This window comes from Miscanthus floridulus, chromosome 18, assembly GCF_019320115.1.
Source record: "Miscanthus floridulus cultivar M001 chromosome 18, ASM1932011v1, whole genome shotgun sequence".
Classification (NCBI taxonomy): Eukaryota; Viridiplantae; Streptophyta; class Magnoliopsida; order Poales; family Poaceae; genus Miscanthus; species Miscanthus floridulus.
Genome location: NC_089597.1, coordinates 79,001,056 through 79,070,696, shown reverse-complemented (window position 1 = coordinate 79,070,696; position 69,641 = coordinate 79,001,056). Strand labels below are relative to the sequence as shown.

At 41.0% G+C, this 69,641-nt stretch overlaps 1 protein-coding gene and 2 pseudogenes across 1 annotated transcript; 1 reads left to right on the top strand and 2 right to left on the bottom strand.

The window, feature by feature from the left end:
- Positions 1–1,714: 1,714 nt before the first annotated feature.
- On the bottom strand, positions 1,715–2,353 carry LOC136524062 (RING-H2 finger protein ATL43-like). Its single transcript, XM_066517542.1, has one exon. The coding sequence runs from the start codon at positions 2,351–2,353 to the stop codon at positions 1,715–1,717; it is 639 nt and encodes a 212-aa protein (XP_066373639.1).
- A 6,552-nt stretch (positions 2,354–8,905) lies between these two features.
- On the top strand, positions 8,906–32,115 carry LOC136524061 (uncharacterized; annotated as a pseudogene).
- Positions 32,116–33,317: 1,202 nt separating this feature from the next.
- Positions 33,318–36,658, bottom strand: LOC136524060 (protein FAR1-RELATED SEQUENCE 5-like; annotated as a pseudogene).
- Between the last annotated feature and the right edge of the window lie 32,983 nt (positions 36,659–69,641).

Genomic DNA, 69,641 nt, shown 5'->3' with positions numbered 1-69,641 from the left:
CACATGAATGATAAGAGATTGATATTTCATTGATCTTGATCAAGTTAGAAGATGAAGAAGGAAATGATCAAGAACAATGGTATTATATATGAAGAAAACACAAGACAAAGTGCAAAAGTAGAAAGAGACATGGTCATATGCATATCTATGGTCTCATTTGTTTAGGCTTGTGCTATATCATGAACATAACACGTGAAGGTACGTGTACTAAAAGTGAGGTGATCAATGGTCTTGGCAAAGTTGAATTGGATATGTTTTGTGATAAAAGGATTGATAGATTTCAAATGAGCAATTATTGTTGGTGCAAAGCAAAGTTTGATTCAAGGTGGTAAGATGAGATGCAGGGATAGGATAAGTTGGGCTTCGAGATACCAAGCATAGATGAAGGGCAAGCGATGGCATAGCGCTGATGGATCAAGGCTAAGGTGAAGAAGCACTTGGGAATTCTAAATGACTAATCAAGACACAAGAAGGTCATTCTTGGTGAAGCATCAAATCATTGTTGCATCATAACTGGAAAGTGACTTGAAGCCATAAATTGAACTCACATATGTTTAAATGGTTCAAGTCACATGCCCAAGGCATATTTGCTCAAAGGGTGAGAGAAATTTGACTGCAACACTTGTGAAGACATGAAATGGCATATGAAGAATCGTGCAAGCTCAAGAGGTTGAAATATATTTTATCTTTATCTTAAGTATAGGTATGTTGTACTATCAAGAGGGATGCAACATTGAGTGACAAGTCTCAGTGCTCAATTTAGCCAAACCCAAGACCTAACTTGAGAGAAACACTAGTCACAACACTTGCACATGATGATCTTGAAGAGTTTTTTTAGTTTGGATGGATATCCCTCTAAATAATCTTTCTATAGAGTCTAAGATAATCGAAATTAGAGTTCAGAGTGAAAAAAGTTATACATGTTTTAGTTGAGTCATGGTGGAAATTTTGGGTCTGATTGGAATTTTCGATAAAGGTTAGAAATTCAGAGAGAAAAGTTATGATTGTAGATTATGGAAGGAATGAACTCACTACATCTTTAACAACCCTTTGTAACAAATATTACGAAATAAGTAGGCATAATTCTTATCGATTTGTGTTTTCTCCTTACCTATTACCGAATATCCAGTCCTATGAATGTCTAGACCATGTATCATATAAAATCTGGATATTACATATATAGGCCTTGTGCTTTTGAAAAGATGGAAACGTGGTATCTAAGAAATAAATTGAAAACTGAAAAAGCACGTTGAGTTAAGTTTTTCTAGCTTTTGGTGTGCTGAGAAGCTAAAAATTTGTTACAAAACCCAATAGCAAAAATCCAACACTAAGGCTGAACGCGGGAATTTTTTTTTCCTGTTCCTGTTTTTTTCTGTGAAAATGAACTGATTCCTGTGAAACTCCTGCCCAATTCCCATGAAATTCCTGCGTTCCAAATTGGCCCTAAGAAGTTAAATGTCAGAAAGCCAGCTTTTGAGTTAAAAGCCATAAAGTTGTAGCAAAAACAAATATGGTCTCTGTCTATAGGTACAAATATAGACTATAACCTGAATTCGCTGTCACAAAAATAACAGCTGAAAATATACACTGCATTATTTGCACATTTATATTATGGTACTAAAAATAACAAAATTCTTTTACAACGCACCTACTAGTTCTCTTGTGATGAAATACCATGCACGCCGTGAAGGCCTAAATCCGAAATCGTGGGCGCCTAAACCGGCGGAAGCAGGACGCCGTGCATCGTCGGGTCATCATCAGTGCCCGCCCGGCACAGCGGGCACGTCGAGTGCGCTTCAAGCCACGGGTCGATGCACTCGACGTGGTAAAGGTGCAGACACACCGGCAGCAGCCGCACCGTCTCCCCGACCTGGAACACGCCGAGGCACACTGAGCACGTCGCCGCCTCGTCCCCGCCGCCGGTACCCGTTACGTTGTGCCTCACCGCCCGGTTGTACGCGAACGACGGGAGTTCCGCCGTCGGGCTGGCGCGCCGTGTGCGGCCGTCGTCGTCACGGTCGTCGCTGCGGTGGTGGCACAGCCACTGCTCCTCGTTGTTGTCCCAGTACGCTGGTTGTGGTGGCGCAGGCGGCCGCGCAGCGAGGGCTGCAGCCGCTGCGGCAGCGTGGGCCGCGTCATTGGCGCGGCTGTTGTGGTACCTGCACAGGAAGATGAGTACGAGAAGGAAGGCACCGACACAGATGGCGACGCCAACCATGGCCCCCGGGGACGTCGTGTTGTCCCTGGGCCTCGGCGAAAACTGCCAATATGTCTGGGGCAGTGGCCGAGAACACGTAGAGCGCGTCGGCGGTGCTGGAAAGAAGGGAGAGCCCGGTGGCAAGTAGCCTGCCATGGGTGAAACCTGAAATCAGGTGCGCGCTGATCGATTGTCAGCTGTTGTAGTTTGGTGCGTGCATGGGCTTTATATATACTGCGAGCAGGAACTTTGAATAATCCGTGTTGAATTGAAGGAAGCAAATGCGCAGCAACATGGAAGGCATATACTCAAAACAGTGGAGTATATGCCTCCACTGTGGAGGGAAGCCATCAACTCGGAGCTTGAGGTCAAATGGTTAATTGCTGAATCTTGCCAAATGCTCGTTTATGAGAGCAAAACGATGGACTTAACGCGGTTATGATTTGTTTACATGTGACAGCAACTGGCCGGCGACGTTACTCTTACGTTGTCAGGGTCCCTCGTGGGAACGTAAGTTTTCGATTAACCAGGTTTGGTGGAGGTTATATAGTCACGTACAGAGAAAAAAATGTTCGCAACGAGAACGTTCAATTATTGATAGTGGAACAATGTTTAATAGTATAATTCGTTCACGTGGAACAAAGGATACTACGGTTGATCGAATGTGCCAAAAGGATGGTCGTTACTCATCAGGTGGTGTGTGTCAAGACTTGACCTAGCTACGTACTAGTACTTTAATTTGTACGGTACGTCCTATGTGTAACAGAGTCCTTTCACGCCTCTCTCCTCTGCTAGCGTGACCCCGGACCACTACGAGCCACAAATAATACTTTGCTTTTCGCATTTCATTCCACCTCCTTGTTGATGATGTCACACAAATATCCAATCTTCATCTTCATCAAATGATGAACAATAGCCATCCATAAGTGTAGCCAACTGTGCTACCTTGACCATTGCCCCTAGCATGAAGCTCCTTCATCATCACTTTATCAAGCCACTTGAAATCAATACAATTCTTCTCATTGGCTTGATCACATGGAAATGTTATGATCTCCACTTCATGACTTGACATGGCTTTCACGGTCCATCGATCGTAGTCTTGCTTGCTCTTCACAGTTGCTATGGTCGATCGGTGCCAAGCCCTCTACTAGCACATCACAGCCTTTATGGTTCGTCATGTCCCGATCATCTAGCTTGTCATTCATCTTGCAACCGGTCCTTCATTTGTAGCCAATTCTCGCCTTGATCTTCTCCATCTAGCCATATGAGACTATGTCATGTCACATATTTAATAAGCTCTTTCATTCTTCATTAGCTGCACACTTGCATCATATGCACAAGCCATCTCTCATCCTGGTCATCATGCCATGCTCAACCTAGTGTGTGTGGACTAAAAAACTGTACATGCCACATGAAACATATTAGTCCACCTAAGGTTGTCACTCAATTACCAAAACCAAATAGGGACAATGTGCACTATGCTTTTACGAAGTGTTGCTATCTCTAGCAAAATAGTTTTGCACCCTAGGTTCCAATAATCCTATCAAGTAACCTAGCAAGATAGACTAGGAAGATAAAGCATACAACCAAAGGAATGCAAGTAATGTGGGGACATAAATGGGTAGAAAATGAAAACTCTCATTGATGATTGTAATTTTTCCTGATGTATTGAGGAGCTCACGCTTCCCCCTAGTCCTTGTTGAAGCCTCTCACAAGGGCCAAGCTCCCAGTTGGATAACTCCATGAATAACTCATGGTTCCGTGTAGCCTTGTGAAAGGATCGAGATACAGACTAAAGGTGGGGGGTTGAATAGTCGTTTCTAATTCTAAATCATGAATCCTAGCAAAATAAAAGCAGCGAAATAATTAAAACTAATGGACGTATAACAACTTCACCGATTCTAACAACCATAGCACCCTATCCAAAATATAAGCAAAGCAGCACTAGGGTACTAGAAAGAGCTCCTACACAAGTCTAGTATGCAAGGTCAATTAACCTAAGCAACTAAAACAACAAGTAAGGCAAAGGAGCTCCTATTCAGACTAGTGAGCAAAGAAAGCAACTACTGGAGATAAGCTACTCAACTAGCAAAGCTACATAGGCTGAAGATCGAAGAAGTAAAGGTACAAGTGCATTATGTAAACCAATGGGAGGCAATGGATGATATGATGGTTTTTCTCCTGAGGTTCAGTGGAATGTCAACCACCTACTCCTGGTTGAGGCGAGTCCTTGGATTGCCACGCTAGCTCCCAAGCTCAGACTACCTCGCAAGCTATGCTCCAACGTGAGCACTAGACTCAAGTCAATCAATCAACAAGGCACTCTCCACGCCCCTCAATCTACCAGAGTTTCTCTTAACCTTCCTCTAATAGGGATGGGCACAAAAGCCCTGAACAAGTCTCTTCTAGAGCGCCACACAACCTTCGTGGGGGCTCCAACGGAGTCCTAGCCACCAAGCCATCTTGGAGGTGGCAACCGCCATGAGTAACAAGCAATACCTCTTGAAAACAACTACCTAGTGCCACTTGAGCACTCTCTAAAAGTGCTACACTAAAGTCTCTCAACCGCTCTCTAAATACTGCCTCACATGAAAGAATATGAGAGCGGAGACGAAATTGGAGTTCTCATGGAGTTTGCAATCAGCCCAAGTCACTAAAAGGGAGCTCCCATGCTGGCCACCCCCTATATAGAGGGAGGACAGAACCTAGTTGTTATGGGCTAAAACTCGTGCCTGTGGTGACCTGGAAGTCAGGCCGTCCAAGTCCAACAGTTAGAAATGACTACATTTAAACCGTTTATGCACATGCATAGGGGTTGGCGGTCAGACCATGCTTGATGGTGATTAGACTGCATGACCTATGAAGGGACCATGATGCCTTAGACGTGGGGTGAATTAGGCAACTTAAAAACTATTTCTAAAACTATGGTCTCTAAATTCCACCTAGTCAAAACCTATGCAATAAATAAAGTATCTAGATGTGCAACTAAGGTTTTGCTAGGTGTGCTGCTATCTCTACCGCAAAAAATTTTTGCAACCTAGGTTTGAATCCTATCACTAGCCTATCAAACTAAGCTAGGAATACAAAGCACACTACCTAATTAAGTATATAATATAAATGCGGAAGCTAAAGAGAGTTAGATATGTAAACTCTCGTCAACAACTCTGGTATTTTTACCAATGAATCGAGAAGCTCCTCGCTTCACTCTAGTCCTCGTAGGAGCCCCTCACAAGAGAGCTCCTGCAAGGGCCAAGCTCCTGGTCGGGTAACATCGTGGATAACCCCTAGGCCTTCCACATGTGCAAGTGGGTCTCTGAGATGGCCTCTCCCAAACTACTCCCCACTATCTTCACTATGAGCTTTTGGACAAATTGTTGTGGGCCTCATTCTCTCCGCTACACGGTGGTAGCCACACTACAAACACGGTTGGTACACTAGGCCTAAACCTAGAGCAAGCACTAAAGCAGTGGTCTAGCTAACCTAAGCACTTTGCAAAGAACCTACGCTAATCACCGATTAAAAACACTAAGCACTTTAGTGGCTAGCGCAACTAGAGATGAGTCTCAACTCATACAACACTTCCTTGAGCTCTAGACATCTTCATTCGGCCATCCAAAGGGTATTTATAGGCCCTAACACCAAAAATAGTTGATGGTGGCGAATCTGCCGCTTTGTGCAGAGCACCGGACCATCAAATGCCTACCATCGGACTATTCCAGTGGTGCCACGTCGACTAGCCATTGTAAAACTAGCCGTTGACACATTTCTGTGAGCACTGGATCACCCGGTGACCCTAGAGAAGAAGCACCAGACTATGTTGTACCAGGGGTGTATTTGGGTATTGAACTGCCCAGGCTACAGCCCGGGGCGAGGCCCAATAGGTCTGGGAATTAGTTTCACAAAAAACATGTAAAAAGGCCTGGCAGCCCAATAGCCCCCTGGTAGAAACATAGCCCAGCTAGCCTTTTCCCCAGCCCTGGCCGTAGGCCGTAGCAATTGAGCAGTGTGACCCTTGTCTTGCTCGGCTCATTAACTTCACGCCTCGCTCCCTACGTGTTGGGAGTATGCCCTAGAGATAATCATAGAGATGATTATATTGCCTTGTATCCATGATATATTATGAGTTCATTGAATTCCCATTAAAGGCAACCTATATCGATTAGCAATTATGTGAATTGTTTGTGAAACCCTTTAACTTGTATGGTTATTCTAATGTTGTCCCTGGTCAGAGTTCATGTGAGGACACACATGAATAATGGATCAGCACATTATTAGTTGATGACTATGTTTCACAAGTCATAGACATGGAGATGTCAAACTAATAATGTGGGCACATGTATGACATGGGGTTGGACTGACCCAACGTGAGATGTTGTTATTATCTCTATTCACATCATGTACATTATGTCCTTAGACCTGAGATTGTTGTATGTATTCAAGATGTGAAATGACCAACTCAGGGACTATCAAACGCTACTCCGTAACAGGGTAGTTATAAAGGTGTTTTTTCGGGTTTGTCGGGAAACATGCTATGAGACATAGACAATCAAGAAGGAATTTGCCCCTCTCTATATGAGAGAGATATCACTGGATCACTCTAATGATTAGATCAAGAAATGCATGGCCGTGCTTGGGTTAAGTGTTAACCTATGAGTTGGACCAAATATTGTGAGGCAAGGGAATAACAAGTATGTGGTTTTGTGGTGGTTCATTTGATATGATCTTTGCATATGCATAGGAGTTGACATGCCTTGCTAGAGGCCACTATCAACTAATGGCCGAGTAGGAGTACTCGGGCCATGTCTATGTGTGCGTGAACCCATAGGGTCGCACGCTTAAGGGGCTGGAAGCCTAATTCGGATTGGATCCGAGTTAGACAAGGCTTAGGGTTACTAATAGGCCTCCAACTCGGGAGCTCATTAGGGACGCCTATAAATAAGTGGGGTGGGCAACGGGGCTAGGTATCCATGCCATTTTGGCAGCTGCCGCCGCCCATCCTATGCCCGCGCCTGCTGCTCCTCGCGAACCTAGCAGTCCGGAGGCACGACGCTTCCTCCCTGTACGTGTGGATACCTCGGAGGTGCTGCATCTGCAGCACAAGGACGAACCGCACGAAGGGGACGGATGTACGGATGACCTTGCAACTGCACGACACTGCTATGATGCGTACGACTACATCGAGTCGCTTTCGCTGCACCTGCGCATCTAGTGGTAATCCCGTGATCTATAACTAGCAGTAGATCCTGGTTTATGAGGTCGAATTTTTGTTTTCCGGCTAGTGTAGCATCCTCATAACCCTACAGTGGTATCAGAGCGGGTTACTATGTTGTTATAGGTTCGGATGAATGCGTATGGAGATATGCATGGTTGTAGATGAGTCTCTGATCATGGTTCGTGATTTTACCATGTTGGTCTTGTAACGATCTACTCGTACCGGTCGGAATTCCGCCATCCGAGTTAAGTGATACATGTAAATCCAGTCATGGCAAGATGGAGATCAATTAGATTTATCGAATCGAACCTAGGTCAAGTGCCGAGCGCATGTGATGCGCAACGGTGATAGATTGGATCTACTACCAGGCGCAGGGGTGCAAGAAAAAGTGTTGTTCGGTAAAACAACCATAACTTTTGCATACGACCTCGGATTGAGACGAACTCTACATGAAAATTGTAGAGAAAAAAATTTTACATTCGATTCTCACCGCCTCGGGTGGTTTCGCTGAAATTAGATTTGCGAAAACGGCCAGGAAGATGGTGTTTTTGGCATTTTAATATTAGACGTCGGAATCGGTTAACTCTGTTTTGCAGGAATTTATGACTGGTATAGCCCTTATGTGTATGTGATGCATGTATGTAATTAATTTGTGGCTTGCATGTCGTGAGTATGACAATATGGCTGGAGCCACAAAGATATTGTCAATTTGATGTAATGGCCTACGTGCCAAACTGTGATGATCCTATCCGCGACTATGTAATTTTCTTCACTGCCTTGCGTTAGTGATAGCTAGTCTTGGTGGACTCATCACTGAAGGATGGCATACATGGATCATGGTGATGGAGATCATCATGAGGAACAATTCGATGGAGATGGAGATCCCCAAAGGAACAATGGGCTATACCATGTCATATCTGTGTTAATGCCGTTCTTACTATGTTCTACTTTCACGTGCGATAATGTTTTTGTCTACATGCGATGGTGAAGTAGAACGATCCCTCGGCAATGTTTAAGTTAAAATGCTTCCCCAAACCTTGCATTGTCTTGTGTCTTGTACAATCGGTGGTGGGTCTATGAAATTAGGGTGGCACTAGTTTTCCTTGACTAGACAGGTTTGTATCGGATACTTACAGTAGAAGGGTTGGTTACTTAGACAAGGTCATCCTAATGGTTAGGGACCTTGTAGCATGAGTAGTTGGGCACCAAAGCATGGAGATGCTACCCAACAACAAGAGTCATATGTGATATGATTAGCAAAGAGTTGCTTACTAATCTACCATGTCTTCTAGCGGTGATGCTAAAGCTCACTAGTAGACTTGTTAGTTGTGGGTCTTGAATCACTAAGTTTCAAGAGAGGGATATTGATTTTAGTGGGAGTAGATTCTATTAAAGGTTTAATATTGTTTACTCTATCTTGGATATATTGTCTTAGTATTTTGCATTACTTTTGTTGTAGATAAATGGCGCCTAGCAATCAACCATTTACTTTGCGTTCAATTCTTGAGAAAGATAAGTTGAATGGAACAAACTATGAGGATTGGATCCGCAACCTGAGAATTGTTCTCAGGGCTGAGAAAAAGGAAGAAATTCTAGACACCCCATTACCAGAAGAGCCTGCTGATAATGCACCTGCTGCAGAGAAAAACACTTACAGGAGAGCATGTGATGCTGATCTTGAAGTGAGTTGCCTTATGCTTGCTTGTATGGAACCAGATTTGCAGTTGTAGTTTGACAATAACCATGCAGGGCACGATATGATCGTGGTGCTCAATGATATGTTCTAGACTCAAGCCAGGACTGAAAGGTTCAATGTCTCAAAGGCTTTTGCTGAAACCAAGCTAGCAGAGGGCGCAACAGTTGGGCCACATGTGATCAAAATGGTTGGTTACACTCAAAGGTTGGAGAAGCTGGGCTTCCCAATTGGCCCTGAATTAGTTACTGATTTTATTCTCGCGTCTCTTCCGCCTAGCTATGGAAATTTCGTCATGAACTACCATATGCATGGGGTGGAGAAGGGCTTGAATGAATTATGTGGCATGCTTAAAATAGCAGAGGCTGATATCAAGAAAGGTGCTGGTAGTAGCCATGTGATGGCGGTCCAAAACAAGCCTAAGTTTAAGAAGAAGGGCAATTCTTGGAAGAAGAAAAAGGGCAAGGCTAAAGATGAGATCTCTAAGCCAAACCCACCTACGCCCAAGGCTGGACCACCTGCTAATGCTGAATGCTTTCATTGTCATGGGAAAGGTCACTGGAAGAGGAACTGCAAGTTGTACCTAGAATCCATAAAGGATCGCGGCAGTAAAGGTACTCCCGCAGCTTGTACACTTGTTGTTTATGTTACGTACATTTTCCTTGTTAACTCTTATATTAATTCTTGTGTATTTGATACCGGATCGGTTGCTCATATTTGCAATACGATGCAGGGAATGATAAGAAGTAGAAGCATGGAAAAGAGAGAAGTTGACTTTCGCGTGGGCAATAATGCAAGAGTTGCTGCGTTTAACGTCGGGACGATGCAACTCCACCTCCCGTCAGGATTTATTATGGAGTTGAATAATTGTTATTTTGTTCCTAGTTTAAGTCGAAACATTGTGTCACCTTCATGTTTGATGAAGGATGGTTATTCATTTGTGAGTAAAGACAATGGTTGTGTGATCTCTAAAAATGGCATGTTTGTGGCTTCTGCATCCATTGTGAATGGGTTATTTATTTTAAATCTTGAAGATGCTCATGTCAATAATATAAGTGCTAAAAAGCCTCGGCTTAATGAGTTAAGTCCTACCTATATGTGGCATTGTCGTTTAGGTCATATAAGTGAGAATCGCATGAAGAGGCTCCATTCTGATGGGCTTTTAACTTCGTTTGATTTTGAATCATATGAGGCATGTGAGGCTTGCCTGCTGGGCAAGATGACCAAGATGCCTTTCACAGGTTTTTCTGAGAGGGTGGCAGACTTGCTAGAACTCATACATACTGATGTGTGCGGACCAATGAGTACGACAGCAAGAGGCAGATTCCAATACTTCATAACCTTCACTGATGACTTTAGTAGATATGGCTATGTCTACTTAATGAGACATAAGTGTGAAACATTTGAAAAGTTCAAGGAGTTTCAGAATGAAGTAGAGAATCAACGTGGCAAGAAAATTAAGGCTTTGCGATCTGATCATGGAGGTGAATATTTGTGCCACGAGTTTAGCAATCATCTAAAGAGTTGCGGAATTGTTCCACAGCTTACGCCACCTGGAATGCCTCAGAGAAATGGCGTGTCCGAGTGACGTAATCAGACTTTGTTGGACATGGTTCAGTCTATGATGATCCAGTCAGACCTACCGTTATCATTTTGGGGATAAGCTCTAGAAACAGCCGCTTTCACATTGAATAGGGTACCGTCTAAGTCCGTAGTTAAGACACCACATGAGATGTGGACTGGTAAGAGTCCTAGTTTGTCTTTTCTAAAAATTTGGGGTTGTGAAATTTATGTCAAACGACTTATGACAGATAAACTAACACCCAAGTCAGACAAATGCTTTTTCGTGGGATATCCGAAGGAAACTTTAGGGTATTACTTCTACAACCGATCAGAGGGCAAAGTGTTTGTTGCTTGGAACGGTGTTTTCTTAGAGAAAGAGTTTCTCAAAAGAGAGAAAAGTGGATAGAAGGTGTATCTTGAAGAAGTTCAAGATGAGCCAGTTGGGAAGGACTCTATGAGTGATGCTAATGTAGCAGAACAAGTTGAGATACCCGTGGCAATAGAAACACCACCACAACCACAAAGGTCAGCAAGAATCCATGAGTTGCGTGGGGATTTGTTATTGTTAGACGATGACGAACTTGCGACTTATGCGGAAGCAATGATGGACCCAGATTCCGAGAAATGGCAAAGTGCCATGAGATCCGAGATAGATTCCCTAGGAAACAATCAAGTTTGGAACTTGGTTGACCCGCCTGATGGGGTTAGACCCATAGAGTGCAAATGGATCTATAAAAAGAAAAAGGATATGGATGGAAATGTTCACATCTATAAAGCTCGACTTGTTGCAAAGGGTTTTTGGCAAGTTCAAGGAATTGACTACGACGAGACTTTCTCGCCGGTAGCAATGTTTAAATCTATCCAGATCATTCTAGCAATAGCTGCTTATTTCGACTATGAGATATGGCAGATGGATGTTAAAACAACCTTTCTAAATGGAAATTTGGATGAGGACGTGTATATGATACAGCCCGAAGGTTTTGTTGATCCAAACAATGCTGGAAAAATTTGCAAGCTTCAGAAATCCATTTATGGGTTAAAGCAAGCATCTCGGAGTTGGAACATTCGTTTTGATGAAGTGGTCAAAGGGTTTGGCTTCCGTCAGAATGAAGAAGAACCTTGTGTTTACAAGAAGGAAAGTGGGAGCGATGTTGTATTTCTGATCTTGTATGTGGATGACATATTATTGATTGGGAATGACATTCCTATGTTGCAATCCGTAAAGACTTCACTGAATAATATTTTTTCTATGAAGGATTTAGGAGAAGCAGCATACATTTTGGGCATCAAGATCTATAGAGATAGATCGAAGATGCTTATAGGATTAAGCCAAGATACGTACATTGACAAGGTGTTGAAATGATTCAACATGGAACAGTCCAAGAAAGGGTTCTTGCCTATGTCACATGGTATGCGCTTTAGCGATAAATAGTGTCCTTCGACAGCTGATGAGCGGAAGCACATGAGTAAGGTTCCATACACCTTGGTAGTTGGGTCCATCATGTACGCCATGATATGTACTGCTCAGATGTCTCATATGCTCTAAGTGTTGCGAGCAGGTACCAAGCTGATCCAGGAGAGAGTCACTGGACACTTGTTAAAAACATTCTGAAGTACTTGAGAATGACTAAAGATGTGTTCCTAATCTTTGGAGGTGAGGAGGAGCTCATTGTAAATGGTTACACCGATGCTAGCTTCCAAACTGACACTGATGATTCACAGTCTCAATCAGGTTTTATGTTCACAATAAATGGTGCTGCTGTAAGTTGGAAAAGTTCCAAGCAGGAGACGGTGACCAATTCTACAGCAGAGGCCGAGTACATTGCAGCTTCTAGAGCTACAAAGGAGGTTCCTCATTGAACTTGGTGTGTTTTTGAATGCGTCCAGCCCATTGAATCCACATTGTGACAACAATGGGGCAATTGCGCAGGCTAAGGAGCCAAGGAATCACCAAAAGAACAAACATGTACTGTGGAAATTTCACCTCATTTGAGAGTTCGTTAGACGAGATGAGATCAAGATGTGCAAGATACACACAGATTTGAATGTTGTAGATCCTTTGACAAAGGCTCTTCCACAGCCTAAGCATGAGGCGCACATGAGAGCTATGGGTATTAGATATCTTTGAGATTAACTCTAGTGCAAGTGGGAGATTGTTGGGAGTATGCCCTAGAGATAATCATAGAGATGATTATATTGCCTTGTATCCATGATATATTATGAGTTCATTGAATTTCCATTAAAGACAACCTGTATCGATTAGCAATTATGTGAATTGTTTGTGAAACTCTTTTACTTGTATGGTTATTCTAATGTTGTCCCTAGTCAGAGTTCGTGTGAGGACACACATGAGTAATGGATCAGCACATTATTAGTTGATGACTATGTTTCATAAGTGATAGACATGGAGATGTCAAACTAATAATGTGGGCACATGTATGACATGGGGCTGGACTGACCCAACGTGAGATGTTGTTATTATCTCTATTCACATCATGTATGTTATGTCCTTAGACCTAAGATTGTTGTATGTATTCAAGATGTGAAACGACCTACTCAGGGACTATCAAACGCTACTCTGTAACAGGGTAGTTATAAAGGTGGTTTTTCGGGTTTGTCGGGAAACATGCTATGAGACATAGACAATCAAGAAGGAATTTGCCCCTCTCTATATGAGAGAGATATCACTGGATCACTCTAATGATTAGATCAAGAAATGCATGGCCGTGCTTGGGTTAAGTGTTAACCTATGAGTTGGACCAAATATCGTGAGGCAAGGGAATAACAAGTATGTGGTTTTGTGGTGGTTCGTCTGATATGATCTTTGCGTACGCATAGGAGTTGACATGCCTTGCTAGAGGCCGCTATCAACTAATGGCCGAGTAGGAGTACTCGGGCCATGTCTATGTGTGCGTGAACCCATAGGGTCGCACGCTTAAGGGGCTGGAAGCCTAATTCGGATTGGATCCGAGTTAGACAAGGCTTAGGGTTACTAATGGGCCTCCAACTCGGGAGCTCATTAGGGGCGCCTATAAATAAGTGGGGTGGTCAACGGGGCTAGGTATCCACGCCATTTTGGCAGCCACCGCCGCCCATCCTACGCCCGTGCCTGCTGCTCCTTGTGGACCTAGTAGTCCGGAGGCGCGACGCTTCCTCCCTATACGTGTGGATACCTCGGAGGTGCTGCATCTGGAGCACAAGGATGAACCGCACGAAGGGGACGGATGTACGGATGACCTTGCAACTGCATGGCACTGCTATGACCCGTACGACTACATCGAGTCGCTTCCGCTGCACCTACGCATCTAGTGGTAATCCCGTGAACTATAACTAGCAGTGGATCCTAGTTTATGAGGTTGAATTTTTGTTTTCCAGCTAGCGTAGCATCCTCATAACCCTACACTGCGTCCCTGACTCGTCGACTCCCTCTCGTGATCGCGAGTCGTGAAGCCGCAACGACACTGCGCGATGCGACAACAACACCTAACTCCGGCCTTCACGCCCTTCCCCCGTTTCCCCGCCGGCTACGCTAGTCGTTGCACCCCCTCACCCCCTCCCGTGTTCCTGCCGGCCGCCCGGCTGCCCCTGCAGATTAGAAGCAAGATCCAAATCCCTAATTCTATACTGTCTGCTACATTTGATAATTCTTATTTCTTAATTCATATGCAAAATCCAATGTCTTAGGATGGAAAGATACTATGCTAAGAAAGATGCATCAAATAGTAATACCAGAAATAAAGAGAGTCAGCTTGAGTAGAAAAGACCATGGATTGAACTTGATTTGAGAGATATAGTTGATGATCTAGGGAATAGGAAGCCGATTGATGAGTTTCATCATGACATTAGGGATAAGGCTAGGAGAGCATATCACAAATAGGTCCACATAGGCCGGCTGGTCATAAGTTTCCAAAAAAAGTCAATGGTAAAGGTCAAGCAAGAGGATTTGTTGGATCATAGTTTGATCAATTTGATTGGTTAGAGTACAGTGTAGCCAAGGATGCAGCCTATTGCTTTTATTGCTATCTCTTTAAGCCACAACAAACTAGGTTTCATAGAAATGATACATTCACTAGAGTTGTGTTCAGAAATTGCAAGAATGCAAAAGGAGTCTTTAAAGGAGGATGCTCAATCAATTGATGGATTTCATAGTAATGCAAGGAAGCATGCACTTGATTTCAAAAATCAGAGACAAAGTGTTGAACATGTGTGGACTGTGACAAGCGTAGCAGAAGAGGAGGCATATAAAGCTCGTTTAACTATTATGTTAGGCATTGCTAGATTTCTCCTTTTACAAGCTCTAGCCTTTCGTGGACATGATGAGTCTAAAACATCAAGAAACAAAGGGAACTTTCTAAAGATGCTTGAATGGTACAGAAAGAAGGATCCGAAGGCTGCACTTGTGACCGGTGAAAATACTCTAGGCAATAATCAAATGAGTTGCCCAATAGTTCAAAAAGATTTGGTTAGGGCTTGTGCAGAGGAGGCAAGTGAGTTAATTAAAAATGAAATAGGAGATCGTTGATTTGCGGTGCTTGTTGATGAGGCTCATGATGCATCTATTAAGGAACAAATGGTTGTGGTTGTGAGGTATATACCATCTCTTAATTTGTGTATTTCATTGATTTTGTTTTGTTGTTTCCAAGTAACTATTGAAAGGATCAAGATGCCCAAGAGGGGGGGGGGGTGAATTGGGCTAATTCTAAATTTCTTTGCAATAATTAAGCACTACGGTTAGCCCAACTTCACCCCATGTGCCTAGAAAGTATTTCTAATGTTCTACCGCACAAAAAGACTTACAACCTAAGTTTCAATCCTACTCTAGCATGGCAATTCTATGAATGTAAAGACAAGAATTGAATTGCTCAAAGTAAATGCTCAAAGTAAAGAGAGAAGGAGGAACACGGCGATGTTTTGCCGAGGTATCAGAGAGTCGCCACTCCCCACTAGTCCTCATTGGAGCACCCGCATAAGGGTGTAGCTCCCCCTTGATCCGTGCAAGGATCAAGTGCTCTCTACGGGTTGTTTCTTTGATACTCCATCGCGGTGAATCACCCACAACTGCTCACAACTTGAGTTGGGTCATCCACAAGCTCCGCCGGATGATCACCAAGCTCCCAATCACCATGAAGCCGTCTAGGTGATGGCGATCACCAAGAGTAACAAGCATGAACTCTCACTTGGCCACGACAAGCCTAATGAGAAGGGTGGATGCACACTTTGCTACTCTTGCTTTCACTAATGAGGTCTCACTCTTGGATTCTCAAATCTCATTCACCTCACTAGGATCTTGCTCTTCTTGGCACTCTCAAGGGTGTTTCTCAGCTGTTGGAATGAGCAAAAGTACCCCCTCACATGAATGGAGGAAGTATTTATACACCCGTGTTCAAAATGAACCGTTATGTGCCTCTGCGGGGTGACCGGACGCTCCAATTAGTTCTCCCCGACTTCTAGTATTTAAGTTGTGACCGGATGCTAGAGAACATCCAGTCATGATTTTCCCTCTCTAGAACCTTACTGGAGTCGACTGGACGCTGGCACCCAGCGTCCGGTCACTCACCTCTCAGTGTCCAGTCGCGCCAAATGATTTCACCTTGATCAAATGAACTGACCGGACTCTGTGCTAGCGTTCGGTCAGTATTTGACCCTCCATTCACTTCCAACTCTCAATCATACATGAATGATCTAAGGGCTTTTTAGGAGCTACCTAGTGCTAGATTTAGCAAGTGTGCACCACACCTAACCCACTAGACTCACCTAGGTCAAGCTACCCATTCATACCCTCCTTAATAGTATGGCCAAAGGAAAAACAAAGTCCTAAACTACTCTAAGTGTCTCTTCAACTCCAAACGACACTTACAACTAGTCCATCCTTAACCTTGTCGTCCATCCTTTGAAAAACCAAAATGATTTCCATCATAGGGGCATGACCACCATGATAGACCAATCGATCTCCATTACCGTGACCTAACTTAATTGCCTCTACAAAACACACGTTAGCCATAGTAATCACGTATTGTCATTAATCACCGAAACCCAACTAGGGGCCTAGATGCTTTCAATCTCCCCCTTTTTGGTGATTGATGACAATACCACCTCGAGTATGTGAAAGAGTTGAGGTTTTTAACATGCTTGGATCATATAAGCTTTGGACAATAAGAACAAAAGAGTTGGGCAAACTTATATGACCCAAGCCAACATGATGTACTCAATATATATGAAATAAGCATGAGTACAAGTAATAAAGGTCATTTGCATCGGAGTAAAATGCGGAAGGAAAGCAAATGAGCATAACACAAGTGATATGACATATAAATAATTCAAAGTAGAGAGCACACATGTCACATATCACATAAATATCACGATCACATTAATATCACGATTACGATCACACTTAAGTAGTTCAATGCATAATAGTAAACATGAATGCATAATGTATCACACATAAAACTCCAAATGTAATAGATAAGCTATAAGCTAATAGATAGTCTCCCCCTAAATGTATCGCTCCCTCTAAGGCTAACATACTCGATCCCTCTCCCCCTTTGGCGTCAAACACCAAAACCTAAGGGTCGGTCGGTGGGGCTGCAGCGGATGAGTCAGGCGCTAAGGTGCGAGGAGCGAGCTAGAACTATGTGCCATCATCATCTGATCCTGAGCTCTAAGCAGTCTGACCCTCTATAGCTGGAAGCAATGCTGAAGCGGTCTAGGTCGGATCTAGAACTAGCGCTGCCTGCTCTGATGATGCAACTGAAGAAGGGAGCATCTCTGTGGTCCCAGTAATAGGTGCCACTATGGAAGGACCTAGGACATGTAGCTCTGGTAGTGTAGGCTACCCTGTCAACTCACTGAATAAAGCACCAAGGCTCCTGGAAACTGGGGTGAGCACTGACGAACTCTGAGGCAGAGTAAAGCCCGTATGAAGAGGTGTGAACTGTGGGGCTGGCACTGGCAAAGCAAACCATTGGGACACTTGCTCTGTAGGTGAAGGAAATTGTGGCGCTGGCGGTCCCTAACTCTGAACCCCACTGGGCTGGAAAGCTGGAGTCATAGAAGTGGTGGTAGGCTGACCAATCTGGGGTGAAGGCTGTGGCGGTGGAGCACCAATAGCTGTCACAACATGCTGCATAAATCCAAGTAGCTTCTGCTGCATGAGAAGCTGCTGCTGATGCATGGCCTGCTGCTGCTGTATAGCCTGCTACTACTGCTAGATCGCCTGCTACTGTCGCTAGAACTCATCCTGCCTGGTCTAAAACTGAGCAAATATAGCAGCCGTCTCCTGAGCTCGGCGAGCCTAATCCTGCCTCATCTACTCAAGGATAGCAATTAGACTAAGATCTGTCTGTGGTGCAGGTTTAGTGAACTAGAGCTACCGGCCTCATGGTCATGTCGTCGAGGAGGCATATGAGGAATGTCCCGGTAGTCATCATCTAAGCTATCACTGGGGTCACTCTCGACCATCCCCTCCTACTGATCATCTAAATGCTTCTCCTCAGTAGTTGCTATGCCCCTAATGGTCTCATCCTACTAGGCTACAGTCTCTAGCACCTCTGGACGATGACGTGGTTGGCTAGGTGTCCTCACTGCACTATGGCGGAGCATCTGAGTCATGTTGTATGTAGCGAACTCTGTAGTAGCACCACTGTACTCTGCTACCATCTCTGGAGGCCTCACTATCACTGCCCTGTGAATCAAGAATGTAATCCATTGAGCATAGGCCAACTGCCGGTGACCTCTGAACCCCTCTGCAATAGTATCCTCCATCTCTGATAGTAAGAGATCCCAAATATCAAAAATAGTCTGCTGCATCAGAGAGTTCAGTAGCCATAGCTATATGTGAGTCAGGCCCTCTCGATATCCCATCCTTGGAAGCATGGACCTCCTCATAATAGCATCAAGCACTCTAGCTGTAGGAGTGAGGTCTCTGGGTGTCCTGCTCGACCCCTCGCCGAAAGGCTCTGTGAAGAAATGGCGGACTAGATCTGTAGGGGGTACAAGACCGCCGTGAGGGCGTCTGGGAGGCTCTGTCTGTCCATAGCACACCTCATCAAGCCAGATGGGCTGCTCCTGAAGCCTGAGTATCTATCTGACCCTAGAGTTCATCAGCCTATAATCTCTACCTCTGAATGCAAAGTGTATAAATCTATGCTATGGGTCAATCCAGAGTGTAGCATAGAACTCACGAACCCAAGATGGAACATAAAAGCCTGTCCGTCTGAGTAAGTCTATCAACCCTAGCAAGTAAGATAGGTAAGGGCAAATATGCTCTCCTACTGCTACTACAATGGACCCAATATTGCACACCCTCTGAGATCTGAATACTGCCCCACTGTCAAGATATGCATTATAAAAATCTTCATGTAGTGGTGTGTAGAAACCCTTTGAAGCTCGGTCATCTCTCCTCGGCAGGAACCACCGCTCAAAGTCCACAAATTTGAGCTGCTATACCTGCTTGGTCGTGGCGGCCCTCAAATCTAGATGAGTCACTGGAGGCGGACCCTGTGGTCTAGGAGGCGGACGAGAACCCCTCCATTGTGTCTCTAGCCTCAGTGTGACTAGAGCACGGGTACGACCAGAGCAGTGTAACTGTGGTTGAGGTGCCTACTCTGTCTTCTCGGCCTGCTCTCCCTTCTGAGTCTGCTCTGCTGGCTATGCCTGCTACTATGGCACCCCTGAGACTGACTCTCATCAATAGCGACACACCATCCTCCAACCATGATAGTCCCAGCTGAACCACCATGACGGCGCTCAACCTGCTCAAGTGCAGCCCTCTGTGTTGGTGAAAGCTGATCTGCAATAACAACACCACTCCTAGCACCTCCTCTCTCTGCACGCTCTATGGCCTTTGCAACTGTGGCTGCTCTCGCTATATCTGCATCAGGGTACTTGCGCTTCTTCGTCGCCTTGCCTTTTGCATCTATAGGCTGGCGAGGTGGGGGCCTCGGATCCTCATCACCGAGACCTCCTCTGACATTCTTGACATGAGCCATCTTATGGATCTAAAAAGAACAACTACCGCTGACAAAGATCAACTGCCAACTGTCACTTCCGTGGCTTGGCCTCGATCCGTACTCACGAGCTTGGCCCCAAGTTAACTGTCAACTACCAACAAGACTTCAGAAGCACCGACTCGCTGCATGTTAGAATAGATCGGATATATGAATAATTACAATATATCTAGAGATACGAAACCCTAAGAAAGCAAGCAATAGATACAAAATTGGAATCGAGGGCTTGCTACCTAATGAACCAATGATCCGAAAAGCAGAGGAATGACATGCAGGGAACCACCGGGAATCCTAGGGTTAGGGTTGCGCTGGTCGGCGTGAATTGGCGGCAGGGAATATGCAATGTGGGCACTAGAGGCTCTGGTGAAGGCAACAGGAACTCCGATGAACTTCGGCGAGGATCAGTCGGCGGCGCTAGGGCACTGGCATGGCGGCGGCGCTAGAGCACGGCTCGGGCGAGCTATAGCATGGGCATGGCGGTGCTGGCGTAGGGTGAAGATGTGGCGCATGGTGGTGCAGCATGGTGGTGCGCGAGCGGCGCTGGCGCAGATGGTCGCGGTGAGGGGCGGCGCATGGTGCTGCTGTGTGGGAGACGGCGCGTGCAAGGCGCGGCGGCATGACTGTGGGCAGGCGGCATGAAGTAGGTGGCACCGGCAAGAGCGGCGCTGGTGGATTCGGTGGCTAGGGCGCGGCGCGGTGGCTCGAGATGGCGAAGTCGGTGCGGGTACGGCCGGATTAGGTCACGGCGTGGCTTAATCTGGGTTATATGGTGGCCCCCATGACGTAAGAGAAAAGGAAGCAGGAAAGAGATCAGAATCCACACGTTTTCAACTAATCGAACGCTCTGGTGGCAATGACCGGATGCTGCCACCTAGAGTTCGGTCGATTCTAGAGAGGTCCAAAACCCCTAGAATCATGACCAGACACGTCCGGTGAACACTGACTGGATGCTGGACTTTAGAGTCCGATGCGGCGTCCGGTCACTCCTTTTCCAGCAAATCTTCAACGTCTTTCGTGCTGCCTATTCCCAATCAAGTCTCAACTTCAATAAGATCCAAATAAACACCAATTGAGACTGATATGAGTGACCTCTCTCAAACCCTCAAAATTTTTAAAAATATTTTGCCTTAGGCTATAATTTTTTTTAAGAAAATAGACAATACGAGGGCAATTGAAGATAAACAACAAAGCAACATTCATGCATATGCAATGCAATACTTGAAAGTAAATCTAGTTGCTTGTCAAGTTTGATCCAAGGTTAAGCTTCTTCACACGCTTTACGGCGGTTATCTTAACCATGTTAGACAAGCCCTAAGTGCATTACCATAAAGTAAGCATGTTGTATATTACAATGCAATGCAAGGGACAACACAAGCTCATTTTCTAGAGAAGTTGCTAAAATCAAGAACATTGAGCTCATTCCGCAATCGACAAAAAGTCGCCTCATCTAGCGGTTTAGTGAAGATATCCGCTAATTGATCCTCGGTCCTTACTCCTTCTAATGAAATATCATTCTTTGCAACATGATCTCTAAGAAAGTGATGGCGGATATCTATGTGCTTGGTGCGAGAGTGTTGAACTAGATTATTTGCAAGTTTTACCGCACTTTCATTGTCGCACAAAAGAGGTACTTTTTCTAGAACTACACCATAGTCTAGCAAAGTTTGTTTCATATAAAGAATTTGTGCACAACAAGGACCCGCGGCAATGTATTCCGCTTCGGTGGTGGACAAAGCCACACTATTTTGTTTCTTGGAGGACCAAGACACAAGTGATCTATCAAGCAAATGGCACCCTCTGGATGTGCTTTTTCTAACAACTTTGCAACTGGCATAATTCGAATCGGAATAGCCAACTAATTCAAATATAGCTCCTTTGGGATACCAAAGGCCAATGCTTGGTGTGTGCTTAAGATACCTAAGGATTCTTTTAACGGCAATCAAATGAGTTTCCTTAGGATTAACTTGAAATCTAGCACACATACACACACTAAACATGATGTCAGACCTAGATGCGGTTAAATATAACAAACTACCAATCATAGAGCGGTAGAGAGTTTGATCAACCGTGTTACCTCCCTCATCTAGGTCGAGATGTCCATTAGTTGGCATACATTCATCCATCTTGAATCTCTTGAGAAGATCATTTGTATATTTCTCTTGAGAGATGAAAATCCCTTCTCTCATTTGCTTGACTTGAAAACCAAGAAAGAATGTAAGCTCTCCAATCATTGACATCTCGAACTCCTTTGACATCAATTCACCAAACTCTTTGCAAGAATCTTCATTTGATGATCCAAAGATGATATCATCAACATACACTTGGCAAATGAAGATATGTCCATCAAGCTTCTTGGTGAATAGTGTGGTGTCGACCTTCCCAATGGTGAAGCCCTTCTCAATGAGGAAGTCCCGAAGGCACGCATACCAAGCTCTTGGGGTTTGCTTAAGCCCATATAACGCCTTGGACAACCTTCAACTTGAGAGAACCCCTTTGCAACTAGTCTTGCCTTGTTTCTCACAATAATGCCTTGATCATCTTGCTTGTTGTGGAACACCCACTTTGCTCCAATGACTCTTGCGCCTTGTGGTCGCTCTTCAAGAGTTCAAACTTCATTGCAGGTGAAGTTGTTCAACTCTTCATGCATGGCATTTATCTAATCCGGATCTTGAAGAGCTTCTTCTACCTTAGTAGGCTCAAAGCAAGAGACAAAAGAGTGATGTTCAATAAATGATGCAAGCTTTTGAGATCGAGTCATTACTCCCTTTGATGGACTCCCTATGATGAGATCTTGTGGATGAGCTTGGAGTAGAGGTGAATTTCTTCTATCAACCACTTGAGGGGGAGGTTATGGAGCATCACCATCATGTGCTTATGTCACCATTTGCTCATGGGAGACATGAGTGTCTTTATTTTCTACTCTCCCATCTTTTATCACCATCTTGTGGCACATTTGATGAAGAAGGTGGATTGATCACTTGCACATCATCTTCATCATCATTAGGCTTGATGTCTCCAAGCGGAATATTCTTCATGGCCTCCCTCAATGGTTGATCACCTACATCATCAAGATTCTCATATGCTCCTTGGGAGCCGTTAGATTCATCAAATTCCACATCATATGTTTCTTCAGCCAAGCCGGTCGCATGATTAAATACTCTATATGCTTTGGACTTTGATGAGTAACCAACAAGAAAACCAATATCATAATGTCTTTGAAACTTCCCTAGGTGTTGCCGCTTCTTGTAGATGTAGCATTTGCAACCAAACACCCTAAAGAAGGAGACGTCCGGCTTCTTCCCATTGAGCAACTCATAAGGTGTCTTGCCAAGAAACTTTTGAAGGAATAGGCGGTTGGATGCATAGCATGCGGTATTGATAGCTTCTGCCCATAAAGCTTTGGGAGTGTTGTACTCATCAAGCATTGTTCTTGCTAGTGTGATCAATGTCCGGTTCTTCTCTCAACTACACCATTTGTTGAGGAGTATATGTTGCGGAGACCTCATGCTTGATCCCAACTTTATCACAATAGGCTTCTATGTTTGTGTTGTCAAATTCTTTCCCATTGTCGCTTCTTATCTTCTTGAGCTTCACTTGAAACTCATTTTGTGCTCTCTTGGCAAACTTCTTGAAGCATGGTGCAACTTCGGATTTGTCATGAAGGAAGAATACCCATGTATATCTTGAATAGTCATCAACAATCACAAGACAATAAAGATTTCCTCCCAAACTCTTGTATGTTGTTGGTCCAAATAAGTCCATGTGAAGGTGTTCTAGCACTCTTGTGGTTGACATGAAAGCTTTTGTTGGATGAGTATTTGCAACTTGCTTGCCGGCTTGACATGCACTACAAAGCTTATCCTTCTCAAACTTTACATCCTTCAACCCTCTCACCAAATCATTCTTCATTAGCTTCTTGAGTGAGCTCATCCCAACATGAGCAAGTCTTCTATGCCATAGCCACCCAAGTGTTGTTTTGGTGAATAGGCATGTCTTCAAATTAGCATCTTCGGAGGTGAAGTCCACTAGATATAGGTTGTTGCATCTAAATCCTTTGAATATTACTTGATCATCATCCTTCTTAGATACAACAACTTCCTTCTCGGTAAACAAGCATTAGAAGCCAAGATCACACAATTGTCCAATGGATAGCAAGTTGAAGCGCAATGAAGCAACATATAGCACATTTGAGATAGAATGATCATTTGATATTGCCACTTTGCCCAATCCTTTAACCTTGCCCTTTGAATTATCTCCAAATGTGATTCTTTCTTGTCCATCTACTTCTTCATCTAGTGAGGTGAACATACGAGGATCACCGGTCATATATTGTGTGCAACCACTATCAATAACCCAATGACTTCCACTGGTCTTGTAGTTCACCTACACATAAGAGATCAAGCTTTAGGAACCCAAACTTGTTGAGGGCCCTTCACCTGCTCAACAAGTGACTTTGCTACCCAAATTTTCTTAGGCCTATTCTTGTTGGGAGGTCCTAAGAACATGACTTTCATCTTTTCACTAGAATCCTTTCTAAGCATGTAAGGAGTATTGAAAGCAAAAGGTCTAGCATGCTTGAGCAAGGGTTGTGGTGGTGGAGTTTGGCACTCATGGGCAAAGTGGCCATCTTGTCCACACTCAAAACATCTCTTTGGCTTTGGCTTTGACTTGTGTTGTTGTTGAGCTTGAGCCTTCTTCTCTTGGTTTGCCAAGTACCCAATGCCACTTCTATTCATCTTCATGACGGTGTTCATTAGTAGCTCACTTTGAAGATGCTTGCCTCTTGTGAATTTGCTCAATCCAATCTTAAGATGCTCTTTCTCCAACTTGAGCTTCTTGTTCTCTTCCTTGAGTGCATCATTGTTTTTCTCTTCCTTGAGTTTCTTGTTCTATTCTTTGAGCTTCTCATTCTCAAGAATCAAATCACCATCATGATCAAGAGTTTCTAGCACAATAGTGTTGTGGCTTTTGATCTCTTCAAGATCTTTCTTGAGCTTTTCATTGTCATTCTTGAGCTTGACATACTCATCATAACTATCGGTCTCAACCACTTGCTTGCTCTTGCTACTAGAACTTTGCTCAATGCTCTCAATGATCAAATCATCACATGATGTAGCTATATCAATCTTAACAACATTGTTAGTAGCATCATGTGGCTCATTGGATAAATATTCTTGAGCAATGACAAGATTATCATGATTAATCTTAAGAGTAATATATTCTTCTTTTAGCATGTTATGGCTAGTGATGAGCTCATTATGTATGCTCTCAAGTTTATCATGTTTTTCTTTAAGCTCTTTCTTAGAAGATTTGAGCTCCTTGAGTTTGGATGTTATAGCATCATTTGCTTCTCTAAGCTCAACACGAGCCTATATCACATTTAGCTAAAAGAGAATCATTCTTAGCTTCTAGCTTGTCATTCTTAGCTCTTGTATTTCTAATGATCCTAGTATATTTGTTTACCAATTTGACAAGTTCATCATATGAAGGTGATTCAAATTCATCATCATCACTATCACTATCACAATCATCATTGTTAGCATGATCATGACTACTACTATCATCATCATTTGATACCTTTTGTTCACCCTTGGCCATAAGGCATAGGTGTGTAGAGGATGATAGCGGTGGTGTTGGTGAAGATGATGAAGAGTCAATCACAATGGCAACCACCTTCTCATTATCACTATCATCATCGGATGAGCAACTTGATGAATCAATGTCCGTGAGCCAATCACCGATGATGTAGGCCTTCCCATTCTTCTTCTTCTTGTGGAAGTCCTTCTTCTTGCCATCTTTCTTCTTGTATGGCTTGTTTTTCTTCTTCTCATCTTCTTCTCATCTTCTTCTTCATTACTTGAGTCATCTTTCTTGCCCTTGTACTTGTTCTTGTACTTGTCTTTCTTGGGCTTTGTGCATTGGTGTGCTAGATGACCAAGTTCTCCACAATTGTAGCAATCCATCTCCAAGATTGGCTTCCTTCTAGAGCTAGTGAAGAACTTCTTTTTCTTCCCATCAAACTTGATGCCACTCTTGTTGAGCTTCTTTAGAATCTTGGCGGTTCTTCTCACCATGAGAGCAAGACTAGCATCATCAACTTCATCATCACTTGAGCTCTCATACTCAAGCCTTGCTTTGCCCTTCTCTTGGCTAGCTTTGAATGCTAAGTCTTTTTCTTTCTTCTTTGTAGAGGATGAGCCATCTTGATGTGTGATGTGCATGTACATCTCATGAGCATTGATCTTTCCCAAGATTTGTGTTGGTGTAGCGGTGGAAAGATCACCTTGATGAAGCACGGTCACAATATGCCCATATTTATCAATGGGGAGGACACTCAAGATCTTTCTTACAACATCAGATGGTTGCATTTGAGTGAGTCCAAGCCCATTGACTTCCTCTACAAGAACATTCAAGCGTGAGTACATTTCATTAGCACTATCTTTAGGAAGCATTTCAAATGAATTTAGCTTTTTTATGACAAGATGATAGCGTTCCTCATGCTCACTCTTTGTTCCCTCATGGAGCGCACAAATATCTAACCATAGTGCATGGGCGTCTTTGTGGTTCCTCACCCGGTTGAACACATATTTGCAAAGGCCTCTAAAGATTGTGTTTCGAGCCTTTGCATTCCATTTCTCATAATTCACCTCATCGCCTTGTAGGTGTGTGGCATCCCGAGGTTTTGGGAAGCCTTGTGAGGTGGCTCTAAGTATTCCAACATCTAGAGCTTCTAAATACGCCTCCATGCTGATTTTCCAATAAGGAAAATCATCCCCCTCAAAGATAGGAGGAGGACCATCCCCGTGAGACATCTTTCTCTAAACGGTTAAGTCTAATTCGTGAGCATGAGGCTCCGATACCAATTGAAAGGATCAAGATGCCCAAGAGGGGGGGTGAATTGGGCTAATTCTAAATTTCTTTGCAATAATTAAGCACTACGGTTAGCCCAACTTCACCCTTTGTGCCTAGAAAGTGTTTCTAACGTTCTACCGCACAACCTAAGTTCCAATCCTACTCTAGCATGGCAATTCTATGAATGTAAAGACAAGAATTGAATTGCTCAAAGTAAATGCTCAAAGTAAAGAGAGAAGGAGGAACGCGGCAATGTTTTGCTGAGGTATCAGAGAGTCGCCACTCCCCACTAGTCCTCGTTGGAGCACCCGCACAAGGGTGTAGCTCCCCCATGATCTGTGCAAGGATCAAGTGCTCTCTACGGGTTGATTCTTTGACACTCCATCATGGTGAATCACCCACAGCCACTCACAACTTGAGTTGGGTCATCCACAAGCTCCGCCGGATGATCACCAAGCTCCGAATCACCACCAAGCCGTCTAGGTGATGGCGATCACTAAGAGTAACAAGCACAAACTCTCACTTGACCATGACAAGCCTAATGAGAAGGGTGGATGCACACTTTGCTACTCTTGCTTTCACTAATGAGGTCTCACTCTTGGATTCTCAAATCTCATTCACCTCACTAGGACCTTGCTCTTCTTGGCACTCTCAAGGGTGTTTCTCAGCTGTTGGAATGAGCAAAAGTACCCCCTCACACGAATGGAGGAAGTATTTATACACCCGTGTTCAAAACGAACCGTTATGTGCCTCTGTGGGGTGACCGGACGCTCCGGTCATGTTGACCGGATGCTCCGGTCAGTTCTCCCCGACTTTCAGTGTTTAAGTTGTGACCGGACGCGTCCGGTCACGATTTTCCCTCTCTAGAACCTTACTGGAGTCGACCAGACGCTGGCACCCAGGGTCCGGTCACTCACCTCTCAGCGTCCTGTCCCACCAGACGATTTCACCTTGATCAAATGAACTGACCAGACACTGGAACCAGCGTCCGGTCAATATTTGACCCTCCATTCACTTCCAACTCTCAATCATACGTGAATGAAGGTTGCTCCAATGGATCTAAGGGCTTTTTAGGAGCTACCCAGTACTAGATTTAGCAAGTGTGCACCACACCTAACCCACTAGACTCACCTAGGTCAAGCTACCCGTCCATACCCCCCTTAATAGTACAGCCAAAGGAAAAACAAAGTCCTAAACTACTCTAAGTGTCTCTTCAACTCCAAACGACACTTACAACTAGTCCATCCTTTGAAAACCCAAAATGATTTCCATCGTAGGGGCATGACCAACATGATAGCCCAATCGATCTCCATTACCGTGACCTAACTTAATTGCCTCTGCAAAACACACGTTAGTCACGGTAATCACGTATTGTCATTAATTACTGAAACCGAACTAGGGACCTAGATGCTTTCAACCATATTTTTCCTTTTCTCTTGTAGGTTTGTCAATGATAAAGGAAATGCCATTGAGAGGTTCCTTGGCATTGAACATGTTTCTGACACCACATCACATTCACTAAAAGAAGCATTGGATACTATGCTTAGGAGGTATGGTCTATCTATTTCAAGATTAGAGGACAAGGATATGATGGAGCTTCAAACATGAGGGGACAGTTTCATGAATTACAAAGGCTAGTATTGAATGAAAACCAATTTGCCTTTTACATCCACTGTTTTGCTCATCAATTGCAGCTTGTGGTTGTTTCTATAGCCAAGTGTTGTACTTCAACATTTGATTTCTTCAATTATGTCATTTCAATTGTCAATACTTTTAGTGCTTCTTGCAAAAGAAAAGATCAACTCCTCCAAAATCACCGTGACCATCTTGTTCAATAATTAGATAGTGGTGCTATTTGTCCCGGGAGAGGGAAAAACCAAGAAACTAGTCTTGCTAGGCCTGGTGATACATGGTGGGGAACACATCACAAAACATTGGCACGTTTTATGCTCATGTGGGGTTCTGTACTTGAGGTGTTAGAGAATATTAGTGAAGATGGAGCTGATGGGGAAAACAAAACTATTGCATCTGGATTGATAACAAGAATGGAGTCATTTGAATTTGTGTTCATATTACATCTTATGATTAGAGTATTGGGGTTGACTCAAGAACTATCACAATGTTTGCAAAGGAAAAATCAGAACATTGTTCATGCAATAGGATTGATTGGTTCTGTGATGAGAAATATGAATGCCACGAGGGAAAATGGTTAGGATGATCTTTTTGAAGAGGTAAAAAGCTTTTGTGTCCAAAAGAAGATAGACATTCCTAATATGGAAGATATGATACCAATTAGAGGTCGTTCCAAATTTCATGGTGCCAAATTAGTGAGACACTACCATCATTTTCATCATGGGATTTTCATTGCCATGATTGATTAGATTCTCTGTGAGTTAAACAATCAGTTTCCAGAAAGATCAACTAAACTCTTAAGATGTGTTTCTTGTCTTGATCCGAATGGTTCTTTTGCCAACTTTGAGATAGAGAAATTAGTTGAGCTTGCTAAGATCTATAAAGATGACTTCAGTAATTATGATTGTGAAAAGCTAAGGGGTGACCTTCTTGTATTTATTGATGAAGTAAAAAATGATAAAGATTTTGGCACTTGTACTGATCTTGGTAACCTTGCTGAGAAGATGGTTCAAAGTGATAGACATACACATTTCCCTTTGTTGTATCGTCTCATTGAACTTGCATTGATTTTGCCGGTGGCAACAACAACAGTTGAAAGAGCCTTCTCCTCTATGAATATTATCAAGACCGAACGGAGGAATAAAATGAATGATGATTGGATGAATAATATCATGATATGCTATATTGAGTGAGATTTGATTGCATCCATTGAAGATGAAAATTTTTTGAAGCACTTTCAAGGCTTAAGAAACCGGAAGATAAATTTGCCACACGAGGGCCCGAGGTGTGTATTGTTTTAGTACTTTTCATTTTATAATGCTATCATGATATATGAAGAAGTATGACATTTTAAAAATTATGTAGCATTGAGCATGGTGGTTCAAATGGTGTGAATTCGTGAAGATGGATGACATCAGGCATGGATTTTTTTATTATGGAAGGCTCTTTGTATTTGGTACTTTTCTATCCTCATCATGGTTCTATGTATCTTTGAGCAGTTTGAATCGATATCAATCTTTGCTACATCTATTAGTGTACTACGTACAGTGAGCAAAATTTTTTTGCCCTCTATTATTTAGCCCCCCCTTGGTCCGTTTCTGGATCCGCCACTATGTTGTACTACTATTCATGTTAGTTCAGTGAGCACTGGATTAATCCACTGGTCTATTTTCACCATGACACACACTTTTGTATTTTGAGCATAACTTTTACCTCGGAACTCCAATTTTGATGATCTTAGACTTTTCGGAAAGTTAATGAAGAGCTCTATAACTTTGAGCTGATATAAGATCAATTTGAGCATATCCGAGAAAGCATGAGACAAGTCTAGTTCATCCATCTCTTTTGTCTTGGCTTTAGTGGCTTCAATTTCATTTGTGTCTTTGCTTCTAGGCTTCTACTTCTTAGTGTCTTAGACTTCTAGCGTGTCTTGTAGTTCTTCAATATAACTTCCAATGTCTTGCTTGAGATGTTGATCATTCTGATCATCACTTTGCCTACGTATAAGTACACCTTGCTTCCATTTGAACTATACCTTGTATATACCAGCAAATGTCATTAGTTCAAATGCTCATGTTGATCATCAAACACCAAAATCCAAACGTAATGGCCAATAGCATCTATTTTCCTTACAACCCAAACTTCCATAAGTTTAGGCCCATAAGCTAATAAAGAATCATGCAAGCTCAAGAGGTTGAAATACTTGGGAAACCATTCAATCAAATCAAAATAAAAAGTGCCACTTTTGCTTTTTATTTGATTGCATGATTGCCATTGTGAATTTTATCTTTATCTTGAATATAGGTATGTCGTACTATGAAGAGGGATGCAACATTGAGTGTGTTGACAAGTCTTATTGCTCAATTTAACCAAACAGAAGTGCTAACCTGAGAGAAACACTTGTCACAACACTTGCACATGATGATCTGGAAGAGTTTTTTAGATGTGATGGATATCCATCTTAATCATATTTCCATAGAGTCTAAGATTATCGAAATTGGAGTTCAGAGTAAAAAGTTATATATGCATGTTTTAGCTGAGTCATGCCAGAAATTCTGGGTCCAGCTGAATTTTTTTTTGGTAAAGGTTAGAAATTCAGAGAGAAAAGTTATGAATGTAGATTATGGAAGGAACCAACTCACTACATCTCCAACAACCCTTTGTAACAAATATAATCGATTAAGTAGGCGTAATTCTTATTAATTTGTGTTTTCTTGTTACCTAATACCGAATATCGAGTTCGACGAATGTCTAGACCATATATCATATAAAATCTAGATATTTGGTCCTGTATTCCGAAGCAAGACTCATAAATTTTAGGAACTCCTACTCACCTCCTCTCAAGGCAACATGGGGATCCTATGATTGGTAGATATCAGTGTAATTTAGAAATTGATACTAGGAGGTTATTAAGAGGACCTTATGTTATTTGCAAGACACTAAGAATCTTCAGGTTGTAGGTTATATGTTGACATATAATATCATGATATAGATTCATACATGAGCAGAGTCTGGATCAGATATAGATTAAGATAGACGTGAGCACTTAGGAAAGTAAAAAAGAAAGGAAAGAGTTGAAGAAGCACTTCGCTATTTAATATTATTAGAATTTTTACAATGGTTGTCGCAAAAAGGACGGGTCACGAGGACCGATCCGATGTCTAAAAAGGCAGAGGAACCAATTTGAGAGGCACCGGGAGGAACTAAGTGCGTACTAAATGGTGGGACTATACGCACCGGGTGCATACTAAAATTGGTGGGATCAGCCCCCGACAAAAGTGGAAAATTTTCTATTTTCAAAATTTTTTATGTAATTGAGGATAGAATGGTAAATCTATAATAGAAAAATAATGTTTTGGGTAGTATAGAGATGATTGAAGTTGTATAGCCTGTCACGTATAATTCTCCGTCTGACCAGGCCCGGCCCTCTCTCAGTCGCTTTGTTCGTGCTGCGGCGGCGGGCGAGGTTGAGGTCGAGGTTGAAGACCAGGGCGGTGGCGGCGGCTACGAGGGCGATGGTGAGAGCAGGGCTGCGGCGGCTAGGGCTCCTCACCAGTCCCCGGTGAATGGCGGCACCGCGTAGATCCAACGATGGCGGTGGACGAGACGAGATCCAGGACCGAGGTGGCGAAGCTGGCGGCGGCCTCGCCGTCCCTGGCTCCCGCTCTGCGTGTCACTTCTCCTCCACTTCGTCCCGCTCGACCCGCTGCGCCACCTCCACCGCCACCTCCTCGCCAGCCTCCCGACGAGTGCGCTCACCGACGCCGCGCTCTCCGCCTGCGCCCGCCTCCGCCTCCCCCACCTCGCCGCACAACTCCTCCACTCCCTCCGCCGCCACGGGCGCGTCCGCCTCTCCCTCCAGGCAGCCAACACCGTGCTCTCCGCACTTGCGTGCAGTCCGTCAACAACACCATGGGAGGACCTGAACGACCTCCCCTACTACACCTACCGCAAGTCATAGTGTAACAATTCCCTGCCCTTTTCAGTTTTTTCAGGTTTTAGCCTCATGTCACGGGACTGTAGGACAGGATGACATGAGCAGTACAAAAGATGTGAGAAAAGAGCAAGAGCTGACCGAATTACTTATAGAATTTTCAAGTTGCAATGCACTAGATTACTTGTCCACATGATATAGGTAACAGTTAACACAAATTAGGTTATCAGTAACTTTCCAATTTCCAAAGGTGTGGTAAAGCTGTCTTCAGAGAGAGAACATAATGAAATCACCAGTTCCTTTGGATTGGCCTTTTGACTGAAAACTGACCCTTTCTATCCTAGGTTCTACAAGATAGTTACTACATCAGAAAACTATCCAGTTGTGCTATCAAAGTATATTATGTCTCTTGTCAGTAAAGGTAGGTGCCACTTGGAATTGTTACACTGCAAAATTTCTTCTCTGAAAGTTTTAGCCGTGTATACCTTCAGTTCTAGTTGATGTCTGCTTGTAATTATCCTTTTCTCGCCCCTTCTCTATGTTTTTTTTTTGAAACGAGCTGCTTTGGCCTGATGCTGATCCACGGCCTAAGTGAAGTGGATTGGATTTTTGCACAGGCACACCCATCTTTTCGCAGAGGCACGTCCATCTTTCACTTCAAATCCAGCATCACCATTCCACAAGACACGACACTACTGTGTCCTATGCCTAATCTTTCACCAGCTTCACATCTACGAGTTGGTTGCCAGTATACAGAATGGTAATACAATGCAGAGCGAAATTAGACTGACAGAAGCTGGTAATCTGCCACTGTCCTTGCGGAGGTACAGTGCTTCATACACTGGGAAATCCAGTGCTACTAGTAGCACACAGACGCACATACAACCAAGTTATGTTGATTTGATTTAATAAAATGAGAAATACTTGAAAAGATCATGTAGCCGGATCCATGTTTCTCCAACCAGCTGTTACATTTGTCCATGCGAATTGTCTTAATTCAGGAAAAATAAAAATAATAACATGCAAATGTGTACTTTTCTTTCTCTGCATGACATAAGTGACGGTCTTGTTTGCTTATGCTAAACCTGCACGAGGTTGCACTACTAGCACAGTGAAATGCCTTTAGCACAACCGAGCACCCCCTACAATTTGTTAGTAATAATGTCAGCCACCCTCACTGACCAAGCGATCACACTGAGCACTATCCACGAGGCCCAAAGCTCTGAGCATCAGGAGGACCTGTATACGCCGTCGCAGCCAACCCGATCGTCCATGTACTTTGCAACATCACAGTCCCTGTCAGCATCAAAGAAGATGTAGTCCACGTCAACGGGCTCAGGGAAATTACTGCCATACAAATCCACTTCGTCCTCTTCGAAATCCGGGCAACCAAGGAAGTCGTCATAGGTGGGGTGCACGATCTTCTTTTTGTTGCTCTCACAAGCAAAGCAGCAAGCTTCATGTGTTTCACCAAAAGCAGAATTTCCGAGAAAGGTCAGTCACTGTTGAACTGTTGCACAATTTGTAGTAAACAGTACTAACAAGTTTTCAAACATTGGACTAAGCAGGACGATGCTGGCACGCGTGACATCTAAAGCACATGGCAGGATAAAGCATAAGATTGGTGCGTGCAAGCCATCAGACAAGAAGAATCAATTTGGAATTCAATATATGCATGATGAATCAAGCTTACAAAGTTCTCTATGTAACTAGTAATTTAAAAAGAAGCATTCATCTCATTTATCATCTATGGTGGTGAGTTAAGCTCTAATCACATAAAATAAATCCTACAACTCAACCAAAATGGAATCAAAGCAATTCAAACTTCTGTAAACATATAATAATTATGAGGATTTCAGATACAACTCAACTAGAATGGAGCCCATCATTGTTCAGGGTATTTTTTTTTCTAGATAGTAACCAATACAAGCAGCAGAGGAATTCATAGCAATTGCACCAAAGTACTGAACTGTCTGAACAGCTCAAATTTTACTTCAAATTTAAGATAATGTAGCCACAAAGTCTACCGAGAGATCAGGAAACCTCTACTGCAAATCTCCACTACACAAACAACACAAACTACCACTCCAAAATTGCAGATCTAAAGTTCCAAACAAATGAGAAAACGCTACCTCACCATGCCACCACGACATAACACAGGCTACTACAAAGCACATCTCTACATATATCCGAACATCAGGCAGGCACTACGAATTAAGCTATCAGTTTTTAGCTGTGCAAAATAGCAGCATGTCAATTTGCAAAGATGATGGAAAATCATAAGTTGTTCACCAGCGTACCTATAAACATTAGGCAACAACAAACGCATCATTGACAAATCATATATCCAGCACATCTTCAGGGAGCTTTGATTCCTACAAATGAAGAGGACAAACATCAGTCATAACTACACATGCCTCGCAGACGGCCTGTTTTCATCATAGATGAACTACCTCTTTTCTTATGGAGCATGTCCGCCGATTGTGATCCTCATCCCTACACAGGTTACATTTGACCTTATATTCCTTTGTATTTGAAATTGACTTCAATTTTTTCTTTGAGCCCCTCTTCCCGGCACAAGCAAGGGATCTAGCACATCCTTGAACGCTACAGAATCAACATCCGGGGCTTGTGGCAGCACCAGACCATACCTCTTGCCTGTGTTATCTCCTCCATTTGGCAGGTTCATAGCAGCTTCATCCTGCAGAATGCGTTTCAGCCGCTCATATGATTCAGGTGAACGAGATGCTGTGAAGGCTGCAGCGTGACTGATATGTGTAGCTCACGGTACCTCTATAGGCTATCGGAATAGTCATACATGGTGCTCTTCCTTTTCAGAGGAAATGCACTCTTCGCCCCCAGTGTCCACCTTTTCAAAACACAATAGTCTGAAAGCTAGTCTTCATCCAGATCGCCCAATACAAAGAAGATGTGTGAGCAAGGGGCTCCAATCGAATGTAACTTACCACAAGAATAAGAAATTCCCTTTAGATTGCCTTCATCACAAAATTCACATTTGACATAGTACATCATGTCTCCTTTATCCTTCCTACCAATAATATACTCACTCATATTATCGCCATCTAGAATGTCAATCGAAGAACACTTCTTGGCTGCCTTTATGCTGAACTGCACCATGTCGAAAACTGTTGGAGTGAACGATTTCATAGCTTCTATCTCAATAATTGAGGCATTTGGTTCTGTGCATGCCTTAGATTGCAATGCATCAGTGTTCAACTTTTGCCTCATTTGTGCGCAGCCCTGAAAGGCAGTGCTCCACGTGCTTTACCATGTCAAGCAGTGTCATTTTACGATCTAGACGCATATGAAGCCTAGAGTTTAGGCTCTCACTCCATTGATTGCTCCTCAGTCCTAAGTAGCACTTACCAGCATGATACGAAGCACACCAGATTTCCCTCATATCATACATCTGATACAACCATGACTCCTTATTTGTAACCTTTTGCTTATCCAAAAATTCCAGCCATTTTCTCTCAGTCTCTTCTATGGACCAAGAGTCATAAAGGAAATTCCTGAATTCATCCTTGACAACATCATCCTTAAGATTACACACAATGTTCTGCTCAATATGCCATATGCAGACCCTATGCAATGAATTCGGCCACACTAGCCTGATTGTTCTCTGCATAGCAAGGTCTCCATCAGTGATCACGAAGATCGGATCCTTCTGAATCATGGTCTCAGAAAATGTACTCAGCAACCACACATGACTCAATATTCTCATGAGAAATAATTCCACATCCAAAAATAACTGTGCTTCGATGATGATTCACCCCAATAAAAGGAACAAGGGGTAGGTTGTACCGATTAGTTTTGTAGAAGCTATCAAATACAACGACATCACCAAATGCTTCATAATCAAGCAGACATTGACTATCACACCAGAATAGTCCCTTCAGGTGTCCTTCCCCATTAACCGTGTACTTGAAAAAGAAATCAGGATCTCTGCGCTGAAGTTCTGTCAGGTAACTAATGACTATTTGAGCATCACCGGCAGCAATTGTCTCCGCATTATAGCGATGGCAGAAATTATACAAGTCCCTTGTTGTACACCCAACATTATCATACCACCATACTGCATTTCCAAAATATCCATTATCTTGTGTTTGCGGATCCCAGAACTCTCCATCTCCACAATCTCAGCTTTCGGCTCATCGTAGATTCTTCTATGGGAACGCAACAGACAAGTAAGCTCTGCTGGCGCCATCAGATGGTTGTGTTCATCGATGAAATCCTTCACATACCATTGCCCTGTGATCTGATCTTGTGCAATCACAAATTTAGCAAGGCATCCAACACGGGTAATATTCCGTGGCTTCCGCTTCTTAATCGCCCTCTTCAGCTGCTTCTCTTCATGGAAACCTTGATGACTACAAAAGAACTTCCGAAGGGTCATCTCATTGTGGCCATTGTCCCACTCACAATAGCTTCTCCTCACACTAAATCATTTCTCAAAACTGTAATTGTTATAGAACTGAAATCCTTCTTCATTAGCAAACATCTTCCTAACAATTTCATTATACTCCAGCAAAGACTCAAGATCCGACATTTCCTCCTGTATCCATCAACAACATTAAACAAATTATAATTCCACGGAACAAATTAGACTAATTGAAGAAAGACATGGCTCCTATCAAGCATATGGACTAATGTTGTAGAATAAGTACAAGTTTAAGGACCGCCCTTGTATTGAGATCAAGGCAAATCAAGGCGGGCGTATCTGGATGATAACTAGGATCAATCTATTGTGCATATCGTGTAACAAACTAGGAAATCAATCTGTTAGCCCGATCGCCCTCATTGTAACCCTACCTCTCCTACCTATATAAAAGAGGGTAGGGACCTCAGGCTCGAGATCGATCTATCTTCCATCCATTCCAATTTACTTTGTAGCTAGGACCAATGACCCCTGTAATTGAGTATACGAATACAAGAGCAGCCATGCCACTAGACTAGGGTTTAGCATGCACCGTGCCCCAAAATAGTATAAACCGTTATGTCTCGTATGCTACTATCTGATTTCATCTACGCAATCACGTTGCTGGATATTGTCAGAGCAAAAAAATTTGACAGTTGGCGTGTTGGATAGGGTCCTTTCGCGTACAGATCTAATATGTTTCGGACGGGGATTCATCTTCAACAAACATCGTCCTCGTCGATCCTATGGTGGTACACGCCAGCCCACGCCTCGATGTCTCTGAGGCATTCCCGCAGCAGCATGCTGTCTTCTAGTTCCCGGACCTTGTCGAGCCTGACATCAGGAAAAGTCGGTGAAGACGACCACGGTGGCATCAACCACGACAACGTGTGCCAAATCTGATCTAAAGTCTTAGCAGGTAAATCAATCTATAATTTTATGCCTTCATTTCTGACACACCGTGCATTTTCCCCCGGGAACCGTGCATGCCAAGGATAGAATGTCCAAATCGGCGTGTCGACCACTACCCTAGTTTTCGACATCACTGCCGGTTCAAAATCCCTCTTCACTGTCGGATTCTGAACCGGCAGTGGCATACCGGCAGTGATGTGGGGCTAACATCACTTCCAGTTCTTATGAACCGACACTGATATGGTTTTTAGGAAATCCAAAAAACAGGCCAAAAAATAAGGATTTTTTTTAATTTCGAGAGAGGCCCCATTGGACAGCCACACGGTCGTCATCGCAAGTCACAAGTCACACAATTTTTCACACAAAAATCACACGCTTCGCGTCCACTGGTGCTCGAACCCATGACCTCCTGCTTCATGTCTTCCGCCCCGAACCACTCCACCTGCAAGTTGTTTGTGTCCGAATGAGATTTTTGTCCTAGCCATTTTTTTGTTTATCTCATTTTGAAATGAGTATTTGGGACCCTAAACGAATTCAAATGAAAAAGTTGTCAACTACAAAGTTTTATAACTTTTCGAGATCTCGAACTTTTATTTTGGTAGTTTCTCCATCCGAGGTCGTTTACAAAATTTGAATTTCAAATTTGAGAAATTCAAATGTAATTTTCCATGATAAGATGATTTCAAATAAAAAAGTCATCAACTACAAAGTTTCATAACTTTTTCAGATCTACAGCTTTCGTTTTTGCTGTTTGTCCATCCGATGTAATTTAAAATTTTCAAATTTCAATATTTTGGAAATTCAAACGTATGTTTTCTTGATAAGATGATTTCAAATTAAAAATTTGTCAACTATAAAGTTTCATAACTTTTTGGGATCTACAACTTTTATTTTGGTAGTTTCTCCATCCGAGATCATTTACAAAATTTGAAATTCAAATTTTAGAAATTCAAACATAGTTTTCCTTGACAAGATGATTTCAACTAAAAAAGTTGTCAACTATAGAGTTTCATAACTTTCCAAGATCTATAACTCTTATTTTGGTCATTTGATCATTTATTCATCCGACATAGTGGTAGTAATATTATTCACAAATGTAAAATATCCTTCTTATAGTTTATGAAACTATAAGAGTGATACATAAATTTTATGAACAATGTCACTACCACTTTATCGGATGAAGAAATGACCAAAATAAAAGTTGTAGGTCATGATAAGTTCTACAACTTCTATATTCATGACTTTTTCAGCTGAAATCATTTAGTGTTCTAAAATAACATTTGAATTTGCCATTTTTTAAAATTCAAAATTCAAATAGATAAAACACAATCACATGAAAATATGGATAAAATAATAGCTGTAAGAACACAATAAATTGGTAGAACATGATTTTAGAATTTTTTAGGAAAAAATCATCAAATTTGAAGTTACTATAAGGGAGAAAGACTAGTTACAAATTTCAAGAATCATATCCTGCAATCTCCTGCACATCCACAAACATCGTACCTGCCCGAAGAGACAACAGTGACCAAGAAGAAAAACAACCGAAGAAGAAGGAAGAACAGGATCAGGCAGCCACAAGAAGAATCGGTCAACATGATCAACACACTCGATCAGAGTACGACTACCTCCTCGCCTCACCATATCTGACCAAGAAGGACGATCTAGGCGTACCTACGATCAAGTATACCATTGGACAAAGAATCTTCCACAAGACCTTTTGTGACATTGGGTCGGGTGTCAACATAATGTCAAAGGTAATATATGAATACTTATTCGGTGATGAACCTTTGTTCTCTACATACATGCAATTACAGATGGCGAACCAATCAATTTGATTTTTGGAGTGAATAGCTAAAGATGTCATAGTAAGAACACATAATCACTATGCCCGTGCCGACTTCATGGTTCTGGACATGGGAGAAGAAGAAGATTATACACCCATTATCCTTAGAAGGCCTTTAACACCCTAGGTGTTTGTCACCAGTTAAGCAATGGGTTTGAGCTCAAACATGGCATGTTAAGTGGTAATGAAGGTGTCAAGATCAAATCTACAAGAGTGAGCTCCAACTTAAACTTGGGCAACACACCCTACTTCCATGTGGACCTTGTTAAGATTATGAAAGAGTAATGTCAAACATGCTTATTTCATGTACATTACATCAACATGCATCCATCTTGACCAGTGGAAAAAATTTCATGAAGTTTGGAGCTAAAAAGTCACATGAAATGATGAGTTACATTCTTGCTTGAATTGTGCGATTAAGTGAATGGAATTATAGGTAATCAACAAAACCTTGCTACCTTGCCCAAATGACTCTAATGGAACTCTACAACAAAAGTCATGAACGGTTTGTGTTGAGCAGAAGTCAAGAAAATGCCTCAATCGGTCTAAAACTCTAATTTAAGCTTTACCGTGATGCTACTTTGATTTGGTTTGAACTATAGCTTAAATTGCTTGCATGGAGTTGCACCTTAAATAAAGTTGAAGTTTGAGTGGTGTAGAACAAACTTTGTTTTTGGACCAAGAGCTAGATTAGCTTGTAAGAATGTCAAACCGAGCCCTCAATTTGGAATCCATGGCTGTTTTGGGAGCTCAAAATTTGGCTTAGTCTGGGATGACTGAATTCGTGATTTTAGTTTTCATGTACCCTCCTTTGGGAATCTATATCTTTCAAACCAAGCCAAACCAGTTCATGAACCTTTAATAGAAGTTGTAGCAATACCATAGATCTACAACTTGTATTACTAAGGTTTTTGCTAAAACTGGCTGGATTAGGGAGTAGTGTGGGGAGAATTATGCAGTTTTAGTCGGTCTGAAACTAGACTACAGAGTTTAGTTTTGGGGTGCCCTCCTTTGGAGCTCCATATCTTCCAATACAGTCCGAGTTAGTTGTTGATCCATAAAGAAATATTGTTCACCACGCAAAGATCTACAACTTTTCCTCTTGCATTGTGATTAAACGCCAGCCCAATCGGGAAATAAGGAAGGAAGAAATTGAGGCTTCCGTGGTATGTTTGAGGTGGTATTAGATTTTTTTCTTTCTTAATCAGCTGAAGCAGCGCATAGGGTTTCGACGCCGCATGGCTCCCTTGGCTCGGCTCGCTCGACACCTCGCTCATGCATGCTCGCCACCTCACCTCGCTCTCCTCGTCTTGGATAGCAGAGCATCCTCCCTCCTGCCCTCTCCATTCTCCTCCTCCGCTCTACTACCGGCGCCATGGCGGGTGCGCCCATGGCTACCACGGCAAGGCCCTGGCCTTGCTGCTCGACACCTCCAACCATCTGAGAACCTAGCCCCATGCCCCTCCAGCACCTCCTCGCGCCGTCCCTCAGCCAGCGAAGCTGGAAAGCATCGCCGCCGAGGCCATGCCCGTCAGCCACCACATCCTACCGCTGTCGAGCGGCTGCTGGCTACAGTCGGCCAAGGCTAGGGCTAGGCGTGGCCATGGCTGGCCGTGGCCAGAGTCAGTCGTCCCCTTCCTCATCACTGTCGGCCATCAGCTGCCCAGAGCCCGACCTCCCCGGCGCCTCTTCTCTGCTTTGTTCCATTGCTATGATGTAGAGAGAGCGAAGGACTGCGTGCATGAAATAGAAGAAGTTGGAGGGCCTAAGTGAGAATCCATGACTCAGTTGAATCGTGCCGGAAAGGATCTTTTTGTTGGAGTTTAAGTTGTGAAAACTACAGGGTCTTCGATGCAAGATCTACATCTCTTTTCTTTGGTTTTTGCAGATTTGGATGATCAACTTTGAAAATTCATAGTAATTAGTAAACAAATCTTAAAATAGTAAGTGAGGACTTTTTAGAATCCTTGTGAAATTATATATGCAATGGATCTATAATATGGCTTGCTTTAGTATAAAGTTTTTGCTGTAAAAATCAATTTATGCAGTTAGGTTCATAATACTAGTTATATCTTGTCTTTTTCATAACTGTAGTTGTGGAGCTCAAATAAATGTAAAATTTTTATGGAGTGCTACTAAGGTGATGTTTGATATCTGGTAAAAATTTCCGGAATTTTGGCTTGATAGTTAAAGATATATAAAAATAACAAATGCCCTATGTTGCTTTGCTCCTATTCTGAATAGGCCTGCATGTTTGTATTATTTGGCTCAGTTAAGTTAAGAATCATGCCTTTCTGACAATAAATGAGTTGTAGTACTTTTTTTAAGATTTCCAAAAGGCTAAAGAGCATAATTTCTAGTTAAGTAGATTTTTAGTTATTGTTGCTTAAATTTCTATGGTTGTTTCTGCCCAAACCCAGACAGGGTTGCCTTGTTGGTACTGTGGAGCCTTTTTAATAGCAGAATTAGCTCTAGGTGTTTATAATAAAGTTGTTTAAAATTTGCTAAGATTTCTAAAAAGTCTAGAATCACAATTAGTGGACCTATGGAACTCTAGTTATAGCTGTTTAAATTTACATATCAGAGTCTGTCCATGTTTTGGACAGAGATGCATTTATTGAATTAATTAACCTTGTTAACTGTAGAATCATCTTAAGATGAGAATACGAAAGTTGTAGTTAACTTCATAAGATTTTCAAAACGTTGTGATTCATGGTTGTTCGAGGTCTAGAACTCCAATTATGCTTCTCTAAAGTTCCTATCAGTTTTCTATACCACTACTGTTTGGGCTGCATATATAGTTTGCTTGTGCAATTATTTTCATGGTGTAAATGATGTCTTATGTGATTGCAGTGAATACAAAAGTTGTATATAATTTCATAATCTTGCTTGTGTTCAACTTTCATGACCATAGGTCTGATAGTTTAGGAGTTATGAATTTGACAAATGATCTGTCATGTTAGGTCTATGCTCTGTGCAGATTTGAATAATTGCATTGTATGACCTAATTAAGTATGAAATCATGTATTAGTGATAATATAAGAGTTATAGTTCTTTCCTTAATATTTCTAAATTATCCTATATCCCCCCTTTTGGTGTTGTAGAGCTCCAATTATAAGCTTGTGAAGTTGCATGGCAGAATCTGTCCAAGTCTGGATAGAGGTGCTCAATTGTGCTTGATTGACCTTGTTAATTGTGGAATCACCTTGTGATGATAATAAATATGTTTTGGATAATTTATTAAGATGTCTATGAAGTTAAGGTTCATGCTTGTTTGATGTCTGTAACTCCAGTTATGCCTTTTTGAAACTACTACTACTTTTCTGTCCTAGTTCTATGCAGATCTGAAACATTGGCATGTTTGACCTAGTTCTCTTTGGAATAAGCTTTTGGTGATAATAACAATGTTGTAGGAAATTTCATTAGCTTTCCAGAAAGTTTAGGATCACCATCTTTGGATGCTTATATCTCTAGTTATGGGTAAAACAAGTGATTGTTGTGCTGTTGTCCAGATTTCTATACATGTGCTAGGTGATTGCTTTAGCTTGCTCTTGTTTTGGCTAAACATGTTGGTTAGTTCTTGATCAATGCATGGGTGCAATATCTAAACTTAAGTTCACTTGTGTGCCATCTTTAATATGCTTGCTATCCATCTATAATAGGTTGTGTGATGTTTAGTTAAATAACTCTAGGTGTCTATGTCTTGCATGATTTTATGTTTGCCTTGAATGCTATTATGTGATGCAACTCATATTACCATTCTTCATATTCATGCACTACTACAGAATGGACTTGTTGTCCCGGGTGGTAACGGCCTTTAGTCCCGGTTACCGCGCCGGGACAACGATCCCGGGACTAAAGGTGCCACCTTTAGTCCCGGGTCATCGAGCCGGGACTAAAGAGGGACCTTTAGTCCCGGTTGGTGTTACCAACCAGGACTAAAGGCCCTCCAGCCGAGCAAAAGTGGCCGCACCCTTTAGTCCCGGTTGGTAATCCCAACCGGGACTAAAGGTTTCTTTTCTTTTTCTTTTTTTTTAATTTGTTTTCAGTTCAGTTACACGTATTTGTTTAATATATAATATGTTTTTATGTACGTATTCTACGCTGCTAATATAAATACACGCACGCATATAATTACATCTAATTCTTATCTCGAGCATTATTATATTCGAATAAAGTATGAACCTATATATATTATAGATATATATATGTATATATACAACACTTTCATAATCTTGTTCTCGAAAATAACGATATCAATAAATATTTAATTTACATCATTTATTCCTTAGGATCAAAGTAGAACTCGCCGTTGGGATTTAGCACTTTTTCTAGAAGATATCCTGCTATTGACTCCTGAACTGCTTTCAGATGGTCTTTTTGCATGACCCTTTGTTTCAACCATTCAGTCTTGCAATTTGAAATAAAAGGAAAAGTATTAATACATATATATATATATATATATATATATTCATTTAAAAATAAATAAAAAAATTGATATATACGTACTCTGAGAACATCTTTAGGAGTTCTTCTGTGCGCAGTGATAAATTCACAAACGTAGTATCCACACAAGTTATTACCTGGTTCCTGCCGTAAACACCACTGTACGAGAAGAAGATTATTCTCATCATCTCACACGTAAATTGAAGTACGATATAGTAATTAAACACGTGGGAAAGTGTATATAGTACAACTTACTGGTATTTCAACTACATTAAGTGGTGCCTTGCAATCCTTGCGATGTTGCCGAATAAACTCTTTCCAAACCCTATGCGACCAATAATGTACGATCGTTAATAAATTATGGCAAAGTCTATTCAATAATAGTTGTGCGCGAGAGATCGAAATTACCCCTGGATAATGTCTATCATATCTTGGTATAGTGCCCGCTCTTTTCTCAACGAGTCAAAGATTACTAACCGACTTGAGTTTAACTCAATGACAATGAGTATCCAGTGAAACCTGTATTGGTTTATACACACACGTACATGCATATAAGTTGTATTGATATTACATAAAATGTGTAGACTACATTATTATTAACACTTACTCAAAGCTGTACGGGAAAAGTATTGTTGTCTTGTCGTGCTGCTTCACGAAGAACATCATGATATTCTCCTGTGCTTCAGATACCCACTGCTCCTTGACAATAATACCGGTTTTGAATACGATATAAGGATCAATGAAGCCAACACTGGTGTCTTGTATTCTTTGGAGCTCTGACATCTGGAATCTGTATATAAATATAAGTTACATGTGAGGATAATTATATACACGTACGCATGGAAGTGAGTTTATTAAATAAAAGTAAGAATCACTTACAAACAAAAGGAGCTAATGATTGATTTGTCCAGAGCGTCCAAGTGGAATAGTTGATGCAATTCTTCGAAACTAATATGTAAGATGTCATCGCCACGGAAGTAATGATGGTCTCTAAATCTGACAAAGATCCACTGCTCACCCCTGCCACACGCCTGCATGTACCACTTGTTGAGCAAGTACATTTGCGTACCCAATTCATTCAGAGCCGCAGGGTTGTACAGACTTTTGCCATATTTATAAGTCTTCCAGGTATCAACTTCCAGGTTCTGGATTGGAGCTTTGCCCGTCAATTGATCCAAGGTTAAACCAGTATCTTTAAAAAAAGCATTAAGGGCTTGAACCGACACTTCTCCAGAGTTGTCTGGTCGATAGACTTCTATGTTGGAACCATATTCATTAGCAACAACAAGATTTTGCATTGGTTGCTTTTGTTGTCCGAGCTGTGGGACATCCTTCCTTGATGCTCTTTTCCTTTTCTTACCTGCATCATGTGACTTCACGAGGGAGCGGTCATAGTCTGATAGTGGCGAAGGCTTACGAAGTTCAATCATCTTTTTCTTGTGAGCATCGACCTTCTGCCTCAGCACCTCTCGTGGTAGGTAAAAGTACGGCTTCTCCTTAAGCTTCGCTTGACTCTTGTTTTTGATATCTATAAAAAAATCTTTCACTTTTTTGTCTTCTTCAGCTGCTATTTGCTCATCAGTCTTTTTAGGAAGTATTTCTTGAGAAATAACTCTTTTTCTCGGGGTCTTCTTTGCCGCTGGGACCTTAGACATCTTTGTAGTGCGTCGCTGTGGAGGGGGTGGGGGCGGTGTTGGAGATCGGCGTGGAGGCGATGTGGCCGGTGTTGGTGGAGATCGGCGTGGAGGCGTTGGAGATCATTGTGGAGGCGGTGGGGCCGGTGTAGGAGTTGGAGATCGTTGTGGAGGCGATGGGGCCAGTGTAGGAGTTGGCGATCGCCGTGGGGATGAAGTCGTCTCACCCCCCGCGACGCTGTGATGAGATGGGGAATGAATGATTAGGCTAGGCTAGGGGGAGACCCTGCTACAAAAACAAGTTGTGTGTCAATTATTTTTGAAGCCAATAGAAAATTAATGGAAAATAATATTTCATTCACTTTCATTCGTACCTAGGGTGAGGTAGGGGAAGCGGTGGCGCCCCAGGAATGATGATGAAGCGTTTGCGCCATTGAATAAATGTCTTCTCTGCTTCTCCTAGTCTCTTCTCCCCATCACCGCCTTCAATGTCAAGAGGAACATTGCTGTAACCTTTGAGCACTCTATCGACCGAGACGCTAGCATATCCAGGTTGAATAACTGACCCATGGATTCTTGGTGTCTTTGTTCGGTCTATTGGAGATACAACCCCGACAGCCACCATGATTGATACATTATTACCATCTGGAATGTGCAGCTCACATGTTGTTAGAGGCTCAGTAATGTCATCAACAGGGAAGCGCAACCCAGCGTCGTCTTGAATAACTGGCAGCTCCGTAGAAGCACAACTGCTTTTCATCTGACCAACGGGGCTAATGGTGACTCCCGGCGTTGATTGCAATTGCATTTGACTCATTGCTAGCTGCACTTGCCTCTTGATCTCCTCCTGCATTCTGCCTCAAGAGATTTTTCTCGTTCACGTGATTCAAGCAATGCTTGTCGTGACTCATCAACAAATTGCTCCAATGCACGGATTCGTTCTGCCTCCTCATCCTTCTTTCTCTGGCGGCTTCTATAGGTATCCTTGTCTGCTGGGAATGCGTGTAGCCCACGGAACTGCCCCATAGCCTCTTGTTCGACCACCGTGTTCAGGATTCTCTAGGGCATATGTCAATTCATCCTTCTCTCTGTTGGGCTTAAAACACCACTATCAGCTTCTTCCCTAGCACGAGCTAGTCTCTGTGTTGCTCTCTCAATTTTTTGGCCAAAAATTAGCTTGCCAGTGTCTGGGTCTAGGCTTCCCCCATGAGCGTAGAACCAATTCTTCGCGCGTTGAGGCCAGTTCTTCTCTATTGTTTCAGGTATGATTCCCTTGGCAGTAATCTCTGCTTCTAGGTTCTGCCACATGGGAATAGCACTCCTATAACCACCTGATCCCATGCAATGATGGTATTGCTTCTATCGGGCATTCTGCCAATTCCTCATCACACGTTCCTCACTGTCTTGAGATGTCTTGTATTCTACGAAGGCATCCCAATGGGACTCCAACTTGACAAACGCCTTAGCATTGAAATTCGGCGTAGCATTCTTCAAGATAAACTTTTTATACAATGTCTTCTTCCAACTCTGGAACAATGTTGCCATCTTCTTCATTGTCCAATCCCTCACTAGCTCCTTCAAAGCATCATCTGCTTGTAATGTGAAATGCTGAGTGATATCTCTCCAAGCTAGGTTCTTGTCACGATCAGATACAAAACTAACATTAGGAGCAGATATCTTCTGCTTCCATTCACTAGCACTAACTAGGATCCTATCCCTTACAATGAACCCACATTGATTGACATATGTCTGAGCATGTGGTCCCAATGGTTTGTCGGTGTCGGTGTCGAATTCTGATATTATGAAACGGCCCTCTAATGGCTTTTTTGGCCCTCGGACTTTCCTACTTTTGTCGGTGGTTGATGTAGATCCAGAGACCGGCTACATGAGTAGAAACACAACGATTAACAACAAATATACGTACGCATGCATCTATAAGAGATGATAGATAATCGAATATACCTCGCCAGTATTTTCTTGCGCGACAATTTGTTGATCTTCAACCACCGGCATATTCAGGATATCCTCATAATCAGCAAAGTACTGACTCATGTCATCTACATCCACATTGGTGCCGGCGTTGATAATATCCGTCATTATGTCATCACTCAAGTTATCATCCGGAGCAGCCATTTGTATCTTCAAGATAACACATAGATAGAATTACTATGGTACATAACATAAGTACATGTGATAACACATATAGAATTACTAAATCCAATTAAATATAATAACACATAATATTTCATAAGGATAAACAATAATAAGGTATAGGCTTTGGAATCGAATCAAAACACTTTCGATCCAAAAACATGGAAATAAGTACATGTATATATATACACATATAATGATACAATATATTTTCTCTCTCTCTCAACACATAGAAATAAGTGCATATGTCTATATCTCTAGATATGCATGTGATACACATAGAATGTCTCTCTAGATACAATTTTCTCTCTCTCTCAACACATGAAAATAAGTATATGTATATATACATATAGAAATAATTAAGTACATATGTATACATATAGAATCTCTCTCTAGCTAGATATATATAGAGAGATATATAGAATATATAATTACTAAATCCAATTAAATAAATCTAACATGAAATTAGATAAACTAGTAATAGATAATACATTTTAATCTAACATATATAAAAACTATAATAAAAACCTATCTAAAAAAACTATCTAAATAAAATACTAATTAAATTTTAATACATTTAATCTAATATATCAAAAACTACCTAAGAAATAACTAAAAAATTAACAATAATAAACTACTAATTAAAATTTAATACATTTTAATCTAACATACAGCCGAGACTTTGTAAAAAAAATCTAAAAAGCATGGCCGATCGAGAGCATGCAGCAGATCAAGCACTCGACGGAGGCCGTACGGTGGGCGCACGGGAAGCGTCGGCGACGGAGGGTGTGGTCGGGTGCGGCGGCGGAGACGGGATGCGGCGTTACGGGCCAGGAGAATGGCGCGGCTGGCCGGGGGTAGACGACGGCGGCGCGGCACAGACGAGCTCGACGACGGCGGATGGCGCGGCCGGGCAGGGCTGAGCGACGGAGGCGAGATCGAAGATGAACAGAACAGACGTTCGATATATATAGGCCGGGACCCTTTAGTCACGGCTGGTAACACCAGCCGGGACTAAAGGACATTTAGTCCTGGCTGGTAAGACCAACCGGGACTAAAGGGTTGGACCTTTAGTCCCGGTTGGTCTTACCAGCCGGGACTAAATGTCCTTTAGTCCTGGCTGGTGTTACCAGCCGGGACTAAAGGTATTTTTGGGCGGGCACTGAAATTGCCGCCAACCCTTTAGTCCCGGTTCTTGGTCTAGGCCGGGATTGAAGGCCTGAAAATTTTGGCAACCCGCCAGCGTAATTGGAAAGGCCTGGGATTTTGATTTTGCTTCATACTAGGTTAATTAATTAATTCCATAGCAACTTCAATACTTTGCAATATTTATTTTAAAAAATACTATTGATTAACTAATTATTTATTGTAAATAGGAAAATTTTGTAACCTAAAGTTTTTAATTTCTTTTATGAAAATAGAATATAAATGTTACTAATACTAAGTATTTTGTTAATGCAAAAATATATTTGTAACTTAAAATTAATAAAACTAATATTATTCGATAGGAAATTTATTATCACATTATTGTAACGTCAATGTTTTAATTTTGTCTCGGTTTTTGACCAAAATTGACAGGAAATTTTTGTTAAACCTATAAAAATAAAGAAAATATAGTATTTTTTGTTTTACAGCTTTCTCAAATGAAAAAATAGCCTATATAAGGATTGTAGATATTGATGAGCTTAAGAAACTTGGTATTCAAAACTTTTCAATTTGAGACAATCTAGGGTCCCGAAAACTAGTTTGTAGGCGTTGAAATTTAAAATCACAAATTTGAACCGTCCAAACTTTCTCAAATGGAAAGTTGACCAAAACAACAATTGTAGATCTTTTTGAGTTTAACAAACTTGGTACTCAAAACTTTTCAATTTGAAGTCATTTAGAGTTCATAATACTAGAGTCAAAGTGTTATCTTTTCATTTGACTAAATTTGACTTGGTCAAACTTGCTCAAATGAGACACTAAATGACCTCAGATGAAAAAACTCTGAATACCAAGTTTGATCATCTCAGCAAGATCTACAATTGTTACATAGCTCATTTTCCCATTTGAGAGATTTTTATCAAACACTAGTCACAACTTCTTGAATCTTATATAGACTTTTTAAACTATGTCACACAATTGTGAAATTTGAACTACATTTTGTCCAAGCTTTCTCAAATGAAAAAATGGCCTATATAAGGATTGTAGATATTGATGAGCTTAACAAACTTGGTATTCAAAACTTTTCAATTTGAGACAATCTAGGGTCCCGAAAACTAGTTTGTAGGCGTTGAAATTTAAAAATCACAAATTTGAACCGTCCAAACTTTCTCAAATGGAAAGTTGACCAAAACAACAATTGTAGATCGTTTTGAGTTTAACAAACTTGGTATTCAAAACTTTTTAATTTGAAGTCATGTAGAGTTCATAATACTAGAGTCAAAGTGTTGTTTTTTCATTTGACCAAATTTGACTTGGTCAAACTTGCTCAAATGAGACACTAAATGACCTCAGATGAAAATACTCTGAATACCAAGTTTGATCATCTTAGCAAGATCTACAATTATTACATAGCTCATTTTCCCATTTGAGAGATTTTTATCAAACACTAGTCACAACTTCTTGAATCTCATATAGACTTTCTAAAACTATGTCACACACTTGTGAAATTTGAACTACATTTTGTTCAAGCTTTCTCAAATGAAAAAATGGCCTATATAAGGATTGTAGATATTGATGAGCTTAACAAACTTGGTATTCAAAACTTTTCAATTTGAGACAATCTAGGGTCCCGAAAACTAGTTTGTAGGCGTTGAAATTTAAAAATCACAAATTTGAACCGTCCAAACTTTCTCAAATGGAAAGTTGACCAAAACAACAATTGTATATCTTTTTGAGTTTAACAAACTTGGTATTCAAAACTTTTCAATTTGAAGTAATTTAGAGTTCATAATACTAGAGTCAAAGTGTTGTTTTTTCATTTGACCAAATTTGACTTGGTCAAACTTGCTCAAATGAGACACTAAATGACCTCAGATGAAAATACTCTGAATACCAAGTTTGATCATCTCAGTAAGATTTACAATTATTACATAGCTCATTTTCCCATTTGAGAGATTTTTATCAAACACTAGTCACAACTTCTTGAATCTCATATAGACTTTCTAAAACTATGTCACACACTTGTGAAATTTGAACTACATTTTGTTCAAGCTTTCTCAAATGAAAAAATGGCCTATATAAGGATTGTAGATATTGATGATCTTAACAAACTTGGTATTCAAAACTTTTCAATTTGAGACAATCTAGGGTCCCGAAAACTAGTTTGTAGGTGTTGAAATTTAAAAATCACAAGTTTGAACCGTCCAAACTTTCTCAAATGGAAAGTTGACCAAAACAACAATTGTAGATATTTTTGAGTTTAACAAACTTGGTATTCAAAACTTTTCAATTTGAAGTCATTTAGAGTTCATAATACTAGAGTCAAAGTGTTGTTTTTTCATTTGACCAAATTTGACTTGGTCAAACTTGCTCAAATGAGACACTAAATGACCTCAGATGAAAATACTCTGAAATACCAAGTTTGATCATCTCAGCAAGATCTACAATTGTTACATAGCTCATTTTCTCATTTGAGAGATTTTTATCAAACACTAGTCACAACTTCTTGAATCTCATATAGACTTTCTAAAACTATGTCACACACTTGTGAAATTTGAACTACATTTTGTTCAAGCTTTCTCAAATGAAAAAATGGCCTATATAAGGATTGTAGATATTGATGAGCTTAACAAACTTGGTATTCAAAACTTTTCAATTTGAGACAATCTAGGGTCCCGAAAACTAGTTTGTAGGCGTTGAAATTTAAAAATCACAAATTTGAACCGTCCAAACTTTCTCAAATGGAAAGTTGACCAAAACAACAATTGTAGATCTTTTTGAGTTTAACAAACTTGGTCAAACTTGCTCAAATGAGACACTAAATGACCTCAGATGAAAAAACAATTATGAAGTCATAACATATTACATAATATCCGTCTCTAAAATATAATATATTAAACATGCATCGTTGTATCATGCGGGCACAACAGTGAATTTCTTCTTGACGTATGACCCTTGGTTATGATCTTGTCGTAACCATGGAGTGTCTTCATCAGTTAACATGATGCTTGGATCTTTCTTCACTATGAAGGGTGGAATTCGGACATTTCTTTCGTAATCTTCTGACATGTCTGACTTGTCTTCAATTCCCACTATATTTATTTTCCCAGAAAGAACTATGTGGCGCTTTGGCTCATTGATCATTGAGTTGATGTCTTCGTTTTTTCCTCTCTTTGATTTTGTAGACATGTCTTTCACATAGAACACCTGACTCACATCGGCAGCAAGGACGAATGGTTCGTCTTTGTACCCAATATTGTTGAGGTCCACTGTTGTCATTCCATACTCTTTGTCGACTGTTACCCCTCCTTCGGTCAGCTTCACCCATTGGCACCGGAACAAAGGGACTTTAAAATTAGGTGCGTAGTCTAGTTCCCATATATCTTCTATGCAGGCCATAATATGTTTGTATATTCCCATTTGGATCTGTGCCATCTATGCGAACACCACTATTTTGATTGGTGCTCCTTTTATCTTGGGCAACTGTGTAAAATGTATTCCCATTTATCTCGTACCCTTGGTACATGAGGATATGCCATGATGGTTGCCTAGCCAATAAATACAGTTGCTCATCAATATTGTCATCGCCTTGACATTCTTTTCGCAACCAACCACTGAAACTTTCCATGTGCTGACGCCTAATCCAAGCTTCAGTCTTCCCTAGAAACTTGGATCGTAAGAACTCCTTATGTATCTCGATGTACGGATGCACCAATGACTGAGTTCTAAGAACTGTGTAGTGTGCTTTATTGAAATAATCGTCTTCCATGCCAATATATGTTTTCTTCCCTAAAGTTCCTTTACCACTGAGTCTCCCCTCGTGTCGCGATTCGGGAACGCCAATCGGGGCAAGGTCAGGAATAAAGTCAACATAGAACTCAATGACCTCCTCTGTTCCATAGCCCTGGGTGATGCTTCCTTCAGGCTTAGAACGGACTTTCACATATTTCTTCAAGACTCCCATAAACCTCTCGAAGGGGAACATGTTATGTAAGAACACAGGTCCAAGAATACTAATCTCCTTCACCAAATGAACTAGGAGGTGTGTCATGATATTAAAGAAGGATGGAGGGAACACCAACTCAAAGCTGACAAGACATTGAACCACATCATTCTGTAGAGTAGCTAGTTCCACTGGATTGATTGCCTTCTGAGAAATTGCATTGAGGAATACACATAGCTTCAGCGGTGGCTAGACGTACATGTGGAGGTAGAATTCCTCTTAAAGCAACTGGAAGCAATTGCGTCATAAGCACGTGGCAGTCGTGGGACTTTAAGTTTAGGAATTTCTTATCTGGCACATTTATTATACCCTTTATATTGGAGGAGAATCCCGATGGGACCTTGATGCTGCTTAGACATTCGAACATGCTGTCCCTCTCTTCTTTGCTAAGCGTGTAGCTAGCAGGACTTAAGTAATGACGTCCATCATCTGTCTTCTCTGGATGAAGGTTGTCTCGTTCTTTCATGCCCTGCAAGTCCTGACGTGCTTCAAGTGAATCCTTTGGCTTCCCGTACACACCCATGAATCCTAACAGGTTCACACAAAGATTCTTTGTCAGGTGCATCACGTCGATTGCGTTGCAGGATCTCTAGGACTTGCCAATAGGGTAGCTCCCAAAAGATGGACTTCTTCTTCCACATGGGTGCATGCCCCTTAGCATCTTTGGGAACAGATTCGCTGCCTTGTCCCTTTCCAAATACTACTTTCATATCCTTGACCATTGCGAGTACATCTTCCCCGGTTCGGTTATGAGGCTTCTTCCGGTGGTCTGGCTTACCTTTAAAATGCTTACCTTTCTTTCTTACTTGGTGATTCAAAGGAAGGAATCGACGATGGCCAAGGTACACGACCTTTCGACATCTTTTCAAATATATACTGTCAAGGTCATCAAAACAATGTGTGCATGCATTATATCCTTTGTTTGTCTGACCTGAAAGATTACTTAAAGCAGGCCAATCATTGATTGTTACGAACAACATTGCTCGTAGGTCAAAGTGTTCTTGTTTGTACTCATCCCAGACACGTACACCTGGTTTGTTCCATAAAACTAGAAGTTCTTCAACTAATGGCTTCAGATAGACATCAATGTCGTTGCCAGGTTGCCTTGGACCTTGGATGAGGATCGGCATCATAATGAACTTCCGCTTCATGCATAACCATGGAGGAAGGTTGTAGATACATAGAGTAACTGGCCAAGTGCTATGACTAGTGCTTTGCTCCCCAAAAGGATTCATACCATCTGTACTTAAGGCGAACCTTAAGTTTCTAGCCTCATTTGCAAACTCTAGAAATTCCCTATCTATCGCTCTCCACTGGGACCCATCAGCTGGGTGTCTCAGCATATTGTCTACCTTACAGTCTTCTTTATGCCACCGCAACAACTTTGCATGGTCTTTATTTCTGAACAAACGTTTTAAGCATGGTATTATAGGAGCATACCACATAACCTTGGCAGGGATTTTCTTTCTAGGACGTTGTTCACCCTCGACGTCACCAGGATCATCGCACCTGATCTTATACCGCGATGCTTTACATACCGAGCATTCATCCAAATTCTCGTATTCATTGCCATGGTAGAGGATGCAGTCATTAGGACATGCATGTATCTTCTGGATTTTTAATCCCAATGGGCAGACAACCTTTTTTGCTTCGTACGTAGTGGTGGGCAATTCATTTGGCTTCGGAAGCATCTTCTTTATGAGGTTCAATAAATTCCCAAATGCCTTGTCGGATATACCATTCTTTGCCTTCCACTGTAGCAATTCCAGTGTTGTACCCAGCTTTTTTTGCCCCTCTTCGGCCGTCGGGTATAGCAACTTCCTATGATCCTCAAGCATGCACTCGAACTTAACTTTCTCTTTTTCACTTTCCAATTCTTGTTGTGCATCACGAATGGCATCGCCAAGAGCATCACCGAGATCATCTTCTACCGCTACCTCTTCTTCATCTCCCCCCATTGTAGTATCATCAAAGGCACCATACTGAGCAATAATGTCATCAATGTCTAAATCTTCTCCTTCACCTTCTTCCATCATTACCCCGCTTTCTCCATGCTTAGTCCAACATATATAGTTTGACATGAAACCTGACTTAAGCAAATGTGAATGAAGACTCATTGAGCTTGAATATTCCTTTAAATTCTTACATAGGGCACATGGACAGCACATGAAACCATCCCGCTTATTTGCCTCGGCCACACCTAAGAAATAGTGCAAGCCCTCAATAAAGTCTTGGGAGCGGCGATCGGCATTGTACATCCAATGGCATGACATAATCTGTATTACACGACAAATTATGAAAACCTTAAACATAATTAAGTATTTTATTACACAACATAAATGACACACACACGGTTGATTAATTAACTAAGCCTGGCTACAACGTAAGCAATCCCAACTATCACTAAACAAACTAAAACTACAATGCACTTCAGTAACATAATTATTTCGTGATCGTATGCAACTAAAATAGACAAATCATTGTTCTGTTGAATATCAATAAGCTTCTCCTGCTGGCTCACTGACTCATCAGCAGCAGCCGCTACCTCAAGCGCACCCAAATTCTGCACGTATGTAGCATAATCTTCCTCCCAGTACCAACCATCGCATCCATTGCCCTCCCACTGAAATTAAAGCCAAAAAATATTTAGTCAAAAATATTCAAGAAAAGCAGGTCAATTAGCCATAAATAAAAAATGCGTAAGAAACTCACATCGCGATCCGGGCACTTGTAGAAAACATGACCCTTGTTGGGTCCCTGTCTCTTGACTCGGTACTCCATCACAATCTTCTGCTTACACTTGCCGCAGATAGTGAGAGGGAGTTCTGGCCTCAGTCGTTTCGCAACCGAACGAGAGGCCGAGGATCCGGTACTAGTTGTCATCTACTTTCTATACTTATTTTTGCAAACTAGTGTAAATTTCATATTTTCTAAAATGATATATTTAACCTAAACTAGTACGGATTTCACATGTTTCAATAAATAACCATCCATACTAGTTGACCTTGCTTACGTGATCATCTCATGAGCATTTCTCCACCGGACGGCACCGTACTTGGCCAAGGAAGAGCTCCGATTCTACGAGAAAGGGAACACGGTCTTCCACGACCGTTGCCGCTCTCCCTCGTAGAATCAAAGCTCCTCCTTGACGTCCGTTACCGCTCGGTAGAGAACATGCTCGCCGAGATGAACACGGTCCGCAAGTTCAACTAGTACGGATTTTCTACAATTTTCTAACAATTTTCTAAGTTTTTCATTTCATGGAAAAATTAATTCTAAGATCACGTAAGCCACCAGGGACGAGGATGGCACGTGCTCCAGCGAGGACGAGCGAGGCGTGATTTTGATGAACTAATTTAACTTTTGTTTATCCAAACATATATGCAAATCATCATGTGATTTTGAGCTAAAAATGACATATAAAATCATAATAAAGTTCAACATATAAAGTTACACATGCATCTACATCGCAAAATGAGATAAGCTACTGACAAAACATAAGAGGATTAAGTTTCTTACCTCCAAAATCGAAGAGCAACACCAATGGAGGGGGAGAGCAAGAACAACAGCAAGCTGAAGAACAGAGGCAGTGAGTTTGAATGCAATGGCTCGGGCTCGGGGAGGAAGAAATGAGCTGAATTATAGGCCGGGATAATTAGTCCCGGTTAGGGGTCCAAACCGGGACTAAAGATTAATCTTTATTCCCGGGGCATCACCCAAACCGGGACTAAAAGCTTTAGTCCCGGTTGGTATTACCAACCGGGACTAAAGGTAAACCTTTAGTCCCGGTTGGTAATACCAGCCGGGACTAAAGATCCCTGCCCCGCGGAGGACCGTTGGGCAGGGACCTTTAGTCCCGGTTGGTATTACCAACCGGGACTAAAGGGTCCTTTAGTCCCGGGGGCAAAAAATGCCGAGGCTAATGCCAAATTGGGATATCGTTCCAAAGTCTGTTCTCTAGTAGTGATGCACTTGCATCTTGCATCTCATCTAGGTATGCTAGATGAACCACGTGAAGGACATGATGTTGGAGCCGAACCCGAAGATGGTGTATGGTGGACCTATCCTAAAGATGGAAGGACTAGACAAGTGTTGGGATGGGAGATACTTGCCAAGCGAGTGTTGTCTAATAAACACTAACCTAGTGTTGGATCCCAGGCATGCCCTGGAGCATTAGAAGTCGCCCTACTTTATTAATGTCACCTAAAGTTATTCGTAATGATGCATTACATGATAGGAGTTGTTTGGAAACACTTGCTGCATATTACCTTTCCTTATCTAGAAATATCTACCATGAATCCTATTTAAGTCTAGGAATGCTTATTATGCTTAGCTATGCTTAGACTGGTAGAAGTCGGGTGATTTCCTATCACCTGTGCGCTATAGGTTATAACTTGATCACGGTTGGCTATATTGTGCTATCGTGGAACATAACATGATGATATTGAATAATTGGAGACTGGGCGAAGTCTTATATTGTGGTAATCATAGTGATTCTATCTGTGTCATTTAAGGACCAGCTGTAGGAGGTTTATCTTGTCATGTTGAACGCATGCCTCTCACATAGTTGGCCGGATAAGTCATTCCGACCATGAAGCCGAGTAGCTCAACTCAGGCCGAGGCCATGAGCAGTTAAAGTGCGCACCCTGGAGGCAATAAGGATGTGCGGAGAGCCAATGGCGTAAGCCCAAGGGCGGGTTAGAGTCCCGAGCCCCTTGGCAGATTGGTTGTATCTTTGAGGGTGCGGCGCTGGTCCTACCCACGATTGTACTTGAGTTGTACCAAAGGTGACCTAAGACTACCTTGGTGCAGGTATGTCTATGTGTGTTAGGAATAATTCCCCAGCTGAGTAGGAATCGATTCGAATCGCCGTCTCTCTTGGATAGTGAGAACTTGACAGGAGTACACTTCATCATAGTAATTGATAGAAGTGTTGGTTATGAGATTATGAAAGAACTCAACTAGATATAGTTATTATTGTGATGACTTAATGGTACCAACATGTTTGGCATAGGATAGTTGCTAATCTAGTATGAGATAGGATTAACAACTAGTGATTCACAATTTAAGAGATATTGGATAACTTATGCTTTTATGCAAATAAAGTCTACCAGATCTACTGACAAAGCCTTGCATACTCCTTGGTGTCTTAGTATATTGGTTTGATGGGTATATCTAGCTGAGTACATTCGAGTACTCAGGGTTGATCCCACCATGTTGCAGGTGAAGTTCTCGACTTGCTGAAGATGGTGGCTAACCGTTGGTGGGCTCGGTGACTCTATATTTATTTCTCATCTATATGCTTTTATCTGAGGATGTCACTTATGCTAGCAATGTATTTGGAACTTATATTACTGTAATCATTTGAAAGCTATGTTGTTTTCACTAATCGGTTTTGAAACCCAAACTTGTACTATTATTTGTGAACCCATTTGTAATATTATTTCCGCTGCAACTCTATGTATATGATGTGTATTTGCTTAATCATACGATCTTGGTTCTGATATTGATTTACCGAGGTCCTTCGTGATACTCGATGGACTACCTGGTTTATATAAGTTAAAGTATGTGTGTGTCAACATGTTAGCGGGGACAGCCGTACTTGATGTTGTATAAATTGGGCGGTTCTGTCACAAGGCCATTTCTCAACACCACAAACACGATCATCTAAGTCGGATCTGAACAAGTCCACTTCCAATTCCCTGGAGAAATGGTACTCTATTATTTTAATAGTTATACCACTTATAAGCAGCCAAAAAAGACTTGCTCCTGGAGGAGACGCCGATCATCCCAACACCAAAAGAATCAATCCCCAAAGAATGGATGGGAAGAAGATGAAGAAGTTGTGAAAGATGAACCTACTCTACCTAAATCAAGTCCACAGACCAAGCAAGTGTGGAAGGAAAAGGTAACAACATTAGAGTCACCATCACAAGAAGTGCAACCATCAAGGTCTCCATCTCTGAGACTGACAGATGCACCCAAAGAATAAACGAGACTAGAGGTAGTCCTGTCCAAAGGACTTAGAATTCTGAACCCTTGCTGGGAGGTAACATCGGTAGTTATCCATATTTACTTTCTTGCATTACATGAGTTGTTTTTCACTTTAGCATATTTACTTTGTTGCATTAGCATTACATTTAGAAAAGAAAATACAATAAAAAAATTGCATCATTGCATCATAAATCTTAATCCCCATGTGAATAATTCCTCAAAGTGTAAAAACCCATAAGAACATTCATCGTGGAGGCATAAAAATAAATAAAAATACCATGCAATTATATAAGAAAATCCAAAAATATATTAGATAGACGTCCTGCTAAAAGTCTACCACTTCAAGAATATTTCTAAATCCCAAGAACAACTAATCTCTGAATGGTTGAATGTTAACCCTTTATCCTAATCCATTCCACGAGTTTGGTGTTCTTGTTGGTACTTTGTAGGATGATGCACAAAGATTAAGAAGAGCATTCACTGGCAAAGACTGCTCTGAGAGGGATCACTCAACTTTAACATTTGACCATGACAACATCTAGCCTGGGGGAAGAGCATCCCCCATGTATCTAGCTAAGTATTTCTTTCCTTTTTGTTATTCTTAAGTTTTCTTTATAAAAAAACAAAAAAAGATGCATAACAAACTAAAACAAAATAAAAATTTATCTTAGATAGTTATATATATTAGTAATAAGGTGTGATCTTAAAAGTGAGAAATCAAAATAAAGAGTGTGTTTAGTTTTCTGTTTTAAGAGCTGAATAAAATAAAAAGGACTCTGAAGATGATCTCTTGAAATGGAAATGATGAATAGTTGCTATGCTGTAATTCCTTTCAAGTACCTAGTTTTCAGCCTTGGATTCTCCCGAGTTTTGGATAAGACTGCTTTGATTTAAGAATTCACTTTGAACTAGAAACTTGTGGGTACCATATACTTGATCTAAGTCTAGTTAATTAATGGATATGATATGAGAAGGTCTAAGTTGTTGTTTATCTTGTTCCAAGTGATACTAAAGTTCTAGAGATTTATCCTTTGAAAAAACATAAAAATATTACATGATGAACTCCTGTATGACGAAGCTTGAATTCCTACCAGAGCCTTATGTGATATTTAGACTAGGAAAACTCCCACATATATGCTGCTTATTTTGCATTGAGTTTAGTCTAGCTTTGTTGACCCTTATGAGAGGTGTGTCATGCTCTTAAAATCAAGATCATGTACACACCACCCACATATGCACTACCCCTACACTAGGGGTAGGCACAAAAACATATTTTCCATCTACATCCACCCAAAAATGTTTTACTCCTACACTAGGAGTAAACACCAAAAATATATTTGATAGGATATCCACCAAATAAATCCTCCAAGCTCTTGTTGCTATCTCTCCAAAATTTTGTTGCAGAAAAGCAGCCCCTGTTGGTATTTCTTAACACCATTACTAAGATTGAGTTAATCTTAGCAATGTCGCCAAGAAACACCAACTATGATAGTTATTAACGATTACAGAGAATATCCACAAGCACACAGATCTATCGTTGTAGCATTTCACCCAAAAGTATTCAGGGTATCATTATTTATATTTTCCTAAAGGAGGGAAAGGTATAAGAGTCTAGCATAGATATAAACATGATTACATACTTGCGTAGTGGACCATAGTACATGACAGGGGTAAAAATGGTATTTCATGGATAGTGGACGCACATCTAGGCCAACATCAAGGATAAAAAGAAAACAAAGAATAAAAGAATGTTTCTAAGTGGAGCCGGCATGTTCTAATATAGCTGTGCAAAGAATAGTTAAAGATCATACAAGTTACATGACTAGAGTTAGAACTAAGTGTGAGATGGACGAGGAGATCTCCGGGCATTGGTCTACCAGCAAGCCAAGGAGACTTTAGGACTCCTACACAATACATGGACATGGGGGATTACAAGGGATGGATAGGGCTATCACCACCTGCCGCCTACCCATCAACCGTGGGATACCGTCATAACCAAAGGTTCCCATGTACCCGAGAACCATGCCTGTGTACAAGGAAACTACACATATCCCCTCAGGACTCTGACCCTATGGATCGACAAGCAAGAATATGGGCAAACCCAAAGGAATGATGAACCATCACCCCAACCCTAGCTCTACTTCTACTCATACAAATCATATGAATGATTAAGCATGAAGTTGAACATGTTAAGATCATAACACAAACTATATGCTAGTTCATATATCATGATTATAACAAGACAATTATACTCTAGTTCTATAGCACAACTATATAAATGATATGAGAGCATGACTATGGAAGAAATTCTCTTTGTATTCATACCAAGTTCTTCTCTCTTTTCTTCCAAGGAGACAAGCTCTCCTAGTAGCTCTTGCTAGCTCCAAAGACTACTACTAAGAACTAAAAGAGTACAAGTAGAGAGGTGAGGTGTGTAGCTCCAAATGATGTGTGTTTGAGAGAGAGCTCCACCCCTACATTTATACAAGCATGGAGGTCGGTTTGGCACCAATAAATTAGGAAACTAGCATAAACCACCATAGCAAGCCACCATGCAACCGTCAGTGGAAGCCCTGGTGCGCCCGCACCCTCGTGGGGCCACCTCGTGACCGCCTTTGTGTGGTCAGTTCCTAGGTGGGCCTAGGCCCCTTCTACATCGGTGCTCGGTCCAGATTTGTCCTATAGGTGGGCTTCTCTATTTATTTCCTTTGTGTATTTCCTTTTGCTTGGTTTTTCGCTTGTATTCAAATATGTGTCCTGCAAAACATGTTTTCTCCAATACAAGTGGAACTAGGTCAATAATACATGCATATGTGTCAAAAGTATGTTTATTTCTCCTATTTTGGACAATAATTGGTAGTTGGATTTGGTCGTTAGTGACCGCCAACAATTACCCCAAGCTTAACCTTTACTCTACTTGAGAAAATAGCTAAGTACTTGGTTGTTGATCAGGAGTGGCTACTATGCCTATAGCACCCGGTTTTAAGAACAAACCCAGATACACATCATATGTGAGCCCAGGAAGTCAAATCTCACATATAGCTACAAATATGGGTAATATCAAAAGACAATGCTCAATATATAACGTACTTAGTATAAAGGATATAACCTTAGACAACAAACATTAGAAAGACAACTCTGATCTTCAAGTGAAGACTCCAAATCCATAGGGAGAACTGACTGGTTGATCACAAGCCTAACTCCTCCAGACTAGCAATCTAGTACCCATCTAGGATTTTTATCCAAAGATTTAAAAAGTAAAGCAAGCGTAAGTACATGTTGTACTCAACAAATATAACATGGGGTTCATGAAGCTCAAAAGGCTGACACTGGTTTAACTACGATTAGCTTTTCATGAGTCATCTTTAGCAATTAGGTGGCAACAAGTTTATCATAAGCCCATATAAACACATGATCAGGTAAACATGAATAATGAATAGCATAAACAATTAACCATTAGTGAGCATCTTCATCGTCCATATCATTAGTGGTCATCATCTATTCCGTAAGGGTTCTAAGGCTGCTCGTGACTGTGAGCACGGGTGATATACCAGTTTTACAATCTACAGAGGTTGTGCACTTTCACCATGAGTCGTGATACCCATATGACCGAGTTTGCAACTCCCAAATCACTTCCAAGGTGAGCAAGCAGGTTACACTACGAAGCTTTTCCCTAGTCATTCTAATAAGGAGCAGCAGCAAGGGATTCTATCTCCCAAGTGTTCTGGAGTCATCTCTAGAAGTTGCACTTATACACGTAGCATAGCACACACCTTGGGGATGAGGCCCATACCCAGCCTGGTATGCCCCTCTTGCCCTTTTTGGTAAACTGCTACAAACTAGAAAGAGCAAGGTACTAGACTAAGACTAGAGCCATGTAGTCCTCATGGTTGTACTGTAAGTCTCGGATGATCACTTACAGATAAGTCCTTAGGGAGACGAATCTAGAGCACCATAAAAACAACCCAATGCTCTAGCCCCCTTATTCCATGTTACTAAAAAGCATCTTTTAATGTTTATTCCATATTCCATTAGTCAAGTTACAAGATCATGGCTTTAGTTGAGCACTAGCATCATACTATCCAATGCAATACCCCATAGGTATCAAGGCACAAGGTACAAAGTACTAGGAAATCCTTAGTGGCAGTCAAGGTATACACATGCAGTATGAATTAAATGATGAAAGGTGTATAGGACAACAAGGAAGATCACATGCTATACTTGCCTTAAACTTAGATCTTTCTTCTAGTCCAAACCTTCAAAGATCTACTTCTTGATCACCAATTTCTTTTATATCACTAACGCAAAGCTCACTGACTGGACATGATCATTAAACACCCCACAAGCATCCATGCAATCATACACGAAGCAAACAATAGAACTAAATTATAACAATACACCAAACATATGAAATAGCAAGTAAAAAGGTTTTAAAGATGTTCCACACATTGCTACGTACACACAGACTTGAAAAGCATGCTAATTGGAACTACGATTGTAAAGGAATGACTACAAGGTTTTATATTGTAAAAGAAAAGAGAATACTATAAGCTTGATTTATGTTAATTAGGAAAAACTATGTGAGTAGCATTAATTTAGATTAAACAAATCATATTTATACTTAAAAACTGAGTTGAAGCTAATCATGTTTTATTTATAAATATTTTGATATCATTTATGCCAATCCAATTTTAACTTGCAAATACAAAATGACATGTGAGAACATCTAATCAATTTTGATATGTGTATTTAGACTAAACATATTATAATTTAGAAACATATTTATATTAGCAACTAGTCATGTTAAAACTTATTTGCAAAAGATCATTGTATATAACTATGTTGCTTTTATTTATAAAAACTAGTTGCATGCATATTAATCAAATTAATATTTAAGCATATATATAAAAGTCACTTGACATGAAAAACGACGACACTAGCATGTAGATCACATGGATACGAATCTAACGCAATTGGAACGACTCAAAACGGACTTAAAACGAATATATGACAATGATATTACGAACTGGTGGTAATTTCGTAATTACCTCGTCTTCATCCTTTGGCCTCCCGTACAACCACCACATGGCCATGGCAACAACAACTACGTAGGGGTGGGCTCAACTTATTGCACAAAGGAGAGAATAGCCGGGTTGGGCAGCGCGGCAGCGATGACGACGGAAGGAGGAGAAAAATCTAATTTACTACACGAGGGATTTACCAAACTAGGGGCTCCCCTTATGGTAGTTTTGGTGTGCTTTGCCTAAGGGGTTGGTGCATATTTATTGAGAGAAAAACTCCCTACACCTACATCAACTAGCAATATGGTACTAATTGATGTTGCACCCTGCACATTTACTAATGGGCCTAAATAATAATTAAAGCCCATTAGTAAATAAATGCATGGGCCTTTAGAATTTATTAGGATTATTGCACATGGGCTTTGAGCGTTGAGAAAAATGAGAGATTTATTATTTTCATAATTAATTAATTTTGTGGATAAAATAATTCCAGAAAAGTCTAGAATTAATATTTAAGTCATGAAAAATACTCTAAAAGCTCTGAAAATTCGGAGAAAATCCTCAGAGACATTATGGAACATGAGGAATCCAAATAAAGTATTTGGAGCCCATGATAAGATAATTTGGAGTATCTAAAAATTAAATTACGCTCAAAGACAAGTAGGAACAAGTTCTAGAAAAAACTAAAAAAATTCCGAAGAAGTTTGAAGAGATTGATTGACGGATGAGGAACTGAAAGGAGTGATTTGCGTTATAAAGAAACGATTTTAGGAAGCTCTCAATGAAAACTTGAGCTGAGAAACAAAGAATTTGATTGTAGAAAAAGATAAAGGTATGCCGGAGAAGGAAAATCAACCTACTAACGTATTTTAAAGACTTTGCTCACTCTCAACACACAAAGAAGTAGCAAGCAAACATCACATCATCCAAAAGCCCATCAAAATTAGAAAACTTTGAAAATTCACATTTTTCCTATAACTAAATTTGTGCTAGCTCAAACTAAACTTGGTAAATTTTATCCAAATATTAAAATAATTCATTTTATTTAGTATTTTCTATGCACAACCCAAAATCGGAAATTTTGGTGTGTGACAAACTACTCCACTTAACAGGAATCTCGTCCTAAGAATCAGAGAGACTAGGGAGAAAGATAAAGATCTTCACGCCTCCACACTTCCTTGATTCAGGATTCATGAGATGAAGGAATGAACTTGCATGATAAAGTGAATTTGGGAGTTGCACAGGACAACAAGGAAGATAAAGTTCAACGATGCTTTGTAGAGGATGCTACCCCACTTAGCAAGAGTTTTGCTAAACTCTAAATATTCCATACGAAGATCCTCGTGTTGGTGTAGTCTTCAGGGCCTTCCTTTAGATCACAAAGATAGGGATAACAAACAAGCAACACACCAAACAAGACAAGCATGCATCACAACATCGAAACTACACATGCTTCTTTAGCAATGGCGGGCATCCTTAGGAGTGGATTATGATGAGAGGCCATCGCAAATGTGAATAAGGTGAGATCAGAAAACTTTAGTAAACCAAAGAAATAAAAATCAAGGAGATAAGAAGCAATAGCTAAAAGAAAGCTATCAAGGAGGGAAGAAAATAGGACAAGGATAAGAAATAATCTATTCAACTAGTCAAGGAGATGAAAAAGTAGTTTTTGTAGCAAATTCTAAACCTTAAAATGGCCATTTTCTACTAGGCTTGCGTCCTACAGTCAGCATTGCTCTGATAGCACTTTGTAGCACTCGGTTTTAAGAATAAAACCAGATACACATCATATGTGAGCCTAAAAAGTCAAATCTCACATATAGGTAAAAATAAGGGTAACATCAAAAGACAATGCTTAATATATAACGTAATTAGTATAAAGGATATAACCTTAGATAGCAAATAGCAGAAAGACAACTCCGATCTTCGAGTGAAGACTCCAAATCTACAGGGATAACTGACTGGTTGATCACAAGCCTAACTCCATCAGACTAGCAATCTGGTATCCATCTGGGATTTTTATCCAAAGATTTAAAAAGTAAAGCAAGAGTAAGTACATGTCGTACTCAACAAATATAACACGGGGTTAATGAGGCTCAAAAGACTAACACTAGTTTAACCGTGATTAGCTTTTAATGAGTCTTTTTTAGCAATTAGGTGGCAACAAGTTTATCACAAGCCCATATAAACACATGATTAGGTAAACATGAATAATGAATAGCATAAACAATTAACCATTAGTGAGCATCTTCATCATCCAGATCAGAAGTGGTCATCATCTATTCCGTAAGGGTTCTAAGGCCGCCCATGACCTTGAGCATTGCTGATATACCAGTTTTACACTCTACAGAGGCTGTACACTTTCACCATGAGCGTGATACCCATATGACTGAGTTTGCAACTCCCAAAACACTTCCATGGTGAGCAAGCAGGTTACACTATGAAGTTTTTTCCTAGTCATTCTAATAAGGAGCAGCCGCAAAGGATTCCATCTCCCAAGTGTTGTGGAGTCATCTCCAGAAGTTGCACTTATACACGTAGCATAGTACACACCCTGGGGATGAGGCCCGTACCCAGCCTAGTATGCCCCTCTTGCCCTTTTCGGTAAACTGATACAAACTAGAAAGTGCAAGGTACTAGACTAAGACCAGAGCCATGTAGTCCTCATGGTTGTACGGTAAGTCTTGGATGATCACTTACAGATAAGTCCTTAGGGAGAGAAGTCTAGAGCACCATAAAAATAGCCCAATGCTCTAGCCCCCTTGTTCCATGTTACTAAAAAGCATCTTTTAATGTTTATTCCATATTCCATTAGTCAAGTTACAAGATCTTGGCTTTAGTTAAGCACTATCATCATACTACCCAATGCAATACCCCATAGGTATCAAGGCACAAGGTATAAAGTAATAGGAAATCCTTAGTGACAGTCAACGTAGACACATGTAGTATGAATTAAATGATTAAAGGTGTATAGGACAACAAGGAAGATCACATGCTATACTTGCCTTAAACTTAGATCCTTCTTCTAGTCCAAACCTTCAAAGATCTGCTCCTTGATCACCAACTTCTTTTATATCACTAACGCAAAGCTCACCAACTGGGCATGATCATAAAACACCACACAAGCATCTATGCAATCATACACGAAGTAAACCATAGAACTAAATTAGAACAATACACCAAACATATGAAACAACAAGTAAAAAGGTTTTAAAGATGTTCTACACGTCGCTACGAACACAGACACGAATAGCATGCTAATCGGAACTATGGTTGTAAAGAAACGACTACAGGGTTTTATATTGTAAAAGAAAAGAGAATACTATAAGCTTGGTTTATGTTAATTAGGAAAAACTATGTGAGTAGCATTAATTTAGATTAAACAAATCATATTTATACTTAAAACTGAGTTGAAGCTAGTCATATTTTATTTATAAATATTTTGATATCATTTATGCCAATCCAACTTTAACATGCAAAAACAAACTGACATGTGAGAACATCTAATCAATTTGATATGTGTATTTAGACTAAACATATTATAATCTAGAAACATATTTATGTTAGCAACTAGTCATGTTAAAACTTATTTGCACAAGAGCATTGTATATAATTATGCTGCTTTTATTTATAAAAACTAGTTGCATGCCTATTAATCAAATTAATATTTAAGCATATATATAAAAGTCACTTGACATGAAAAACGATGACACTAGCATGTAGATCACATCGATACGAATCTAAAGCCCATTAGTAAATAAATGTATGGGCCTTTAGAATTTATTAGGATTATTGCACATGGGCTTTGAGCATTGGGAAAAATGAGAGATTTATTATTTTCGGAATTGATTAATTTCGTGGATAAAATAATTCCAAAAAAATTCTAGAATTATTATTTAAGCCATGAAAAATACTCTGAAAGCTCTAAAAATTTGGAGAAAATTCCTAGAGACATTACGGAACATGAGGAAACCAAATAAAGTATTTGGATTCCATGATAAGATAATTTGGAGTATCTAAAAATTAAATTATGCTCAAAGACAAGTAGGAACAAGTTCTAGAAAAAGCTGAAAATTTCCCGAGAAGTTTGTAGAGATTGATTGACGGACGAGGAGCTGAAAGGAGTGATTTGCATTACAAAGTAAAGATTTTAGGAAGCTCCCAATAAAAACTTGAGCCGAGAAACAAAGAATTTGATTGTAGAAAAAGATAAAGGCGTGCCGAAGAAGTAAAATCGACCTACTAACGTATTTTAAAGACTTTGTTGTAACACCCTAAAATTTGCTCATTTTGAAGTTGAAGTAAAATGAGGTAATTTGAATTTATGTGCTCATGAAAACATAGGAAAATAAAAAAAATCATTAATTTAAAATTTATCATAAGGTAGCAACATGTTCGTGCATACATGCCGATGCATTTGATTTATTTGGTTGAGTGGTTTTGAATCAGGATTCAAAATGGTTTAAATTACTTTTGGAAATAAATTAAAATGTCTTTGAAGTAAAAGAAAAGAAGGAAAAAATTTGAGAATAAAAGAATTTAAAAAGGTTATAAAATTTATTTTTGAGAACTTACAAAAATTTCTCATTTTTAATTAAGTTGAAAAGTGTATTTGAAATCCTATTCAAATTTGATTTGATTCATATTTGAATTCGGTTTGAAAATGAAAAAAAGAATAGAAAAGAAAATTTGGAAAAGTATTTTTCATTACTCTCCCCTCCTGTTCGTCCCAAAGGATAGGCACGCCCCTCTTCTTTTCCTCTTTGTTCTGCTGCCATGTGGGACCCGCACGTCAGCACTTTCTCCTACCTTGGGTCCGACTGGGACTCTGCTTGAGTTGGACACCGTCGAGAGCCCCATGCTGCTACGACACTACCTTGCCGTGCCACCCACATCGCTCCGTCCCTTTAAAAGCTGAGCACCTACAGCCGCGCCATGACCTAGCGCCGCCATCCGCTTCATCAAAAGTCAAGCACAGCGCCGTCTCCGCTTGCTCCACACCGCCGAGACCCGCCGAAGTAAGCTCGACATTCTCTTCTCCACCTCCCCAAGTCCTTCTCGTTGTAAACCACGCTCGATATCACTATTTTAGCATAGCTCCATCGTTGGTCATGGCGCCACCTTGCTGGTGTTACTATTCTAGCCACCAGTTTTCTTTTTCCTCGCTTCCATCTGATCTGACGCGTTGATGTTGGATCCGACGGCCGACATTCATCCGTACCCTTTCGCCTGCCAACTTTTTAAAGAGCCCCTCGGTTTCTTAAAAATAGAACCCGCCATCCTTTGCGTATTCCACAACTTCTATTTTCTTCTTTTAAAAAGCGTATTTTTATCGGTTGACTTCCAAAATACATTTTCACTTATTATAGATTTGCCACTAATTTTATTTTAACCATAACTTCTCTGTTTTAACTCCGATTTGACCCGTTCAACTTGCGTTAGGTTTGTAATTTCATAATCTACATGTTCATACTATTGTTAGATATGTTTTCAACTTTTAAAATTCGAGGTTAGATTTAATCTATTATTTTAATAAAGGAAATCTTGTTTATTTCATATCTTTTGCGTTTTAGCTCCGTTTGGACCCATTGACTTAATTTATATTATCTATAAAATATCTTATATGTGTTTTTATATAATTAAAACACATGAAGCTAATAGTTTTATGAGTAGATCTGTCGGTAGTTGTATCTTTCCAACTGTAGCTCTGATTAGCGCGTGCCTCTCGTGTCTGTGTGTTCGTAGCGATGTGTAGAATCGTATTTCAAACTCTTTTACTTATTTTTTTATGATTGATGTACTATTCTAATTTAGATATATTGTTTGCTTCATGTATGATTTTATGGATGCTTGTGTGGTGCTTTATGAGTTCATCCAGTCGGTGAGATATATGTGGTGATCAAGAAGAGAAAGAAGAACGTTGAAGATTAAAGCTTACCGAAGGATCGGTGTTTAAGGCAAG

Bases quoted from the DNA above. Each gene is read 5' to 3' on its own strand.
- LOC136524062 (XM_066517542.1), bottom strand. From the start codon at position 2,353: ATGGCAGGCTACTTGCCACCGGGCTCTCCCTTCTTTCCAGCACCGCCG.